The 72,089-nt window shown below is 37.3% G+C and overlaps 3 protein-coding genes and 3 long non-coding RNA genes across 9 annotated transcripts; 4 read left to right on the top strand and 2 right to left on the bottom strand.

Annotated features, from left to right (window-relative positions):
- Nucleotides 1–2,200: 2,200 nt before the first annotated feature.
- LOC127123229 (probable dolichyl pyrophosphate Man9GlcNAc2 alpha-1,3-glucosyltransferase) lies at nt 2,201–5,659 on the bottom strand. The gene is made up of 6 exons (XM_051053470.1): nt 5,128–5,659; nt 3,962–4,145; nt 3,750–3,857; nt 3,365–3,526; nt 2,811–3,063; nt 2,201–2,694 (listed from the first exon to the last, which is right to left on the bottom strand). Exons 1-6 carry the CDS (start codon nt 5,544–5,546, stop codon nt 2,246–2,248), a joined length of 1,575 nt encoding a protein of 524 aa, XP_050909427.1. The 5' UTR covers nt 5,547–5,659; the 3' UTR covers nt 2,201–2,245.
- A 12,007-nt stretch (nt 5,660–17,666) lies between these two features.
- LOC127123218 (uncharacterized) lies at nt 17,667–20,649 on the top strand. Of its 4 annotated transcripts, XR_007803580.1 has the most exons (10): nt 17,667–18,150; nt 18,251–18,562; nt 18,663–18,729; nt 18,810–18,903; nt 19,000–19,188; nt 19,287–19,354; nt 19,517–19,607; nt 19,691–19,758; nt 19,838–20,161; nt 20,264–20,648. It is a non-coding gene; the product is annotated as an uncharacterized LOC127123218 (long non-coding RNA). The 4 variants fall into 4 exon arrangements; XR_007803579.1 differs by having other exon boundaries at nt 17,674–18,145; nt 19,838–20,649; XR_007803578.1 differs by having other exon boundaries at nt 17,674–18,150; nt 19,843–20,649.
- A 16,627-nt stretch (nt 20,650–37,276) lies between these two features.
- LOC127123215 (uncharacterized) lies at nt 37,277–39,278 on the top strand. Its single transcript, XR_007803576.1, has 4 exons — nt 37,277–37,531; nt 37,707–37,807; nt 37,917–38,551; nt 38,636–39,278. It is a non-coding gene; the product is annotated as an uncharacterized LOC127123215 (long non-coding RNA).
- A 1,655-nt stretch (nt 39,279–40,933) lies between these two features.
- On the top strand, nt 40,934–44,641 carry LOC127123208 (uncharacterized). Its single transcript, XM_051053453.1, has 4 exons — nt 40,934–41,147; nt 43,375–43,650; nt 43,880–44,080; nt 44,193–44,641. Exons 2-4 carry the CDS (start codon nt 43,411–43,413, stop codon nt 44,439–44,441), a joined length of 690 nt encoding a protein of 229 aa, XP_050909410.1. The 5' UTR covers nt 40,934–41,147; nt 43,375–43,410; the 3' UTR covers nt 44,442–44,641.
- A 10,207-nt stretch (nt 44,642–54,848) lies between these two features.
- On the top strand, nt 54,849–55,903 carry LOC127123201 (uncharacterized). Its single transcript, XR_007803575.1, has 3 exons — nt 54,849–55,088; nt 55,272–55,432; nt 55,561–55,903. It is a non-coding gene; the product is annotated as an uncharacterized LOC127123201 (long non-coding RNA).
- Nucleotides 55,904–59,115: 3,212 nt separating this feature from the next.
- LOC127123194 (uncharacterized) lies at nt 59,116–62,100 on the bottom strand. The gene is made up of 3 exons (XM_051053441.1): nt 61,923–62,100; nt 61,615–61,762; nt 59,116–59,390 (listed from the first exon to the last, which is right to left on the bottom strand). Exons 1-3 carry the CDS (start codon nt 61,975–61,977, stop codon nt 59,312–59,314), a joined length of 282 nt encoding a protein of 93 aa, XP_050909398.1. The 5' UTR covers nt 61,978–62,100; the 3' UTR covers nt 59,116–59,311.
- Nucleotides 62,101–72,089: the final 9,989 nt, after the last annotated feature.

The raw sequence follows: 72,089 nt of genomic DNA, 5'->3' as shown, positions 1-72,089 counted from the left end.
CCACCGCCTTCACATGATGCAGATAATGCTCAGTGTATGCAGATGATAACAATCATTATGGATAACCTCATGGGTTTGGTGAACCCGTATGGTGAGGTTTATGGTTTGGCAGCGCATGCAGCACACATAGCTCGTGTGGGGGGGGGCTATTTAGACATTATTATTATTTTATGTCCTATTTGTATATATATTATGTGTAGTATTACTCATACATTTACACAACTGTTTATTATATAAAATTTTGGCACTTCCATTAATGCATGATGAACATAACTTAACATTTGATAAACGATTACATAACTTAAGAAAACCTAAACATTACCAGATGATTTTGGATGTTTCAACATCTTGATTATTTTGTCGATGGATCTAAAAATTGTCGCATCAAACTCGATCAGTCCCTTAGTTAGCCTACGGTGATATGCTTTCCACATGGCTTTCATATCTTCATTGATCTGCAACTCAATAAGGTTGTGTTTCACCCTGCCATCGGCATCAACCCAATCTTCATGAAACTCAATGTTACTCACCTTTATGTTATCAGTGTTCGACAACAATTCATTCAGCTTGGATGTGAAGGAGGCGAGACATATGACATCCTCTGAAAGGCGAAACTCTACGGAAGTTTTCATCCCGTTGAAATACATTTCTTCCTTTAACAGAAACTAAGGAAGAGGCATTGTATAATGGTATGCGAGTTAACAACACATGACCCCTATTTATACAACTTTGAAGTCATTTGGACCACACAATACGGTTGATGCAATTACAGTTGTTTAAAAGTGTCAACAAAGTCATAGTCGTTTAAATGTGCACACTTTCTTATAACTATCAAAATTTTCAATAATTGATTAAACATCCTATAGTTTTCGGGTTTTATAAAAAGACCAATGCTACGCAAATATTCCATATATATATATATATATATATATATATATATATATATATATATATATATATATATATATGACAATTCGTATACATTACCAAATATTGATCAATACCGAATATTTTGTTTCAACTATCCATACCAAATGGCCATCTACAAATTGAATGTATTTTTGTGTTTGTCTTTTTTTGGAAAGAACTTCTTATTCTTATTTACATTACTATTTTCTTTTCTAATAAAAAATATAAAAATATTACTCCCTCCAATTTTTATTATAAGACAATTTTAAAAAAAAAGTGAAAAATTATATTGCATTTTATCATATCAATAAATTATTAATATTTTTTATATTATATGCACAAATATTTATTACATTTTTCTTTCAATTCTCTTTTTTAAAAATTTAATACCATTAATAAAAACAACAATTTTGTAAAATAATTTCTAATTTCTAATTTTTAATACAACAATCACTATTTCTTAATACATATAAAAATATAACAATCTTAAATAATCTTTTATTCCTGTAATTTGACGTGTTTTTCATTTTTGTCTCTATATCTTCTTCTTTTTTTGGAAATATTCTCTGAATATTAAACAAAAATACTTTTGATCTTTAAGATTATGATCCGTAAAAAAAATCTGTAAAAAAATATTTATAGATACGGATTTTAACTTTAAAAATTAAAACTAAATAAAATTCAATATTTAAGAATTTTAACTAGAACAAAACTATAAAGAGACAAAAATATACACACGTTAACTTACCTTAAACAAAAGACTATTTAATTAAATCATAAATAAAATAAATAAAAAACAGAGGGAGTACCGAAGTTACAAAGTATTTTTTTTAGTTTGTTGTGGCAAATAAAAAATTAGGGGGATAAGTACTTTTTTAATTTGTTGTGGCAAATAAAAAATTTGGGGAATAATTTCAAGTAAATTAATATTTTTTTCCATGCCTGCTCTGAAGGATACATGAGAGCTAATAACCTAACCAACATGCTTAATATATTAAAATTCGAATTTAAAGGTAATACATTACCTTTGTAAAGAAATATTACGCCGAGAATCAATTAGAATATTTTACACGGTTAAATCATAATAGTATTTTAAAAATAAACGTATAATGTGATAGAATATACGTCTCTTATTGGTTGACCGTGTAAAAATATTTTACGATTACTTTTTTTTCATAAAATTTGTTGCACAATTAAAATCTAAATAATAATGATATAGATGTGATAAGAACAACAAAAACACAAGACTAAAAATAAAAAATAAATAAATAAATAACTATTACAATATATGTTATGCCAATCTCTTAATTCAATTTATATAATTTATAAACCAATATCAAATGTGCTTCTTTTCTATTTCATCTAATTTTACATTTTTGTTTAACATCCATTGCTTCATATTGCAACCAATAGTTACAATCACAAACTGAGAGAAACACAGATTCATAATCATTGCTTCAAAAATAAAAGGATACTTCTTAGGAGCTTGCATTGTCAAGTAAACTATGTGAAGAATTAAAGAACAAAATAAAATAAGGCGAATCGTCGTTGCGCCTAAATAGTTGTAAAAGTAGTTGTTTTCTCTAACTCTGCGTCGACCAGGTGTATTGAGTACGAGGATGAAGAGGGCGAGTAGAGCGAAATATGGAACAATCAAGCCGTCGCGACAGATTAGAGGGAACATAGAGAGCATGGCGAATTTCATGAACCACTTGAAAATAAAGGGCTCTTCCATGGCCAGCATGGTTGCAGGAAGAAGTGGCAGCAAAATGGACTTTTCATGCACTGTAAGTATATGACAGGAGCAAAGATAATTAGTAATAAGATTTTTCGGTCCTACGAATTGGAAGCGTCGAGCACAATTTCAGGGATTAAAATGCCGGTAAGAAAAAAGTACCAACCTTGAAAAGAAAATAGGTAAAATGACAGAGAACAGTTGAGCAGCGCATAAAGGAATCCTTTATTACTTGGAGACTTTATTTGTTGAACCATTGAAGGAAAACATGATATGATAGTTGCGGAGAAGCTGATAAGTTTGAGTGGCCCTGTTGTGAACAATCTCTTCCATTTTATGAGAATTGAAGTGGCACACCAAAAATTGGCGACATAGTCCTCAAATATTCCTCTTTCGAAGGGAGCGAGACGAGAGAGGACCTGTTACAAGTTTCACATGTAAATAACAAGTGTAAAAACCAACCCCTTTTTGAATGGATTGAAACTTAAAGATTAGGGAACACAGAAACGCCGTGTAGGTTTTAACATGAAAAACTCCAGTATTCATTTTTAGGAGATCAAACGAAGATTATGTTTTTCAAAAAACAAAAAGAGCAAAACCGCCAAAATCTCTGTTAAACGGAAGCATGATGGCAAAAGTAATATTTGCGACTCCTATGCAAGTATACCATAAGTAAACCATATAAATGCACTTTCAAATGGCCAATTACGACACTGTTACCTCCAAAAAGGAATTTGTTGAATAAAGATAAGGCCACCACACCGCAGCAAAGGTTCCTAAGACGACAAATCCTAGTTTTGACACCTCAAGGACTGGATGTTCACGTCTCAGGCATTTGCCAAGTAGATGGCTGAAAAAAGCAGGCGCAAAATATGCACTCATCTGTAAAAGAACACGTAAAACAGATATCATATCTTGAAGGAAAGTAAAGGGGAGAAAATGATAAGGGTTTGTCGTTTTAATTTTAGATATAGTTCGTGATGTTCTTAGCTTATCAACCAACACGGGCTACCAAATACTTCTTTTTTCTGGCAACTAAATGGCTCGGTCAGCTAAAGACCATATAAATGAACAATAGACGAAAACTATGATGGAGGAGACTAACCTGTTTATGATTTAGGGCTAAACAATAAAGAACAGAGCCAAAAAGATCTTTCCCAGAAAGGATAGCAGCAACAGCTGCAATAGTAAAGCCCAAGCTGATACAGTTGTACTGAAATATAACAAAATGCAACGTTGAAAAATCAAGGTGCTTCCATACGTATGACCGATAAAGAAGCAAAGAGCCAAGGGAATGAACTTCTGTTACGAAGAAACCTGAAAATGGCCGTGATCAATTAAGATCAAACATGGGTTTAGCAAAAGCATGGTAATGTGCCATGCGATATCAGTTTTACGACTCCGTGAAGGTTGATTATAACGAGCAATTATAAAGTACAAAACTGCTGGAAAGAATATCAGAGCGTCGGAAGATATCACTGTCCACCTCATCAGTTGTTTTCTGCAAAAGTAGGTCACAATTTTTAAAGAAAAAATGAAAAATAGCAGTGAAGTCACTACTTACAAGTTACAAACAATTCAATCATAACTGAAGCAGATTAACCTCTTACTTCTAACCAATTGATTAAATTATAGTTCTCACTAAGAATTGTTGTCGCCGCATAGCAAACCCAGGTACTATTTGAATGATTTGATCTTGACTAAAATTATAAACCGCTTACTTCTAAAAACTTGATTAAATTCTAATTCTCATTAGCAGCATTTTACCCCCACAAATATCAAACTTAGGTACTATCAAAGTGACTTGATTTTAACCAAAGCGGATTAACCACTTAAGCAGTGAAACCAATTGAGTAAACTCTAATCATCACTAGGCCTATTTAACTTTATGTAGTTTATCTACTAGCATAACAAGTTGCAAGACTGTAACCATTTGCAAGACTATTTGAGATGACTTATGAAAACCTCTTATGACATGTCTATAAGTTAATTTCAGCTTATTTCCATAAGCTCTCCAGGTTAGCTTATGCAAACCATGGTTTTAAATTACAGTCTGCAATATTGTTGATGCAGTCTCTACAACCGCATCAAACCGCAACTGTGGTACGATTTGGAATCACGTGTCCTTCTACATTAGGAACCGTATCAGACAACTTCGCCCAGGTTTCTTAAGTATTTTCGTCAAAACCCCAAAACTTAATTTACTTTTAAAAAATCTCAACATTAAGTGTTTTTTTACAGTGTATTTCACATTCTTCTCAATCAAAATTCATGCCGCAACGCCGCAATCGCAATGACCGCAATTGCAACAGCCACAACCGCAATTTAAAACCATGATACAAACAATTCATAGCTTATATAATAAAACAATTAAATTTATTATATCTTAGAATCACTTATACAATAAGCACTTAAGCTAGAATCACTTAATTAACTGTTAACCAATGAATCAAACACATAAAAGGGGTTAAAACGACACTTACCCAAGATAAGATTCATGACCTCTTGAACTGAAAAGCGAAACAGAAATGGGATGAAAACGGCGAAGCAAAACTCCATGAATCCAGCTCTGGTAAGCAGTGAGAGGAGGATAATCAAGACCCCAATAACCCAAATCATTATTGGTTCCATTTCTATACCATTCACGAATCGGTAAATTGATTGTTATCTCCATCCAATGTCTCTGTGCTTCAAAATCTCCGAATTTCGGTGGGTTTCCGAAACCTGAATAAGGGTACAACGACACTAAGAAACGGATCAGTAATGCGAATAAAGCAATTGTTGTGAATGTTGTTGGTGTTCCTTTGTGGATTAAGGAACACCAAATGTTGTCGTTGTCGACATCGTCGTAGGTTGTTGTTGCTGCTGTTGTTGTGTGCTTCTTCTTTGATTTGTTTGCCATTTTTGTGATGAGATCGTGACAGTAATGAGAGTGTAGAAGAAAGAACACTATCTCGATACTCCAAAACGACGTCGCATACCTCCTTTCAGTCCCTTTTCTTTCTAGTCGAAGTAACTTTCTAATAATTTAAAATCTCAAATTTACCATGTAAATAAAGTTGTTTTCTCAAATAGTTTAACAAGGTTGAATAAATTTTGACTTTAATGATCTTTTGTTTCGAAAATGATTTTTAAAAGATAAAAAAAATTGATTTCAATTTTTAAAATTAAAATCCGCATAAAAATTTGAAAGAAAATTTGTAGGAAATCTTTAGATTTTTCTGTCGATTTTAACTTTAAAACTAAAAACAAATGAAATATAATATTTAAAGATTTTATCCAAACAAATATTCGACGAAAAATAAAAATACGCCAACTTGCAGAGATCAAAATATTATTTAAACCATAAATTTTTGTTCTTATAAATATTTTATTTTGATTTTTAATTTGATAAATTTTTGTTTTATAATGCATTCTCACTTAGGAGCGGATATTAGTTTCGTGGCAATGGGTAGGATTTAAGCAGGGTATGATAGTATTTATTCTCATACCTGCGGTTTGAAAATACTCGTGTATGGCTGCTTATTAGAAATAGGATAATTGTTCAGTTCTCTAACTAAGCATGAATAATCTAATTAAGAATTATGACTTAGGGATTAACACAGTCTAGTGTCTAGTTTGACGTTTCAATTGGGCTGAGCCATCGGGGAATTATACTATAAGAAATTGCTTGATTAGTTAGGGGCGTTTGCGAGGTGAAAAACTCCTCACTAAATTTTTACATTGCTCGGGGTTTATCCCCTCACAATAGAATTCTTTTTAGAATAACCAACTATTTCAAATTAAATACAAAAGTAACCATTATTTTAAAACATTTATCAAAGTAACCATGTTTCAGTGGAACGACGAGAGGAGTAGTGACCTAGGATGGTGCATGCACTACATCTTTGAACAAAGGCGTTAATCCTACTGTCGCATGCTTGCATGTGATGCCATTGTAAGTGGCGCGTGCATTCATCTAATAGGAGCATGCGCCACAGGCAGTGGCTACTTCTTTGTTTATGCATTCTATAAATATTACATCCCCTCCCCATCATTGTCACACATCTTCTAACTATCTCCTCCCATTTTTCTTCAAAATATCTTCATATATGTATTCTTATATTCACAAGAGAAATGTCGATTTAATTTATTCGGCAATAAAGTCTCCAATAAAGATTTGACTATAGAGTACAAAGACGTTTGAGCGTCTTAATAGGAGTTTGATTTGTTGGTTAGATGGAGACATTGCAGAGGGTGAAAAATCAAAACAATTTAAAGGTTTGTTACCTTGTTCAGCGACAATGGAGAAAGTCGTTTTGGGGACAATGTTAAAACTGACAGAGATGTTCGCATGATGATGCACAGTTCTGGGAGATATCACCAAGCACTTTGTGATTGTATCATACTTGTATTTTATCATTTCACTAACCAAAATATCAAAAATATGTCTTTGCATTTGCCTAACTCTTTTGTAGGAAGGGCATGATCTCCATCGATCTATCAAGTTCACATCTAGGGTTTGAGACCCACATGAACAAAGAGCACAACCAAGAATTGATCCAAGAATGGTTATGAGCATCATATATGAGTCCCATTATTCTTTACATGTTATATTGATCAAGTTTTCTTCAAGAGTTTGAGCGTGATTTGCCTTGGAAACCCTAGTTTGACTAGGTATCTTGAGTAACTTCTCCAACAAGCTATCTCACCAATCGATCAAATTTCTCAAGGGAAACTTAAAAATTAATCATATTATATATATATATATATATATATATATATATATATATATATATATATATATATATATATATATATATATATATATATATATATATATGATCTACCATGAGTCAAGAAAGTCAAGAGAATTGTAAGTTAGCAAGTTGGTTGATGGTGGTTGGCCAGATGAATTCATCTGATCAAAACTGGGTCTCCCTAGATCCTATCTCCTACAATTTTCACTATATGAAAATGATTCCAAGAGAAAAATTACTCTAAATGACATTACAAACAACTTTCATGTTGAGATCTAGATCTAGTTTTGCTTGGACAATCATTTTCTATGTTGAAACATTATAGGTCATTTTGTCTAAACCCTAATTTGAAAGTCAACTTCCCAAGGACATAACTTGCTCAATTTTCATGAGATGAAAGATTTCCAATTTTATGGCTCAAATGAGCAAAGGGAAAAATGGCATAAACATAAACAAACACAATATATGGCTCAAATGAGCAAAGGAAAAAATGGCATAAACATAAACAAGTTAAATGATATGTAAATGGCAAATGGTAAATGACTTGAATTTAAATGACATAAAGTAAATGACTTGAAATTAAAAGCAATAAGAAAAAAAGTTAGTCAAATGTTAGTTGATTAGATGTTAGTGAAGTTTTGCTTTTCAATTGATTAAGTCATTCTTTGGAGAACACTCAACCCTCTATTCACAAGCATGAATCCTTGAACCAAGACATCTTCCAAAGGAAGAAAAAAAGGTCAAGTTTCCACACAATACCATGAAATGGGGGAGACTTACAATCCCACTTACAAGAATGCTATGCCTTTTAGGTCAAAATTTAGCGTTATGTTAAGCAATCATAATTGGACTTATGTAGAAGTCTCAACTATCTGAGGCTGGGCAATAGAAATTTAGGTGCTAATGCATGTTAGAGATATGGTATAATGAACCACACTCCTAAAACATACCACACTCAAAAATAAAATGATCAAAGGATGGATCTAATCTCATTCATACTTGTATTGGTTCATCTAACATAAGTTATTGATGAACCAATTAGCCTTCGGATATTGAGATGTCATTGGTCAATGGAAGGGATGTGATAGAATGAGATTGAAGATGAAGAGGAAGGGGAGATGAGACAAACACAAATTGGTCATGGGAGGAATTTTATCAAATTAAAATCATTCATTCATTTTGGGAGATGAAAGGTACATTTCATCAATCCCCTAAATCCAATGATTTTAATCCAACAAAAGTCAAATCAATCTTGACTAAGGCCCAAACACATAGTCAAACTTTACAAGTCAATAAAAATGGCTCAACAAAATTTATACACAATTAATCAATTAAAAATCAAATTAAAATGCATTTAAATTAAATTATGTTTGATCAAAAACCTAAAACCTCTTCAAAACACCAAATAAATGGCCAATAGATTTATCCTAGGCCAATGAAGGTCAAAGGACCTTAGACAAAAAATTTCATAATTTTTTAAAAGACAAAAGTATTTTTAAACAGTTAAAATTATGCACAAAAATAATTAAATCATGAAAAATATAAATATTGATCCAAAAAATAATTTTAATTCAGAAAATGAAAGAGAAAAATATTTGTTTTTTTTGGGTGAAAGTCCCATATTTTTTGGATCAATAATGAAGTTAGTATGAATGAATAAAAATAATGTATTAAATGAAATATTCAAAAATTCAAAAAAAAAAGAGCCATCTGATCTCCCTCATTAATTGAGGTGGCAGATCAGATGGTGATAAGTGTGCGTTCCATGATGTACTGCAGTCAACGCAGCATAGGCTTGGTAATTAAAAGCAACACATGAGATTAGAAGATGGAGACAAGATCTGATGGATAGGAGCATGCCACCACACCACCGGAGCTAGGGCTCCGGTTGTCTTCTCCAGTGGACCTCACTGGACTAGTCCACCACCAACCTCCATAAAAATGAAAAAGGAAGACATAGATTTAAAGAAAAAATGCTCATGAGCTTGAATCTGGCCTCAATTTTGTCATATTCCAAGTATATAAAAAGATATAGAGATTTGAATTTTGAGGATCATGAACTGAGTGGCTTCGATTTGACCTCAAAGCAACTCAATCTTGTTGCCTACATTGGTAGGACTTCAGCAAACCAACAATTAATCAAAATGGATGAGAAATGAGAGAGAATTAAAGAAGAAAAGTTTCTGAAATCTCACCTTCGAGGAGCTTCAAATTATCTTGATCTTGCTTCCAATTTGGCTTGGCTTGACTCTAGAAACTTGCAGGAGATGATTTGGATGGTTAAAAAGCTTGGACTCTTGAAGTTTCAATTCTAAAACAGAATGAGAATTGAAACTCGGTTTCTCAAGAAATCTTCAAGACTATCCTTTCAATGGTGTTTGGGGAAGAAGGGGGTCGAAGCTTGGGCAAGAGGATCTCATTTCTGATCACCAGGGTCATGAATTTATAGGCTACAAAGTGCTTTTCACACACTTCCAATTTTGGCAAGAATTTGAAATTCTCTCTTGCATGGATGCATGAGCGTGCATTAGGCTCATGAAATGATGTAATATGATTCATAGTTCAATGTTCATCATGTTGAAATCATGTTAGAAGCTCATGCAAATGTGTGTGAAAATTGGAACTTGAAGTTATCCAAATGGTGCTTTAACTTACACCCATGCGCAAGTCCCTCAATTTTGATCTAAATGATATGCTCTTGAACTCTATGGAAAGGTGAGATCAAGGGGGACAACTTTAATATTGAACACTTTTTCATTTGAAACTTAGATCATGATGAATTTTGAGGTGGAAGTTTGGGAAATCAAACATATTTGAAAAATTTCTAAGTCCCAAGTCAAATGTTCACTTATTCCAACTTGAATAACTTTTTCTATGGACTTCAAATGAGAAAAGTCCCTTCATAAACATTGTATCACTCTCAAACCTATTCAATTTGGTCACAAATTTGACCTTATTTTGATTTGGCATGAATGAGTTATGCATTTTAGAAGTTGAGGAAAATCACTTGTTCAATGGTAATGGCCCAAAATGGCCTATAATGTTTCCTCTTGGCACATGCATTTTCAAGTTGAATTTTCACTTCCTCCAAACATAAAAGTTGAATTAGACATCTTGAATTTGATCATACAATTTGAATGACTTTCATCTCATAAAAATTGAGCAAGTTATGGTCTTGGTAAGTTGACCTCCAAACTAGGGTTCAGACAAAATGACCTATAATCTTTCATCATAAAAAATGACTTTCCAAGAAAAAATAGATCTTGACCTCAATGTGAAAGTTATTTGGAATGTAAATTAGAGTAAATTTTATCTTGGAATCATTTTCATATGACAAAAATTGTAGGAGATAGGGTCTAGGGAACCCCAGTTTTGACCAGTTGACTTTCTCTGGTCAACCACCATGAACCAACTTGCTAGCTTGATATTCTCTTGACTCTTGGGACTCATGGAGGATCATATATGCATAATATGATATAATGTGAAGTATCCCTTGAAATATTTGATCAATTGTTGAAGAAACTTGTTGAAGAAGTCACACAAGATACTCAGATGAATTGGGGTTTCCAAGACAAACAAACTTCAAACTCTTGATGATTTCTTGATCAAAATAACATGTGAAGATCATGGGGATCCATATATGATACTTAGAGCAAATGTGAACCATTTCTTGATTGAGTTCCTTGCATTGAGGGTCTTAAACCCTAGATATGAGCTTGATAGAGCATATGTGAGCATACACACTCGGGGTCCTCGGATTGATCAGCGAGAATGCGCCCACCAGAGCTAACATAAACGCGTCTCGGAGGAGAGGCCTCGACTGAGTCTCGGGAAATGGTCACCAGAGTCGACGATTTCTAAAGGAATATCTGTCGTTATGGAACACCCATAGGACAAAATATATCCAACAGAAACCTCGTCTGGAATGTGGGTCTCATGAACAACTTAACATAGCAACATGCCACGCAAGCCTCATGACTATCCACTCTAACACCTATGTGTACACTCAAGCCTGGGTAGTGGGCTTATCTCTCATAGAACAGTCCCAACCCAACAAACAAACAACCCACAAAACCCACAGATACAACAAACATATGTACATGAATGCAATAAGGTAAAGCAGGTAAATGCTGAAAATAAATAACTGTACAAAAGAATAAACACCCAACAAACAAGAAACCTACAAAAGCTAGGAGGGACTCGCTTAGGGAAACCGGGTCCCCAGCAGAGTCGCCAGCTGTCGCAACCTGAAAAACACAGTGTGCGAAAAAACAACCGGCGAAAGAAAAAGATGACAGAAGAGTCGCCACCGTGCGTTATTTATCCCAAAGGAGGGAAAGGAAACGCTCAAAGTAAACCTGAAGAGAGGAAAGGAAAAGACAAGGTCTCGCAACCAAATCTTGGGTTCGGGAGTCGATTATGCGAAGGGAAGGTATTAGCACCCCTACGCATCCGTAGTACTCTACGGGATCCACTCTTGTTGTTCTTGTCTAAAGGGTGTGTGTCTATCTAATGTACTATTTACTAAAAGGGTCAAGAGAAAAATGACTCGCACAGATATCACATCCATTGCATACGTATCTCATATGAATATGAGAATCAGAGTCTTCGTAGCTCGGCTACCTATGGGTGAAAGAGATGTGTGCTCGCCAAGACATCGCGTCTTATGCCTACATATCTCATCTGGAATGAGAATCAGAGTATAATGTAGTTCGGCTAACTAACGGGAACAAAAGTCTCGATTGCAACTAGGGCAAGAGAAAGGGAAGGTCTCGATCGCAACGAGGGCGAGAGAAAAGAATCGCAATGAGGGCGAAAACAAACAAGGATTAGTTGTTAGTTGTCAGTTAAACTCGGCAAGACATCGCATCTTGTGCCTACGTATCTCATCTGAACATGAGAATCAGAGTTGCCGTAGTTCGGCTAACTAACGGGAACAAAAGTCTCGATTGCAACTAGGGCAAGAGAAAGGGAAGGTCTCGATCGCAACGAGGGCGAGAGAAAAGAATCGCAATGAGGGCGAAAACAAACAAGGATTAGTTGTTAGTTGTCAGTTAAACTCGGCAAGACATCGCATCTTGTGCCTACGTATCTCATCTGAACATGAGAATCAGAGTTGCCGTAGTTCGGCTACATAGGGATTGCCATCTGAATATGGACTTACAAAAGGAGGACACCAGTTGTGTCAAAGGAGAGTGGGCGATGTGTTCACGTCCTAGCAGTAGGTGTCGCAGCTCGCTGAATCGAGTCTTAGGCAGTTACCTCTTTGCAATAGGACGGACTACATGCCACAAGATCGGAGACGCTCGGAAAGGTCTAGAAGTGGGGGAAGCTCTGCCCTAGAGTTGTCATGCAATATGTATTTAAGTGTTAGGATTTACAAATGGGAATATCTACCTAATGTTAGCATGCAAAAGAATAAGGGAATCCTACCTATGTTATCATACAAAAGGATATGGGAATCCTACCTATGTTATCATACAAAGGGTTCTATCTAATGGGTGCTACCTAATCGGAACAAGAGTTGACGAGTGGAGCAAGGAGAAGTGTTAGGGATAAGGGTAGATGGCGATGCATGAAGCAATCGACTTACAAGGTTGATGGCGATGCATAAAGCAATCGACTTACAAAAGGGTGGATGAATACGTGCTGGTTTTGTTAGGTTTTGAAAAATGATTACTCGACGTTGGATCGAGGTTTTGATCTTGCTTTGAAATGGTTATCGAATGTTCATTTTAATTCTTGTATTAACAGATGAATAAAGAATGAAAGAATAAATATTATACATTTCATGGGAGAGGGATACATTTGTTATGAATGGGGGTTGTCAAAAATCATGAAATAATTAAATCGGGCCCAAACAACAAAATGATGTGAAATATGAGTGTAAGTGCAAGAGAACCGGCTCATTGTAAGAAAGCCCAAGAGTAAGCTATGTGAGGTTGATGGCGACGCTTAAAAAGCAATCGACTTACAAGGGTGTGGAAAATGGGCTCGATATTAAATCGAGAAAAATATGATTTTTATAGTTTAAAAATGGCTTTGAATGAATGATGAAATTAAAAGAAAGCAGATCAACCATGAGTATAATAAAAACATAAACATAAAATAAAATGCTAAAAGAAAATAAAATGCAAATGCTGAAAGAAATAAAAAGCTCAATACGGGTATTGAACCCACTACACTAAAGACCTTAGAAACCACCCCTCTCCACCAGACCACTCATGACTAGTTGTTATCTACAATGCTAATTTAGATATATAAACTAAGATAGAATAAAAATTAGAATTAAAATAAATAAAAACTAATAAAAAAGGAAAACTGTTGGACTACCACATTCAAACCCAGCCGCTTGGCTGTTGGGTTTTTCAATGAGGAATAAGTTGAAAACATAAAACAATTATTAACTGATATCTTAGGAATTTTAAACAAAATCTTTAATATTTTCAAAAACCTATCCTATTTAAAATGAATTAAAGAAAAGAAAAAAAAATTGGAAAAGATGCAGATTGCCCTCAACCTCACTCTCTCCCCAATCTCACAGACTCACTCTCTCCACCCCACATCTTCAACCTCTCGTCTCTCTCACACTCTCACGAGCTCCTCTCACAAACTCGTCTCTTACAAACTCACGAATCCCTTTCAAACTCTCAGCAAAGCTCGCTCAATCGCTCTCAACCTCACTCATTCAAACTCAGATGCTCAAACGTTAACCAAAGAGCGTAAATCCACGTTTTCAAAAAAACCTCAAGCGGAAATCTCACCCTCGATGACGACGACGAATCAGGTGCTTAAATCTTCCGCCTCCTCTCTTCCAATACTGGCTTTTTTTGATTTGGGATTTAGGGTTTTTGTCTTTGAAACCTTTTCGCCATTTTTTTGTTTATGGTCGCCTCCAATTTTTCGTTGTTCCTCCTTTTTCGTTCACTGATTCGCCTCTCTATTTATCCTCTGTAAATTAGGGTTTGGGATTTGGTCTATGGAGTCCAAAAGAGCATCCTGCGAAATCTCTTTTGGGTTGTCAGGCTTTGGTCGCCCTGCTTGATGGTTAAATTCGGAAGAGGTAACACAAAGCCACACTTTCTTCTTCGTTTTTGTCTTGATGCCAATTTGGGAATTCTTGGATTTTTACAGCTTTGGCTAGTTAACTTGTGTTTTTTATTTTACCGCAGTGAAGATTGGAGCATTGGTTTGATTTTCTCATTCCCGCTGAGTCCGCGATAGCAGCAGCAACATAAAGTTGGTTGGTGGGAATTTCACGAACGTAGTCGTTTGCGACATTCAACAGGTGAGAAATCTGTTCCTTCCATTGATATAACTCTTGCGTTGTGAACTTTAATTTTCTGCTACTGTTGGTTCTGGTTTGGGTTTTCACAGGGAAACAGGACCAGGAGTGCAACTGTTACAAGTATTGGTGGTCACAACCGCTTCTGATATTGATCCAGGGATGTTTCGATTTGGAGGTCTGATGTAGTTTTAGGAAAAGCTGAGACGAGATTAAGATAGAAGATGTTAAGAGGTTTATTTTGATGGAATTATGGTTCGTTTTAGCTCAGCTCTATTGCCTTCGGTTCCGGCGCGACAAAGCAAGGTTCTGGCGAGTGGACTGCTTGTGGATGTGTGTTTCTTGCTGTCGCATCTCGAAAAATACGATTCCTCGCGATGGTCGCGGAAAAATTTATGTTCGAACAGAGTCGCCACCGAACTTTATTTATTCCAATGAAGGAATAGGAAAATATCGATAAAACCTTTTAGAAAATAGAATAATGGTCGTCGCAACCATATTCGGGTTCGGGAGTCGATTACGCAAGGGGAAGGTATTAGCACCCCTCACGTCCGTTGTACTCAACGGGAACCTTTTAGTCCAATTTGCTATTTGAATGTTAGTTAAATGTTATTTGCTTTCTTCGAGTAATTAGAGTTGATAATAGAGATGGATGAAGACCTCATGAGGGGGAAATGAGAGGTTTTTTATTAGTGTGCTCGCGAAGATACAGCAATCTCCTGCCTACGTATCCTTATGGTGCAATAAGGAAATCAGAGCATTCGTAGTTCAGGCTACTACGAATATTTGGTGGGTTTTGTTTTGATGAACGACTGTGTAGGTCGGCGTTCTAACGGCTAAACGCTGGCATGTCTACTCTCGGGGGAGGCTCTAGCACTGGTTTGTTATGCGCATTAGAAAGGATTGACAGTGTTCTTTTTGAAAGGGTTTTGGTCACGCGGGGGTGACAGGTTGAATTGATGTGTTTGATGTTTGATTGGTTTCGATTGCACGGGGGCGAGAAGCTAGGTTTGATGTGTTTGAGTGCTTTGAAGAACGACGAAAGATTGAGCAATGTGGCGTACACCAATCGTCCAATTCTTTCGAGGAGTAATAAGGCGAACGCCTTTTATTCCCTTTTCGTTTGAATTATTTTGAAAGTTTGTTTGTGGATGTTGAATACGCACGGTAGTGAGGCGTACGCCTCCTACTTGCTTATTCAAAGAATAACGAGGCGTACGCCACCTATTCCTTTATCCAAGTTTATTTAGCGTATTTTAATCGGAAGTCGATAATTTGTGCAATATGGCGTACGCCAATTATCCAAATAATCGAGAGACTGTGAGGCGTACGCCTCCCATCTTTTATCATCCGAGGTTTAAATTGTAAAAGATATGTTTAGATGTTGTATGTGATTTACGAAAATAGTTTGAATTTTGGATTGGTAGGTTTGGATTTGTCGATGATTTGAGCTTATTTGATCGTGGTTTTGAATTGATGACGAGGATTCGAGCAATGTGGCGTACGCCAATTATTCGAATAATCGAGAGATAATGAAGCGGATGCTCACTATTCTCCTTTGCATCTGAGATGGTTTATTATTAAGATAGGGCTTTTAGAATTTATAAATAATTTGGAGGAGTGCTCTTAATCTTATAGAATTTTTTAAGGTTTAAAATGAATGACGAAGATCCGAGCAATATGGCGTACGCCAATTATTCGAATATTCGAGAGATAATGAAGCGGATGCTCACTAATCTCCTCTTCATTCAAAATTTAATTAGAATAAGGTTTTTTAGAATTTATAAATAATTTGGAGAGTGATTTTGATTTTATAGGGTTTTTTAGGGTTTTAATTAAATGACGACAATTCGAGTAATATGGCGTACGCCAATTATTCGAATAATCGAGAGATAGTAAAGCGGAAGCTTATTAATCTCCTTTTCATTTAAGGATTAATTATTAAAATAGAGCCTTTTGGAATTTGTAATTAATTTGAGGGAGATGATTTTGATTTTATAGAATTTTTAGGGTTTAAATTAAATGACGACAATTCGAGTAATATGGCGTACGCCAATTATTCGAATAATCGAGAGATAGTAAAGCGGAAGCTTACTATTCTCCTTTTCATTTAAAATTAATTTAAATAATATTTTTAGGATTTGTAATTAATTTGAGAAAATAATTTTAATTTTATAGAGTTTTTTAAGGTTTTAATTAAATGACGACAATTCGAGCAATATGGCGTACGCCAATTATTCGAATAGTCGAGAGGTAGTAAAGCGGAAGCTTACTATTCTCCTTTTCATTCAAAATTAATTTAAATAAGTTTTGAAGAGTATATTAATTAAATATGTTGAGTTTGATTTTTTTTTAAAAGAGATCGGACTCGAGAATAACTAATCCTACGCTTAATTATACTCTAATAATACGACAAACTTAAAATCAAAAAAACAATGATCAAATTAAAACAATGATTTATCTTTACTACTAGTGTTATTATAATTTATTACCTAAACACCAAAATAAAATGTGAAGTTAATAATAAGATCAAAATTTAGAACATGTTAGGGTGTGTATGGAGACTAAGGGGGGTATACTAAAATTTTGGCTCAGGAAATCGATGAGAAAAACAAATAAATAGGATGATCCAAAAAAAAAGCTAAATAAAAATCCATTACCGAGACCCTAAGGGAAGGATGAGGCCACCGCCTCTGTCCTATCTCATAGTGAACCAAACTACCAAATCTACACTTAAAGTAGAGCAGAGAGAAAGAAAAAGAAATTTAAATGAATTCAAAACGCCAGCTTTAATCATTTGGAAAATGGGATCTCATTTGGTCTGCCCAAAACACACGTGTCGCCCATGCAGCATGAAACATTCTATATATTGCTTCGGGTAATCCAATGGTCACTGCCAGCTCAAATACCAATCCAATTCCTACTTTGGTTTTTATGGTTTTTATGCATAATTAATTCTTTCAATTAATAAAAAAATAATGGCTTCTTGAAAACCATCCGTGTTAAACAAATATTAAACCTCTACACATATAAATTTATACCCTTAAAAATAAATGAAACATGTTTTTACTATAGAGCCAAAGATTAAAAATTGTTTTGTTTCTCTCTTCTGTTCAGCCTCAACCTTGAAGCAAACATGGTAGTAGTGACATAAATCCACGACGGCACCTCTACACAACCAGAGCGGCGCCGTCGCGAGTACTTAAAACCAACATCAAAACTCCTAACCAAATAATCGTTCCTGAACCCAAATCTAAACAAACAGCAAAATCCAAAGAGCCAGATTCGGAAAACAAACACAATCAGAAACCTGAGTTTTCAGCTCAAAATCAAAACCATGGCAACAACAATTTTATGCAATAATCATGGGGTTTGCATTCAATGAGGCGATACAAACAAAATGGCAATATCAAATCATGCAAAGGAGAAATGTTAAATACCAAATCGGAGCTAGTCCGACGTTTCAGCCCCGGCAAGGTGAGGTAAATGATCCTTAGGTCTTTCAAGGTTCTTTCTTCCTCTCGAACTTTCCGTCTTCTTCGCTTCCTCTTTGACGATTCGGGTTCGTTTCGGTTTTGACAGGGGGCTTAGCTCGAGCTTGTTGAGCTTCGGTGTGAAAATCTCAACAAGTTCAAAACAGAGCTTTTTTAACTAGGGCTTTGGAATGATTTCTCCAGAGTAACGGCGCAGAAATTCGGATCCCTACTTCATCCCTGGAGGTCCTTATTTATAGCATTTTTGATGTACGAGGTTTTGAATTCCTCTCTCATGAGCTTGGCAAGTTAGTGGGAGAATCATTCCGTTAGGTAGCAGAATTTCTCAGAGTTAGTGGTGCTTCAAATCGGTGTGGTCCCTCAAATGGCAGGATGAGGTTTTGTCTGTAGTGAATCCGTGGTAACCACCTATTTTTTACTTTTCACTGCAGTAATTGTCTATTTTACTTAGCATTTGCCATTTGTTTTTTTTTTAAGCTCGTGTTCTGATTTTGCAATAGGTTTATGTTGTGATAGATGCATGTTTACAAGGTTTGGAAGATTGACGAGTATGTTTCATCGTGACAGGTATTTTCTTGTATTGATTTTTATGAATCCTTAAACTTTGCCAATTCTATGCCTGACTTCAATGTGCCATGGCTTTGCAGGTTTTGTCATGCTATCATGCTATCTTGAATGCTGACTGCTGGATTGGTTTCTCTCACATATCTTAGGACATGTTTGGTTTTGGTTGAAGGATGGGTAGGCCATTAGAATTTATGCGTTTGGTGTTGGTCTGAGCATGGTATTAGTTAGGTTAAATGTTGGTTTGATGCAGGTTTTTTTGAATGATGACAGGTAGGTAGATGGCATAGTTATGTGATGGATAGACTTGCATCATGAGTTTGGCATGTGGTTGTGCATTATTGGCTGTTGTAAAGATTGAAGTCATGGTGATGGTGAATTCATGATGCTTGGTATCACTTTGTTGTTGTAGTGATTCCGGGCTGGTGTATAACGGCAGCATTTTGTCCTGTTCGGCCTTAGGTACGTTATGCGTCGTGCATCTTGGTATCATGGTGTAGTTATGCTAAATCTGCTTTACGTCACCGCGTGGCTCTTATGGTATTAAAAATGTATTGCAGGTTGCTTCTTTACAGGTCATGTACCAGTCAATTTCATGAAGTGGCTCGTGCATAATTAACAAGTTAAGGTATCAAAGTCCATTCTTAGGATGCTTTTTATGTACAAACTTGAAAATAACTTGTTCTTCATTTGTTTATTGTTCTACTCCTGGTATGGCTGTTATGAAATTATTCGAGCGTTGTAAGATGTATGGTTGGTGATCTTATAAGGGTGCATTTGTGATATGCAGGTTTCTGATGTTAACCAAATGGCCCTGCAGTGGATTTCTATCCTGCAATATGGTCGGTTATTTGTGGCTCACAGTTTTGCTAAACTCCACGGTATCTTGCGGCGTCTTACTGTTTCGACAATTCTTGGACATCCGAAACTCTTGGGAATTTTGAATGGATTTGTTATATTGCAGGGTGCTGTTATGCCGACATAAGTTGGCGAGTAACTTCAAGTTCCATGATTTCACTTCTGTTTTGAAAGGTAATGACCATAGCCTTCAGCTCATGCGCCATAAGCCTTTCACTGCCATTTTCCTGATGCTGGTGTAAATTGACTGTAGTGTAGGTGCCTGTTTGCTGAAGATCCTGACAGTCTATATTTGGGATAACATCCTCTTCGTGGTTCTTCAACGTAGCATCCAACCTTACATTTTTCTGGATAAAATCTTTGTTGAATGATGACCTACCATAATCAAACAAATTGTTGTAAATAATAGCACTCCGGTCCGGTGCAAACGCAGCCGTTTTGGACATCCTTAGTTCGAAAGACTTGGAGTCCCAGTTTTTGAAGACTCTGATGTAATTTCATGCATCAAGCGGACTTTTTTTTTTCATGTAGAAGACTGAGTTTAAACATGCCGTAAACTCTATCGGCAACACTCTCGGTGGAATTCCCATATTTCTCCTTGGCTTAGTGATGAACATTGATTATAAAACATAGGCCATAATAAGTGTACTGAAACCTTGGTTAAATTTGTGTGATACAGGTGATGCAGGCTGGACTGCGCTTATCCGGACACGGCATGTTGCTTGTTAAATCTTTTGGAAATCTGTTTCTTCTTGTAATGTCATTGATTCTCTTGGCTGCTTTGAATTTCAGCTCGGTATTTTTTCGCAGGGCCTAATTCCTCAACACAAAACTGTTAAGGCATGTTGCTTGGTTTGTGGACTTTGTAGGCTGTGGAGCGAGATTGTAATGGGCTGCAGGGAAAATCTAGGAAAGCATCATGGCAAAGGGATGTTTAATTTCCAGTTTGAAGCTTATTCCTTTCGTTTGACTTGATTGTAACGTAACTTAGATCATTGGACTGTTTGTAACCAACAGCGTGACTTCTCATGGTTATACTTGAAACAATTGTGTTTGTAAAAAAAATCCAAAATTTATTCAGCCAATGTATTTCTTTATTGACATTTTTAAACCGTGCCATATTGTATTTTGGGATCATTGGCCATTTGATACACGTTTGAGCAAAAGATCTCTTAATCCTTGGCCTAAGGCCATGATGGTTATAAATGAAGAACAAAAAATGTGAATTTGCGAATTTAAGTCATTCATTTAATATCTCTTCAACTCTTGCCAACTTGGTAACTTGGTTCAGTAAGGTGCAAGAAGTAAAATAAACTAGTCCATGGCGTGTCAACGATTACTGTCTGTAATAAACCATGTTCATGACTTTGCTTATGGATTCAGTATTATGGTGTTGTCAAGATGAAACTCAAACGTGTCCTTGATCCATATTGGTATCCCACCTTAAGAAATATCCTTTCACTATATCCCTTTTCTTACATTCATATAATAAATCATACTCTTTAATGAAATGGATTTTATGAAATGCACGTTTCTAGGTAGTATGAAAATGGCATAATAATGATAGGAAACTAAAGTGAAGTATTCTCGTGATGAAAGGTATGCCATGATGTGCATATGATGTTAAATTTAAAAAAATGAAATTAATTTTATGAAAATTTTAAATATGACCGGACAAAATTGGGGTATGACACTTGCAAGTCACAGGTTCCTTTACTTGGTTACCAAACTGGAATCCATTGTTGCTTGCAAGTTGTTTAATCCCTGCCTTGTATCACCATCAGTTAGTGGATACAAGTACGTAGTACTAGAAGCATAATGACCATCATTGTCGGTAACAATACGACTCCTTTGCAAAATCAAACCAACAATAGGTGCACTTAAACTCTTTAGCTTCTCATTAACCTCCTTTCTAGTTCAAATACTCTTTCACATAATCATATTATGGACTTCCGCAGGAACAGAAGCAGACATGTAGAGGTTCCATTTTGAGCACATTTCACGAGTTTTCATAGGCATAATCCAAGGCAAAACCAATACAACTGTAATAGTAGTAAATGTCAGAGTGGCATAAAAAACTTGAACTGAAAAGGTGGCATCCTGAAATCTCCAGATGAAAGCATCTTGAAGTCTCCAATCACAATTTTGTAATCCGTTAATCTGTCAAAGAACAAGTCCCTGGGCAAAACTGTAGTACTCGGGATGCTCAAGTCTACAACTCTCAATTGGTGCAAATGTTTTAACTGAGAAAGAAATGAAATTTGACTTTGGTTTGGTGCAGATTTGGCTTTGCAACAAGTTGGTGCAGCAGGGTAAATGCAGTAGGATGGTTAATTGGAAAAGCAAGATTCCAAAAGTTCAAGGCATAACCAAGCATGAAGAAACAAGTCCACATGGTTAAATCAAAGAGCATGTGGAAATGGATAATGGAATGAGAGTTATGGCCAGCCATTTAGTGATTAGGGATGACCAATGGCATAGGGTTGACTTTGGTCAAAGTTGACCAAAAAGTCAAATGTTGACCAAAGTCAACAATTGGTTAAAATTCAATTTTATTTGCATTTTTCTTGTAAATGGGCAAATGATTGATGATTGTGGTGAAAATTAGGGCTTTTGGATTTTGGATTGACTTTGGTCAAAGTTGACCGAAAAGTCAACTATTGACCAAAATCAACATTTGCTCAAAAATGTCAAGACTTGTATTTTCTTGTGTAGAATCAAATGTAATGGTTTAAAATGACATGAAATGGATTGAAATGGTTTGAAAAATGATTTGAAATTTGGTTTTACCATTGGTTTATTTATGACTTGGATGCCTGACTTTGAAAAAGAAAATAACTTGACTGACAATATAGGTTAACAAGGCCATGAAATGAGGGCACAAGATTAGGGTTTGAAAGGGATATTCATGAATCAAGTGGCATGATTGGCAATTGGCTTGTGACACAAGAAGGTTGGTTGTTTGGATGACCAAGACCATATGAGTATTAACAATCACATGAACAACACCATGACTTTGGACCAAGACCAATCCTCATATAAGACCAAAGTAAGGTTAGGCCAAACATGCTAAACAAAAATAAAAACATAAAAAATTCAGGACCAAAATCGGGGTATGACAGTTGCCCCTATTTAAGCGTCTTCAACTAGAGAATATGAAGCAGGACGTTCTTCATATGATCATAGTGGGAGATGGTTAAATACTAAGAAGACCCGGATTTTGATCCTGAATCCCTATGAAATAAATAACAATGCCTGTCAGAATCGGGAAAGAAGCAATCTCAAAAGAAGAATCCGTCTGGTACGGTGAAAATCAGCCTGAGTACCGAAACAAAAAGTTGACCTGGATACCAAAATAAATGGTAACACAGGAATACCCATGGCCTGAACGCCGCACATTAGTCTGAACACTAAGCATCGGAATATGAGAGTATCAATGTTGGTCTGATCACCGGAAATCTGGTCTGAACACCACTTCGATCTGGAAATCGGAAAACTGGCCTGAATGCCACAAGTACTTCGACTTGATCGTCGGAAACTTCTTCGATCTGAAAATCGGAAAACTGGCCTGAATGCCACAAGTACTTCGACCTGATTGTCGGAAACTTCTTCGATCTGAACATCGGAAACTGGCCTGAATGCCACTTCGGTCTGGATACCGGGAACTGGCCTGAATGCCACAAGTTGCATCGACCTGAATGTCGGAAACTTCTTCGATTTGAATATCGGAAAAACTGGCCTGAATGCCACTTCGGTCTGGATACCGGAAACTGGCCTGAATGCCACAAGTACTTCGACCTGAATGTCGGAAACTTCTTCGATCTGAAAATCGGAAAAAACTGGCATGAATGCCACTTCGGTCTGGATACCGGAAACTGGCCTGAATGCCACAAGTTGCATCGACCTGAATGTCGGAAACTTCTTCGATTTGAAAATCGGAAACTGGCCTGAATGCCACTCCGGTCTGGATACCGGAAACTTCATGCCTATGAGCCTCGGCAGAAATAGGGAAAATGATAATTGAGGCGGCACGTGGGCCAACGACCCATGTTGGGGATAATAAGTCATGAACAAACTTTCAGTCTGAGCACCGGAAACAAACTTCTGGCTTATCACTTGGGATACCGAGAATGTTTTATGCTTACATGCGTATGTTTGAATTTTGCGATGGCGTAATGCTCCATGAAAATGGAAATGCTACGCGATTTGGGAGGATGCAATGCAATATGATTCTACATGCAGGGATGCGAAATGCTGGGGAAAATGCCAAGCTGAAGCAAGGAATCCTGTTGGGGAAATGATCACAATCTTCTGGACCCTGGCACTACTGTTGGAGATGCACATCATAATGAACTATGTGGGGAAATGACCGGCCACGCGGTGTTCTGGCAATGACGAGATACCGAGACTCTAACTGGGGAGAGAACGGCGCTGCAAACCTGTTGTTGGGGGAAGCGATAGTGGTTCTGGCAACCATAATCTACGAGAGATGACTCAGCAGGGGGGAGCAAACACCGATACGGTACCGAGGTTATGCTTCCAGGAAAGAGATCATCGATCTGGGATTGAAATCCTCGATCTGACATCGAACTCTGAGGAGCAGCTGCTTCTGCTGGGAAGATACAGTCTGGTACTGTCAACTCCGCTGGGGAGTGTATAGTCTGACACACATACTTAGGAAATGCCCCGAGGGTATCTGTTCTGAATAGATGATCCAAAGCACTTAAAATTCACATCAACTTTAAATGTTTATTAAGCATATACCTGTAAAGCCCTTATGTGTCATGATGCAATATTTATCAAAAATTCGGACGTCATTTTTGCAAACAAAACAGTAAAATGAAAATGAAAACGGAGATATACTGAGTAACATGATTTTATTGATTGAATGGCCTCTGAATAGGCATTTACATCAGGAAGCAATCCCTAGAAAGAGGTAATCGCAAAACAAGAATTAATCTAATGGCAATGTGAAATGGATTTCTATTGGGTTCCAATTCTGCTATGACTTGCCCGTCTTCAAGATCCTCCAGATGATCAGCCTTCTGAAAAGGTGATTGGACTGTTTCCTACCCTTTTGAAAGTTTCCAGTCACCGACATGAGATGAGATTCAGAACTAACTCAGAACGCAGTCATTCGCTAAATCCCTAACTTTTGCCTGGATTTCCCTTTTCGGGTTTTCAATCCACCGGGATACCCATTTTTGCCTAAGTTGCCTTTTCAGGTTTTCAACTTACCGGGTATACGATCTTTTCATTTTTAAATCCCTAATTTTTGCCCGAACCTTTTCATCTTCTTGGTTCGTCGGGATGCCCATTTTTGCCTGGACTGTTCTTTTTACCGTCCAGCGGGTCTATTTTATGCGAAGTATTTTTTAACTGCGTCTGAGTTTACCGGGGAAGTGAAGTCTTCACCATCCATCGTTGCAAGCATTAAGGCCCCACCATCGAAAACCTTGGTGACGATATACGGTCCCTCATAGTTAGGAGTCCACTTGCCCCTGTGATCCGTCTGAGGAGGAAGGATCCTTTTCAACACCAAATCTCCGACTTGGAAACATCGAGGGCGCACTTTCTGGTCAAAGGCTCTCTTCATCCGACTCTGATACAACTGCCCATGACAAATGGCTGCCATTCGCTTCTCTTCGATAAGACTCAACTCATTGAACCTTGTCCGAATCCATTCAGCTTCATCTAGCTTGACATCCAACAGGACTCTTAGAGAAGGAATCTCCACTTCAACAGGTAGGACTGCTTCCATACCATACACCAGGGAGTAAGGGGTCGCCCCGGTCGACGTACGTACTAAAGTGCGGTACCCATGCAAGGCGAGGGGTAGCATCTCGTGCCAATCTCTGTACGTAACGACCATCTTCTGCACAATCTTCTTTATGTTCTTATTTGCTGCCTCAACAGCACCGTTCATCTTAGGACGATAGGGGGAAGAATTGTGATGCTGAATGTTGAAGTTCTGGCACAACTCCCTCATCATTTTGTTATTGAGATTGGAACCATTATCAGTAATGATTCTTTCGGGAATCCCATAGTGACAAATGATTTCTTTCTTGATGAAACGGGCAACCACATGTCTGGTGACATTCGCGAACGATGCTGCTTCGACCCACTTGGTGAAATAGTCAATGGCAACAAGGATGAAGCGATGCCCATTGGAAGCAGTCGGCTCAATCTTTCCAATCATGTTAATGCCCCACATTGCAAACGGCCATGGCGAAGACATCACATTCAGAGGATTCGGCGGTACATGCACCTTATCAACATAAATCTGGCATTTATGGCACTTCCGAGCATACTTGAAACAATCTGATTCCATGGTCATCCAGTAATAACCCGCTCTCAGCAATTTCTTAGTCATTGCATGTCCGCCGGCGTGAGTACCGAAGGAGCCTTCATGAACTTCCTGCATTAACATGTCCGCTTCGTGTCTGTCCACGCATCTGAGCAAAACCATGTCGAAGTTCCTCTTATACATCACATCGTCCTTGTTCAAGAAGAAACTGCCTGCCAATCTTCTCAAAGTCTTTCTGTCATTGTTGGATGCCCCTGCAGGGTACTCTTGATTCTTCAGAAAGCATTTGATGTCGTGATACCAGGGCTTGTCATCAGCTACCAGTTCAGCAGCAAACACATACGCGGCCCTGTCGAGGCGCATCACATCGATCCTGGGAGCATGGTTCCAACGAATTACCTTGATCATGGAGGATAGAGTAGCAAGTGCGTCCGCCATCTGGTTCTCATCACGAGGTATATGATACAATTTTACTGTTGTGAAGAAAGTCAACAGTCTTCTCGTGTAATCTCTGTAGGGGACCAAAGTAGGCTGAAGAGTGTTCCAATCACCATTCACTTGATTGATCATTAGAGCTGAATCTCCGAAGATGTCCAGAGTCTTGATTCTCAAATCAATGGCTTGCTCGATACCCAAGATACAGGCCTCGTACTCAGCTTCATTATTTGTGCACTCAAAAGTCAGACGAGCGGTGAAAGGCATGTGGGCACCTCTCGGAGTAGTAATGACAGCGCCAATTCCACTTCCTCTGGCATTGACGGCCCCATCAAACAACAAAATCCACTTTTCGTCTAGATCAGGTCCCTCCTCAACAACTGGCTCTTCGCAGTCTTTCATCTTGAGGAACATGATGTCTTCATCTGGAAAATCAAACTTCATTGGCTCATAATCATCAATCGGTTGCTGAGCAAGATAGTCTGACAGAATACTCCCTTTGATGGCTTTTTGGGATGTATACTGGATGTCGTACTCTGTCAGTACCATTTGCCAACGAGCCACCCTTCCGGTGAGAGTTGGCTTCTCAAATATGTACTTGACTGGATCCATTTTGGCGATCAGTAAAGTTGTGTGAGTCAGCATATATTGTCTCAATCGCTTAGGAGCCCATGCAAGTGCACAACATGTCTTCTCAAGCATTGAGTATCTCGACTCGTAATCTGTGAACTTCTTACTCAAGTAGTAGATGGCATGCTCTTTCTTACCTGTCTCGTCGTGTTGACCGAGAACACAACCCATGGAATTGTCTAGTACTGTCAAGTACATAATCAGCGGTCTCCCTGGGACTGGAGGCATGAGGATAGGGGGATTCTGCAAATACTCTTTTATCTTTTCAAAAGCCCTTTGACAATCGTCATTCCACCTGATAGCCTGATCTTTCCTCAGCAATTTGAAAATTGGCTCACACGTGGTTGTTAGGTGAGAGATGAACCTTGCAATGTAGTTCAACCTCCCTAAGAAACCACGGACTTGCTTCTCTGTTCTTGGCTCAGGCATTTCCTGTATTGCTTTCACTTTGTCAGGATCCACCTCAATCCCTTTTCCGCTAACAATAAAACCCAGCAATTTTCCAGATCTCACCCCGAAAGTGCACTTGTTCGAATTAAGCCTCAGCTTGAATTTCCTTAAACGCTCAAACAATTTCTGCAGATTCACCAGATGTTCTTCTTCTGTTTGAGATTTGGAAATCATATCGTCCACATAAACCTCGATTTCATGATGAATCATGTCATGGAACAGAGTCATCATAGCTCGTTGATATGTTGCCCCAGCGTTTTTCAGACCAAACGGCATCACCTTGTAGCAGAAGGTGCCTCATGGGGTTATGAAAGTTGTCTTCTCCATGTCTTCTGGTGCCATCTTGGTTTGGTTATAGCCAGAAAAGCCATCCATGAAGGAGAATACCGAGAACTGAGCTGTGTTATCCACCAAAACATCGATGTGAGGTAATGGGAAATCATCTTTAGGGCTAGCTCTGTTCAGATCCCGGTAGTCGACACACATCCGTACCTTTCCATCTTTCTTAGGTACTGTAACGATGTTTGCGACCCATGGCGGATAATTGGTAACCGCTAGGAACCCTGCATCCAACTGTTTCTGCACTTCTTCCTTTATCTTTACAGCCATCTCTGGTCTTGTTCTTCTGAGCTTCTGCTTGACCGGAGGACAACCTTCTTTGAGAGGCAAACGGTGTACCACAATATCTGTGTCAAGCCCTGGCATGTCCTGATAAGACCAGGCGAAGATGTCAACATATTCTTGCAACAGTTCAATCAACCCCTTCTTTACATCGTCTTCCAAAGCAGCCCCTATCTTGATTTCTCTCTTGGCGTCCTCGGCGCCGAGATTAATCACTTCAGTAGCCTCTTGATGTGGTTGAATGACCCTTTCCTCTTGCTTTAACAGCCTGGCAAGTTCTTCAGGGAGTTCACAGTCTTCATCACCCTCTTCTTCAACTTAGAAGATTGGGTTTTCGAAGTCGAAGCGAGCCATAGCAGAATCGTTATCAATAGGATCCGGTGATGTGCATTCCTCTAGAAGAGTGACTTGGACAAATTCCTCGAAAGACCAATTGTTGATGACTTCACCCGGGATCCTCGGACGCACCCAGTTGTCGATGTCGCAATCATTATCCCCATCTTCATCGCTGATCGCCGAGATCTGGCCATATTGGATGACGCCAGCACTGGAGAAAGTAATCGGCCCCTGACGAGTCTGAAGTGCTGAAGTTGTAGAAGTCAGCGCTGGTTGATACCCAATCCCGAACTTGTCGTCTTTCATTGGTAACTCCAACAGACGTCCCCAACTGGGAGCAACACCTGAATCCACCAAGGCCTGTGCCTGCTTGAAGGATGAGATAGAGGCACCTGGTTTAACCTCTTCCACCGGAGCTGCATCCTTGATCTGAACTGACTCAAAGGCCTGACAGAGAGTCTCATGAATTTCACCTTCTACCTCTACGTACTTGAAGGTAGACAGGTTACTTACCAGTATGTCCTCCTCACCACAGACGGTGACAATTCTTCCATTGACTGGGAACTTGATCTTCTGATGCAGTGTTGAGGAGACTGCCCCAGCATTGGGGATCCAAGGACGACCCAGAAGGCAACTGTACGAGGGACTGATATCCATCACATAGAATACGGTGCTGAAGGTTTGTGATCCAATCTGAATTGGCAATTCTACCTCTCCAAACACCGACCTCTTAGAACCATCGAAGGCTCTCACCATGAGATCGGAAGGTTTCAAGATCAAACCTTCTACTTCTAACCTTGACAGGGCTCTCTTGGGTAGCACATTGAGAGAGGAACCTGTATCCACCAGAACATGAGATAACACGGTGTCTTTGCATTCCATTGAGATATGCAAAGCTTTGTTATGGTTGCGTCCAGCTGGTGTTAAGTCAGAATCAGTAAAACCAAACCCGTTGCTTGCATGAACATTTGCAATGATCCCTTCTAGTTGGTTTACTGAGATCTCCTGAGGCACATATGCAGCATTAAGGACCTTCAGAAGTGCCTCCCTGTGTGCCTCTGAACACAACAGGAGTGAGAGAATGGATATCTTAGACGGCGTCTGAATCAACTGATCGACTACTTTGTAGTCGCTTTTCTTTATAATTCTTAAGAGCTCGTCCACATCATTCGAGAAAGTAGGCTCTGAGACAGTCTGGGGTGCAGAAGTGCCCTCATTTACAACTTGTTTGCCTTTGGCCTTAACCGCGGCATCAGTGCTCTCAGTTTGGGTAACGGGTGGCGAGAATAGTCTGCCACTCCTGGTGAATCGCCCGATTCCACCAACATTGTCCACTGCGGGACCTTCAACTTCGAGTTCAGACTTTTGACCCTCTTCTACCTTCAAAGGTCGTTCCACCCCATGATCGTGTGTGTATACACTCCCCCCATAATGCCAAGGAATGGCCCTATCGCTTGTGAAAGGTAAAGGACCAGGGGTTGTGATTGTCATAGCGGCCGGTCGCACTGGTGGCACTGGTTGCGCTTCTGGCACACTGATCTGATTAGTCGGGTAAAAGATGGTGATAGTAGCGACATCATAGTCATACTCAGGAATCTCATTCATTGAAACAAAAACATCCGGAACATCGGAATCAAGTTCAGTTACATCAAAATCAGACACATTGTTTGGTATATCAGCAACAACATTTGAAAAATTAAATACATCAATGGGAAATACACAGTCAGCAGGAACAACATCTGTGAATTCTTCAACAGCATCTTCAAACACCTCTTCAACTACCCCTTCAGCAAACTCTTTGACAGACAAGTCTTCAACTTGGAGGGTACCATTGTCAAGCAAGACCTGGATACCCTGCTGCAGCTTCAAGCAATCCTTACCCTGTGTAGCGCAATCCAAACAACCTTTCCCACAACCGGGGAAAACGTCGGCCTTCAGCAAGCATTTCTTAATTTCCAACAACGGAGTCTTCAACTTCAACACATCCTTAACGGACTTGGCTTCTTCTTCCAGCATATTCACGTTTGCACCACCATGCTGTGGCATGGGATTGTTGACGACATTAGGAGCCGGTGCAAGGTTGATAGCCTTTGAATCTATGAGGTCCTGAACTACGTGCTTAAAAGCTTTGCAGTTCTCAATATTGTGGCCAGGTGCCCCAGAGTGGAAACTACACGTAGCATTGGCATCGTAACCCACCGGAAGTCTACCAACAGGAGGAGCCAGAGTGCGTAACTGCACAAGTTGTAGTTGTTGAAGACTAGAAAGCAGCTGAGCGCACGACATTGGAAGAGTGTCGAAACGCCGGTCCATCATCCTCTGCCTCTGTTGATAGGCGGGTCTGTTACCTGGCTGTTGTTGTTGTTGATACTGAGTTTGCTGACGTTGTGGTTGTTGTTGTTGTAGTGGTGCTGCAGCCGGGATAGTCACAGCTGCAACATATGGTCGCTGATGATAGTTTTGAAAATTATTCCTCCTGTTTTGATATGAAGACACAAAATTCACACCCCCCTCCCTCTGCTTCTGTCCTCCCATAAATGGCTTCTTTACTCCTGATGAAGATCCACCTCCATTGTGGCTCTTGTAGGTCTTCAGGTAATTCTCTACCCTCTCTCCGGTAGAGACCACATCAGCAAAGTTGGAGGCATTGCACCCCACCAGACGCTCCAGGTAAGGTCCAGGCAACGTATTCATGAACATGTTAGCCATTTCCTTTTCCAACATGGGAGGTTGAACATGGGAAGCTGTCTCCCTCCAGCGTTGAGCGTATTCCCTGAAGCACTCATTGCTTTTAAGAGACAGGTTCTGGAGTTGAGTTCTGTCCGGGGCCATGTCTGCATTATACTGGTATTGCTTCACGAAAGCTTCCGCCAAATCCCTCCAGCAACGGATATGGGCGCTATCCAACCTCATGTACCATTCCAGGGATGCCCCAGCTAGGCTGTCCTGGAAGAAGTACATAAGTAGCTTCTCGTCATCAGAGTATGCAACCATCTTTCGGAAGTAGGCTTGCACATGGGTCTTCGGGCAAGAGCTACCATTGTACTTGTCAAAGATTGGGACTTTGAACTTTGGTGGGACCCTCACGCCTGGGACCAATCCCAAGTCAGAAACATCTACCCCCAGGGGGTTTTGTCCTTCTACCGCCTTCAGCCTCTCCTCTAATCTCCTGAACATGGGATCCATGCCATGGCCCATGCCAAAGTCTTCTGGCAGTAAGAACGGATCATCTTGATCATCGTGAATGGGTTGTTGATCGTGGTTGTTATGTGGGATCGGGACAGGCCCCGGTCCATTAACCTCTGCAATTGGAGGATCAGTCACGACCTCTGGTTGAGTAGTTGCGGGATTCCTTTGTATCATTTGTCTAATCTCTTGCTGTCCTTGCGCTACTCCCTGAACCACATCCATGAATTGGTTCATGCGGACCCTCATCTCAGCAAGTTCTGCTTGTAGACTTTCCATTGCTTTCTGCTGGTTTCTGCGGGTTCCGTATCGGTGAATTCCTGAATCAGCTATCCTGCTAGTGGAACACCAAATAATATGAGAACACCGCAGCGGTACCTGTTATGCAAGATATGAAAATGAATATGTAAATGCAATGACATGTTTATCAAATCCAAAAGGTATTCTACCCCCTTGATTCCAGTCTCACATCAGGTGAATAGTGCAAGAAGACCGAGTCATGGATAAACCTCTGAGATCAATATGCAATAAAGGGAAACCATCAAACAAGTTCAAGGAAAGGGGCCTTAGCCGAAAGTACATCAAAAGAGGATCTCCACAACAAGCCTGTGGATCATCACTACACAACAACAAAGCAATAAGTAAAGGGAGGAGCAATAATCAGGACTCAGCCTCCTGTGTACAAACCATGAGGACTGCTCCTCACTTCAGCCAGCAATGCTATCGTGTCAGGATGATCTGGGAATTCTATCAAACGCCGGATAAGCAGATTCCTCTGGTGAATAACTCCATCCAACTCGTTGATGTGCTCTCTGTAGTAATTCCCGTCATCTTCTCCGAATACCTCTTCAAGTCTGGATTTCTTCAAACCTGCCAACACCTTAAGTTCTTCAATCTGTCCTCGAGCCTCATTGAGTTGATCGGTGATGTAACCATTAGTAGAACGGGCGCACAGAAGCTCATTGTTCTTCTCCTTTAGCGAAGTCTTCAATTTCTCCATCTGACCAGCCAGTTCGGCCACCATCTCCTCCTCCCTTGCCTTCCGAGAAGTTGAAAATGCATCCCATTGCTCTTGCCACCCAGCTAATTTACCATGAGCATCCATTAACTGTTGCTTGACTCGCCTCAACTCAGACCTGGATGATCCCAAGGCCTTGTCTGTCTTCCTGAAGAAGTCCACCTCCACAGCTAATTTCCTTTCTGCTTCCCCTTGCAATCTGACGGCTTCCCCCTTCTGATATTCTGCCTCATGGAATTGATGCATATAGTCTTGCAACTTTACACTTAACTCCGAGTTTTCAATTTGAAGCTCCTCCATGGCTTTCTTCAATTTTTCATACTCCTCTCGGCTCACCATTGTTGACTGCGCAGGAGTAGGTGGATACAAAGGTTCTTCTATAGGAAACGGCAGACCCAACTCTTCGACTCTTCCTTGAAGCCACTCTCCATACTGAGGGTAAGTTCTACAATCTCCTTTTCCAAGCACAGTTCTTCCTCTCTTGATCACCTTGAGCCAGGCCTCAGCTGCCTTACGGGATACAGTCAAATCAAGCGAAGAATGGAAAAACAGAGATTCTTCCATATCCTTTTCCAAAGGCGGAGTTCTTAAAGCATATCCAAACTGTCTGACTGCTAGAGAAGGATTATAGTTGATTCCTCCTCTTCTTCCTACCAACGGTACATTTGGGAAGTTCCCACAACTGTGAATAATATCCGCCCGAAGCAAGCTCCGGTCAGACCACCAAGAAATATCTTCAGCTCTCAACCCCATCAATCTCTTCGACCAACTCAACGAGTCCTCGACATCAACGAACGCTCCTGATTTGGGTAGGTGAGAACTGAACCACTTATAAAACAAAGGCGCACAACAATTCAATAATCCTCCTTTTCTATTCTCATTCCTGTGGTGCACCGAATGAAAGAAATCTCCTAGCAAGGTCGGCACTGGATTTCCCAACACGAAGAGGCGTATTGCGTCCATGTCCACAAATTTGGCAACATTAGGGAACAGGACAATCCCATACACACAAAGAGCCAACACAGCATTGAAACCCCTCTGGTCACCATCTTCAAGTTTCTTCTTTGCTTCTCCCAGCAAGAAACTCAAATGAAAACCACTGACTCCTCCCTTCTGACACATATTAGCCTTCAAGACTGATTTCCCCAAATATGTGGCCGAAGCAACCATGCTGAGATCGGGCAGAAACTCAGAACTGTAGAACAACAACTGTGACTTGATAGGAACTCTGAGAAAACTGGCAATCTCCTCCAAAGTAGGGACCAAAATATAATCCGGGAATGTGAAACACCTCAATGGAGGGTCATAGAACTGCAGCAGTGTGAATAGAGCATCATGTTGATCTTTGGAGAGAACCGTGACGAAGCTTAGAATCAAACCGTAATCCTTCCGGAATCCTTCTAGAGAATCGTGATCCATTAACTTCATCAGTTGTTGAATAGGCTCCAAACAAACCACTGGAAACTTGTAGGCGACGTGTCTCTTTCTGCCAATGTCCATCGTAGAAAAACAAGAGAACCCCGACCGGAATCAAGAAGAAGATATAAACCCCTGGGAATAGATAAACATGTATTAAGTGATATGAATGCAAAATGATGTGATGCAATACGGTGACATGGAAATCAGGACTGCTGTATCTGCCTGAACATCTGTCGGGTTGCACTGTCTGAAGAGAAAACCCACTGAAGAATATAATATAAGATCAGATCTCTGCTCCAGAAAACCGGGTTGGTTGGAGGTTAAGGTTTCCTGAATTTAACCCGCCCCTCACTGGTAGGTTCTAAGAACAGAAGTTCGTCAACTTCAGCCCTTCAGTCGCGAATAATACGTTTACCACTGAAGGTTTGGCATTATTACGGGATAAAAGACCTCCACTGACTCCCCTCAACAGGACATCCTAAAGCATGTTCCCAGTCTCGGGGTCCTCGGATTGATCAGCGAGAATGCGCCCACCAGAGCTAACATAAACGCGTCTCAGAGGAGAGGCCTCGACTGAGTTCTCGGGAAATGGTCACCAGAGTCGACGATTTCTAAAGGAATATCTGTCGTTATGGAACACCCATAGGACAAAATATATCCAACAGAAACCTCGTCTGGAATGTGGGTCTCATGAACAACTTAACATAGCAACATGCCACGCAAGCCTCATGACTATCCACTCTAACACCTATGTGTACACTCAAGCCTGGGTAGTGGGCTTATCTCTCATAGAACAGTCCCAACCCAACAAACAAACAACCCATAAAACCCACAGATACAGCAAACATATGTACATGAATGCAATAAGGTAAAGCAGGTAAATGCTGAAAATAAATAACTGTACAAAAGAATAAACACCCAACAAACAAGAAACCTACAAAAGCTAGGAGGGACTCGCTTAGGGAAACCGGGTCCCCAGCAGAGTCGCCAGCTGTCGCAACCTGAAAAACACAGTGTGCGAAAAAACAACCGGCGAAAGAAAAAGATGACAGAAGAGTCGCCACCGTGCGTTATTTATCCCAAAGGAGGGAAAGGAAACGCTCGAAGTAAACCTGAAGAGAGGAAAGGAAAAGACAAGGTCTCGCAACCAAATCTTGGGTTCGGGAGTCGATTATGCGAAGGGAAGGTATTAGCACCCCTACGCATCCGTAGTACTCTACGGGATCCACTCTTGTTGTTCTTGTCTAAAGGGTGTGTGTCTATCTAATGTACTATTTACTAAAAGGGTCAAGAGAAAAATGACTCGCACAGATATCGCATCCATTGCATACGTATCTCATATGAATATGAGAATCAGAGTCTTCGTAGCTCGGCTACCTATGGGTGAAAGAGATGTGTGCTCGCCAAGACATCGCACCTTATGCCTACATATCTCATCTGGAATGAGAATCAGAGCATAATGTAGTTCGGCTAACTAACGGGAACAAAAGTCTCGATTGCAACTAGGGCAAGAGAAAGGGAAGGTCTCGATCGCAACGAGGGCGAGAGAAAAGAATCGCAATGAGGGCGAAAACAAACAAGGATTAGTTGTTAGTTGTCAGTTAAACTCGGCAAGACATCGCATCTTGTGCCTACGTATCTCATCTGAACATGAGAATCAGAGTTGCCGTAGTTCGGCTAACTAACGGGAACAAAAGTCTCGATTGCAACTAGGGCAAGAGAAATGGAAGGTCTCGATCGCAACGAGGGCGAGAGAAAAGAATCGCAATGAGGGCGAAAACAAACAAGGATTAGTTGTTAGTTGTCAGTTAAACTCGGCAAGACATCGCATCTTGTGCCTACGTATCTCATCTGAACATGAGAATCAGAGTTGCCGTAGTTCGGCTACATAGGGATTGCCATCTGAATATGGACTTACAAAAGGAGGACACCAGTTGTGTCAAAGGAGAGTGGGCGATGTGTTCACGTCCTAGCAGTAGGTGTCGCAGCTCGCTGAATCGAGTCTTAGGCAGTTACCTCTTTGCAATAGGACGGACTACATGCCACAAGATCGGAGACGCTCGGAAAGGTCTAGAAGTGGGGGAAGCTCTGCCCTAGAGTTGTCATGCAATATGTATTTAAGTGTTAGGATTTACAAATGGGAATATCTACCTAATGTTAGCATGCAAAAGAATAAGGGAATCCTACCTATGTTATCATACAAAAGGATATGAGAATCCTACCTATGTTATCATACAAAGGGTTCTATCTAATGGGTGCTACCTAATCGGAACAAGAGTTGACGAGTGGAGCAAGGAGAAGTGTTAGGGATAAGGGTAGATGGCGATGCATGAAGCAATCGACTTACAAGGTTGATGGCGATGCATAAAGCAATCGACTTACAAAAGGGTGGATGAATACGTGCTGGTTTTGTTAGGTTTTGAAAAATGATTACTCGACGTTGGATCGAGGTTTTGATCTTGCTTTGAAATGGTTATCGAATGTTCATTTTAATTCTTGTATTAACAGATGAATAAAGAATGAAAGAATAAATATTATACATTTCATGGGAGATGGATACATTTGTTATGAATGGGGGTTGTCAAAAATCATGAAATAATTAAATCGGGCCCAAACAACAAAATGATGTGAAATATGAGTGTAAGTGCAAGAGAACCGGCTCATTGTAAGAAAGCCCAAGAGTAAGCTATGTGAGGTTGATGGCGACGCTTAAAAAGCAATCGACTTACAAGGGTGTGGAAAATGGGCTCGATATTAAATCGAGAAAAATATGATTTTTATAGTTTAAAAATGGCTTTGAATGAATGATGAAATTAAAAGAAAGCAGATCAACCATGAGTATAATAAAAACATAAACATAAAATAAAATGCTAAAAGAAAATAAAATGCAAATGCTGAAAGAAATAAAAAGCTCAATACGGGTATTGAACCCACTACACTAAAGACCTTAGAAACCACCCCTCTCCACCAGACCACTCATGACTAGTTGTTATCTACAATGCTAATTTAGATATATAAACTAAGATAGAATTAAAATTAGAATTAAAATAAATAAAAACTAATAAAAAAGGAAAACTGTTGGACTACCACATTCAAACTCAGCCGCTTGGCTGTTGGGTTTTTCAATGAGGGATAAGTTGAAAACATAAAACAATTATTAACTGATATCTTAGGAATTTTAAACAAAATCTTTAATATTTTCAAAAACCTATCCTATTTAAAATGAATTAAAGAAAAGAAAAATAAATAAATTGGAAAAGATGCAGATTGCCCTCAACCTCACTCTCTCCCCAATCTCACAGACTCGCTCTCTCCACCCCACGTCTTCAACCTCTCGTCTCTCTCACACTCTCACGAGCTCCTCTCACAAACTCGTCTCTTACAAACTCACGAATCCCTTTCAAACTCTCAGCAAAGCTCGCTCAATCGCTCTCAACCTCACTCATTCAAACTCAGATGCTCAAACGTTAACCAAAGAGCGTAAATCCACGGTTTCAAAAAAACCTCAAGCGGAAATCTCACCTTCGATGACGACGACGAATCAGGTGCTTAAATCTTCCGCCTCCTCTCTTCCAATACTGGCTTTTTTTGATTTGGGATTTAGGGTTTTTGTCTTTGAAACCTTTTCGCCGTTTTTTTGTTTATGGTCGCCTCCAATTTTTCGTTGTTCCTCCTTTTTCGTTCACTGATTCGCCTCTCTATTTATCCTCTGTAAATTAGGGTTTGGGATTTGGTTTATGGAGTCCAAAAGAGCATCCTGCGAAATCTCTTTTGGGTTGTCAGGCTTTGGTCGCCCTGCTTGATGGTTAAATTCGGAAGAGGTAACACAAAGCCACACTTTCTTCTTCGTTTTTGTCCTGATGCCAATTTGGGAATTCTTGGATTTTTACAGCTTTGGCTAATTAACTTGTGTTTTTTATTTTACCGCAGTGAAGATTGGAGCATTGGTTTGATTTTCTCATTCCCGCTGAGTCCGCGATAGCAGCAGCAACATAAAGTTGGTTGGTGGGAATTTCACGAATGTAGTCGTTTGCGACATTCAACAGGTGAGAAATCTTTTCCTTCCATTGATATAACTCTTGCATTGTGAACTTTGATTTTCTGCTACTGTTGGTTCTGGTTTGGGTTTTCACAGGGAAACAGGACCAGGAGTGCAACTGTTACAAGTATTGGTGGTCACAACCGCTTCTGATATTGATCCAGGGATGTTTCGATTTGGAGGTCTGATGTAGTTTTAGGAAAAGCTGAGACGAGATTAAGATAGAAGATGTTAAGAGGTTTATTTTGATGGAATTATGGTTCGTTTTAGCTCAGCTCTATTGCCTTCGGTTCCGGCGCGACAAAGCAAGGTTCTGGCGAGTGGACTGCTTGTGGATGTGTGTTTCTTGCAGGTCACAGGTTCCTTTACTTGGTTACCAAACTGGAATCCATTGTTGCTTGCAAGTTGTTCAATCCCTGCCTTGTATCACCATCAGTTAGTGGATACAAGTACGTAGTACTAGAAGCATAATGACCATCATTGTCGATAACAATACGACTCCTTTGCAAAATCAAACCAACAATAGGTGCACTTAAACTCTTTAGCTTCTCATTAACCTCCTTTCTAGTTCAAATACTCTTTCACATAATCATATTATGGACTTCCGCAGGAACAGAAGCAGACATGTAGAGGTTCCATTTTGAGCACATTTCACGAGTTTTCATAGGCATAATCCAAGGCAAAACCAATACAACTGTAACAGTAGTAAATGTCAGAGTGGCATAAAAAACTTGAACTGAAAAGGTGGCATCCTGAAATCTCCAGATGAAAGCATCTTGAAGTCTCCAATCACAATTTTGTAATCCGTTAATCTGTCAAAGAACAAGTCCCTGGGCAAAACTGTAGTACTCGGGATGCTCAAGTCTACAACTCTCAATTGGTGCAAATGTTTTAACTGAGAAAGAAATGAAATTTGACTTTGGTTTGGTGCAGATTTGGCTTTGCAACAAGTTGGTGCAGCAGGATAAATGCAGTAGGATGGTTAATTGGAAAAGCAAGATTCCAAAGGTTCAAGGCATAACCAAGCATGAAGAAACAAGTCCACATGGTTAAATCAAAGAGCATATGGAAATGGATAATGGAATGAGAGTTATGGCCAGCCATTTAGTGATTAGGGATGACCAATGGCATAGGGTTGACTTTGGTCAAAGTTGACCAAAAAGTCAACTGTTGACCAAAGTCAACAATTGGTTAAAATTCAATTTTATTTGCATTTTTCTTGTAAATGGGCAAATGATTGATGATTGTGGTGAAAATTAGGGCTTTTGGATTTTGGATTGACTTTGGTCAAAGTTGACCGAAAAGTCAACTATTGACCAAAATCAACATTTGCTCAAAAATGTCAAGACTTGTATTTTCTTGTGTAGAATCAAATGTAATGGTTTAAAATGACATGAAATGATTTGAAATGGTTTGAAAAATGATTTGAAATTTGGTTTTACCATTGGTTTATTTATGACTTGGATGCCTGACTTTGAAAAAGAAAATAACTTGACTGACAATATAGGTTTACAAGGCCATGAAATGAGGGCACAAGATTAGGGTTTGAAAGGGATATTCATGAATCAAGTGGCATGATTGGCAATTGGCTTGTGACACAAGAAGGTTGGTTGTTTGGATGACCAAGACCATATGAGTATTAACAATCACATGAACAACACCATGACTTTGGACCAAGACCAATCCTCATATAAGACCAAAGTAAGGTTAGGCCAAACATGCTAAACAAAAATAAAAACATAAAAAATTCAGGACCAAAATCGGGGTATGACAATACAATCAAAAGTGCTTGATGATCTCTCTCAATGCAAACCCAATGAATGAAGGGTAAGGAGGATGCCAAGGTGTAATCCCAATGCTAATGCATATGATGAGATGACATGGGGGATCTTAGGGTCAAAATTGGGGTCTTACACTAGATACCAACTATTGGTGCATAAGAGGAAGAAGATGGAGATGGAGAGAAGAGAGAGAAATTGAACATGTAACTAACATTTTCTCTAACCGAATTTGAAATTGATTACAGAAAACCGTTTCACACTCACTTAAAACTAACTCTTAGTATTTATACGATCAGAGTCTAAATGCAAATTCAAATGCAAGTTAAATTAAACTTAAATGCAATTGAAATGAATTACAATCTAACATAAAACATTATATTATTCTACCTCTTTGATACGTTCTTTCGAAAGAATGATTTTCACTTATGTTTTGATAACGATCATAAACTTCACACTTTGTAACACTCAATGTCTATTGAACTAAACTAACATTCAAGTGAGACGACTTTTGTGTCTCCGATCACTTATATTTTGTGGACAAAATACACTTTAAATCTAACTTTAATGTTAATTACAACAAATATCGTGACTATCAATATTATCCATTTTCCATCGTCATGTTAATCATATTATGATCAATATGTACATAATTATCACATATGAATGATTATGATATGTCAATTTTGTAAAATATTTTATTCTTAGAGTGTATAATCGTTAATCTCTTCATTATTATTTTTTAAAATATAATTAGTTAAAGGTAAATTTTTAGGTGTGTGAGTTTCAACTGAGTATCATCTAAATTGGTTTAAAATTTTAAATTTTTAAAAAATAAAAGAAAAGAAAAAGGTGATGTGGTAATGAATATCATTATTTGATCGAATAAGGGTATCAATATTTAACTAACAAAGATTTTACACCGTCAATTAATAATAAATATTAAATATTAAAATAAATTTAATTTTTATTTTAAAAATTTGTAAAATAATACAAACGAATGGTTATGAATCGAATTTATAATTTTTTTTTTATCATTACATAGTGATTAATTTTATTTTTAATTAAAACTAGGTTGAAAATTAAAGGATAACAAAGATTATTTAAAAAAAATAAAAAAAAATTGTGACAAATAATTAACACGTTAAAAACAATGTGACATATACCATTTGGAAATCATCTTATCGGTTACGATTCTTCGCCGCCTCTTACCGGACCGGCGTAGTCTCACCGTTGATTCCTTCTCTCTTCTCTCTTTTCACCTCCCAATCGCGATTCCATTTCGCAACTCCCTTCTTCCAAATCTCTCTCTACCCTCTTCTCACTATCCAAATCAATTTCACGGTAAATTTCAACCAACACTCTTCTCTCCTGTACTTCTTGATTCCATAGAATTTTCTTTTACTGATTATGAATTCTCAATGTTATGAACAAATTTCAATTCAAAATACGTTCTTTCTAAATAAACTGAATCAATTGATTTTGTAATATGCTTTTTACTATTTAATTTTCTCTGTTTTTGTTGCGGTTAGGGTTTGATCATGCAATATGCTTCCTTGATTTCAATTCAAAATTTGTTCTTTCCAAATTAACTGAATCGATTGATTTTGTAATATGAGGTTTAGTGATTTTACTCAATTGTATCTATATGCTAAAAATTTCTAGTTATTGATATATTAGGTTAGGGTTTATTTTATTTTTTGGGATTCTTTTGGTTATGTTGGATGGTAAATTCATGAACTTTCCGACTTTAGTCAACTTTTGCTTGGGGGTAAATTTGATCTTGTTTTGCTTGAACTTGTTGTATTTTCAACCTGTAATTCATCTGGTTTTATCCGAATACGGAATAGGTCTGGGTTTAAAAAATTGGCTTTGTTGAAATTTAGGACAGGGTGAGTGATAGGTATATCGTTTCCCCGAACAACAGATTCTGTTGAGTTTTTTTGGGTGTTGATATCTTTGTAGTACTGACACCTCTGAAAAAAGTGTGTTGGTGTTGGTTGTGATTACGTTTAAGTTATTTATTTTTTAAAATTGTTATCGGTGTTGACGTGTCGATGTCGTGTTTCCGGGTCTGTGCTTCATAGATTGGTACTGCCTCTTAGTATATTGTTTTTGTGGGTTTTTTACATGCCTAGAATTTGGGTTTGCAACTCATGCTCATATTAAAGTAAATGTTATTTAAATAGTTATAGGTGCTTTGAATTTAATCTTAATTATGTCTCTACAAAAGGTTTTGCTGTTACAAGTGGTGTTGCTTTTAACTAAGCAAGATATGAAGCTATAAATCGTTCCCAAAAATTAATGTGTGATTGAATTTTTATATGATAATATATCATGGTATTCTTTCAATTTGTCTCAAATCTTATTTATATATTAAAATATAGGCCTAAATGACCCTCTAAGTTCCCCTCACAAACAGACTCTTAGGTTGATTATTGTAAAGTTATTGATTGGAATACGGACATTACACATTTTGTAGGAAGGTATATGGAGGAAATGATAATGTTTAATTGTTTTGTGGGTATTACTTGTTAATGACACGATTCTGCTTGTAAAGGCTACTGCCATATACCTGATGCAAAAGATTGTAGTCAAATGTTAAATTAGCTATAAGGAATAAGTGTGCATCAACTCTTTTAAGCTTATGGTCTTGTTTCTGCTGAATTGCTGATGGTTTTACTGGGTGACCATTTTATCTTAATTCTCTGTTTGCCACTTCAACTGTAACCCCACTTCGCTCAACTAAATTTTAACACTTTCACTCAGATATATTTATTTGTATGTAGTTTCAAGTGTTTCCCTGTGGAGCGTAGAAGAATAAAGTTGGGGCTGAACAATTACTTTTAGGCAATTGTAAGAATTTGGGAATCTACCGGTCTTTGGGCATTAAAAAAATTCTTATGTTATTGTTTATCCGTAGAAACTTCTTATAAGTTGACGTCATTGTTAGCTCTTATAATCAACGTAATCAAAACAAAGTAATTATCTTGGCAAATCCTGTTACTTTTCAAGGCAGTGCTTTCAGTTTATGACTGAAACTGAGATGTAAACTTCAGAGACTGAAACTATTTTCCAGTCTCGCACATTACTCGTGGGTTCCTCCACTCTCAAAACAAGAAAGGGTTTGCTTGTTTGCTTGAATGTTGGCAACATGTGTCTTTGTAGAATAGTGCAGGATAATCCTCATGAAATGAAGAATCGGGCAATGAGAGGAAACCAGGACCAGTTTTGAAATCCTGTCCATAGAATATGTTTAAGTATGGACATTGTTTGGATTTTCATTAAAACCAAACCATGCACACTCCTACATTTTTTGTTTGGAAGTTCTTAGAGAGAATAATGACCTATGCTGGTTTAGTGGATGTTGTGATTGGAATTTCATAGTTTGATGATGGAATAACTTGTCTTTTGTGGTTAATGTTGTGATACATATTATCAGTTTAATTGAGCGGCTCAGTTGCTTTGGTTGATGTGTGAAATCTCAAATCTATTTTACAACGTTCCTATCACTTTCAATTTATATTTCTGCTGAAATTATGTGACTTAATCATGCTTTGATGATGTGCAGGAGTGAAGTTTGTGGCGCCCACTTTATTCAATAAAGATGAACACCATCCAAGTTGCCGCAAGCCATCCTGGGATTTGTGTCAGAAAAAAGTATCAGCCACACCATTTTCTTTCTACACCACATGGATTGTCAATGAATGCCAACCCTCTCTCTAAGACCTTCCTGATCCCAAGAGCAAAATCTTCATCTGGCTTACAATGTGTGCCTGTTTTAAAATCTCGGAAACCCCTCCATGTTTGTTTAGCTGGTGGGAAAGGGATGATGGATAATAGTGAGGTATGATGCACTCTCATTTGAGTTATACTATGCGTTTTGCCTGCATCATTTGCTATATTACATATGCTAAATTTTCCTTTAGATTCCCTTTGAGAAAACATGTTAAAATTTATTCCTAGCCGAATTTGCGCTGGCTCATGTAGGAATAACTTAGATGCTACTAAACTGTATTTATAGTTCCATAATTTTGGTTTTGATTTTTCTTCATTTATCGAACATTGATAATTAGGATTCCCAACGGAAATCTCTTGAGGAAGCTATGAAAAATTTACAAGAGAAAATCCAAAAGGGAGAATACAGTGGGGGAAGTGGGTCCAAGCCACCTGGGGGACGAAGTGGTGGCGGCGGTGGCGGCTCTGGTGAACCAGATGATGGAATGTCGGACGAGGCCCTTCAAATTGTTTTTGCAACAATTGGCTTTGTATTTGTGGTACACTCTTACTCTCTCCCTTGACTGCAAATATAAATTGCATTACAACAAGGTTGATAATGATGTATGTACGGCCATGTCTGATATGATACCATCTTACATCTTTTTTCAGTATATCTATGTCATCAACGGCGTGGAACTTACAAAGCTAGCTAGAGACTTCATCAAGTATCTGCTTGGGGGAACTCAGAGTGTTCGATTAAAGCGAGCATCATACAAATGGGTACGACTTTATAAGAAGATTACCTGGCAAAAGGAAGTTGATGAGAATGGGTTGGAAAATGCTCCAACTCGATGGAACATCACCGATTTCTACCGAGATGTCGTTAGGAATTACATGAAACCAAATTCAAATGAGTAGAGATTAGGAGCAGCTCTAGATCCCCACATTGCTGAACCTGATGAATAGGTGCATTTGTGGTTTTGCTTAATTTTGGGGAAAATTACTTTAGTTTAATCAAATTTCAAATTTTCTTGGAAGGTTACGAAAATTTCTTTTAATTACAATTTTTAATACAAATTTTCTATTAATATGGTTATGAGAATTTCTTTTAATGTGTCTGTAACTTGAATTTGAGGATCCTACCATGGTTATCCTCTTATACTTGTGTTGATTGCATCCCAAATGACTGCTATTTTTCACTAAAAAGAAATCTTTAATACAATCAAACAACCTATCATTACTAGTTTTTCATGTTGATTGGAAATTTATCTCATCTCCTTGCTGTCTTTGCACGAATTGCTTCATCAACCAGTAGCAATTGTGATGCTATTACAGGCATTACAAAACTAAGACAAGTATTTCTTTGTATAATTTATAATAATTGGGATACACTTTATAAATTTGCAACACAACATTCATTAAAGTTGAACACATTCATATTGCTAAGTGCAATAGATCAAACACCATTTAATATTTAATTGAGTACTTATAATTTGGAAAGTGCCATACTGTCTTAAAGTTTGATTGAGTGCTTATACATCATTTAATATTTAATATTTTTTATATTTATCTATAAATTGTTTGTTTGGTGTAGTCTTTTTTCTACGATTTTTTTACTTATTTTATTGTGTAATTTATTTAATAACTTTCATTAAAACTATTATTATTAATTACTTATTTTATTTTTATGCATATTTGCATTAACTATTTTTCTCTTTATTAGAACTTTTTTTACCATCTATGGGAATAGTGTGCAAAAATTATGACAAATTCATTTTTATTGATGTTGGTGGATGGTTTTGATGAACTTACAAGTCATTTGAATTCATCTTTCACTCTCAAATGAGAACTTTTCATATTCGTCTTGGTAATAAATATCATATGCAGTCGAGATGATGTAAGTCTCGAAGCTTTCAATTTTTTTTATAGTCACAACTTGTTTTTAATACCCAACAAACTTATTAACAAGAGGGTTTGATTTTTTTGTGTCATCTACCTTTTACAACTGTCTACTTTTTGTCTTTAAATGTTTTTCTCGTGATCCTCTTTAAAAACCTATCTCCTTTTTTATCAACCTTGGCAATTGAATTTTACTTTTTGTCTTTAAATGTTTTTCTCGCGATCCTCTTTAAAAACCTATCTCCTTTTTTATCAACCTTGCCAATTGAATTTTTTAAGATGTTGGGTCATGATTGAATGAGAAATTTGTCCTTCTTTAGTTAAAATCTTATTTTTGATATTTTCGCAATCGATGTAGTTCTCCCTACTTCTCCAATGTTATTGTATTTTAGACTCATGATCATTTAAATGCAAAAACCATTATTGCTCATTTGAATCTCATGATACATAATGAGACTAGTTGATTGAGATGAAAATGGTTGATATTGATATGGTTAAGTTTTTTTTAATAAGCAAAATGAAATTAATAAAGGGAGCACAAGGGTTTCTCAACCCTTATAAAATCAACAACTAACCAAAAGAGAAACACAAACAAAATAACAACATCACAAGAAAAATAAATTACAAGAAAAAAGAAGTCGGGTTGACACGCCAAACATCCCACAAGCAGGAAATCCCGCAACGATTAGAGGCTAAGAACCACTCTTACGAGATAAAATTGATCATACCCAACACATCGATCTTGATTAACAAACCTCCCTTGAAAATAATGACAATTCTGCAAGACCAAATAACCCAACAAATAACCAAGCCTAAAAACCAAAACATCCTTCTTTTGACAGCATACTTTACAACTTCAATAAAGACTAGAATACAGTCTGCTAAAGAGCCAAACCACGATGACACCACCGCACCAAATCAACCACACGCTTCAACCCAAATACGATTCAATACATGGCAAAGCAAGAAAATATGATCCAAACTTTCATCATCCAAAAAACAAAGAGAACATACCGTAATGTGAGTTCCAACAATAATGAGGCATTTTGATAATTCCACCCTCAACAGAAGCCTGCTCAAAATCATCTGCCAATCAAAAATGAGCGCCTTACTAGGAGCCTTGGTCTTCCATAAATACTTCAAAAGCCTCAACTTCTCCGCCTCCAAAACAGACTCATCTGACTCTACAGCTAGCAACCTGCAATAGCTGGATCTAACCGAGAACCCACCAATATTTCTCCACTAAAAAAAACGAGCATCTCACAACGGAGCAATCTGAACATCTTGCAGAACCAAGTAAAGTCGAGATAGCAAAACACGATCCTCCTCCGAAAGCAAAGTTGACCTAATGCCCACATCCCAAACCCACCTACCGAACAACCAAAAACCAGAGTCATCCACCTTGATTATGTTATACTTAGAAACCAAGAATAAGTAATGAAACAACTTGGTAAACGGATATGAACCCAATCATTGAGGCGACCAAAAATCTATTAAGTTTCCTTTTCCAAGTCTGCAAGAAACTGATGAAGCAAACCAATTATCCCGATTCTCCTCCTCTGCCTTACTAACCAAACATAAATCATTCCACCAAAGTGACACTTTGGAACGGAAATTAAAAATACGTTCCTCTAACATCATAGTCGTTATATCTCCGTACCTGAAACAAAGAAACTCATACCAAACAGAATTACTCTCGTTCAGAATACGCCACTTCCACTTACTCAACAAATCTAAATTGAATCTACCATAATGCATAACCCTAAGACCCTCATCCTTCTTTGGCCGACAAATGTTGTCCCAAGTAAACAAATTAATTTTCCTTTTATCTTTTGTTCCTCCCCATAAGAAAACTCTTTGCATCATGATAATTTCATTAATAATAACTTTAGGAGTTTTAAAAAAATAATAGAAGAAGATCGGGATATCGGCTAACACCGAATTCAACAACACCACTCTACCGCCAATTGAGAAGAATCTATTGTGCCAAACGGATAACCCTCTTCTAATTTTATCCATGATCGGCTTCCACACCTCCCGATGTCTTGGGTTAATTCCGATAGGAATACCAATAAAAGAGAAAGACGGAGACCCGATACTACACGATAAGAAACCAACAGTCGCCTGAACAAATTCACACTCCAAATTATAGGCAATGAATGTACTCTTGCTTAAACTAACCTGCAGCCCCGAAGAATAACGTTAAAGCTCCACAGATTATGCACGAACCATCCTCCACTAGGACGGTATCATCGGCGAATTGCAGCAGCCCCAAAACTGAGATTGTCATTACAATGGAACCCTTTAAAGTCCCCTAATAAGACCGCATTATAACCAAACCAGAGAGCCCCTCGGCTACCATAAGAAAAAGAAACTGAGATAGTGGATCTCCTTGGTGTAACCCTCTTGAAATCGAGAAGTCCTTAGTTAGACTACAATTAACGATAATAGACAAAAATAATTGTTGAATACCAATCCTTCCATCCATCCCATCCATTTCCCCCCAAAGCTCATTCTATCTATCACATATCTCAAGTAGTTTCACGAAATATAATCATAGGTCATTTCGAAGTCCACTTTCACTACCATGCACATCCGCTTGAATCTCTTGATGTAATCCACCTATTCGTTCAACACTAACACACCATTCGTCAATTGTCTACCAAGAAAAAAAGTAGTTTGAAACTTGGAAATAAACTTCCACATAACCTTCCCAATATCTCTATAAGAAGCTTAGATAGAATACAATGCAAACGTCCAATCAAGCAGATGGTCCTGAAATCCTCGATGAAAAAAGGATTTTCAACATAGGAATCGAGGCTAAAAACGAAGCGATCGCTGCCTTAGGAAGGACAAGATTATCATAGAATTCCGTCTCCACTTTAAACATATCAAACTTCACTATCTCCCAACAAACTTTAAAGAAACCAAAGTTAAAACCCGTCTGAATCAGGACTTTTCTCCCCGTCAGCACCCTAAATCACCAATTTAATTTCATCCAAAAAAAAAACGCACTTCAAAAGCTTCCCTCTCCTTAAGAGTTAAATGGTTAAAAGTCACACCATCCATAAGAGGCCTATAGTAACAAACCTCTTGGAATCTGTAAGCAAAATGCATTCTGAACTCTTCTTTGACTTCATCAAAATATCTACCCGACCTTAACTATGATCCCCAAAATATTGTTTCTTTTATTCCTATGCTTCATAACCTTATGGAAATACATGCTATTTGAGTCCCGTTCTGAAATCCACTTGTGCCTAGCCTTCTGACGTAACACACTATCATTTTCATGTAAAGACTGCCACACCCTACTAGAAGCAACCGATCTTTTACGAGTAAGATCCTCAATATCAAAAGACAAAAGCCTCAAAATTCAGATAATTAAAATCCTTCAGTGCTAGATCAATATTTAAGTCCAGAATCCCGAAGACCTCGTTATTCCAACATCTCAAACTACCCCTCACCACTTTAAGCTTCTCTTTCAAAACAAAAGCAGCTTGCCATGCACCATAGCAGTGGAATTAATTTATTTAATAAAAACATTTATTCTTTCTAACATAAGATTAGATTACAAATAATAAAATAAAACAATCTCAACAAATTCCAAATATATTTAATATTCTAAATTATTAAAACTAATAAAATATATAATAAAATTAATAAGACAAATTCGAAATAGAATTTAAAATATATACTAGTATTTGTTGGTGCAAAGGTAGAATAAATGATGAATGGAAATATTCTATTCAGAGAATGACGGCTACAAAACATGATAAAAGTTACAATGATTGTCACCCTATTTATAAGCTAAAATTAGGGTTACTAGAATAGGATAAAATACTAAAATACCCTCTAACAAACTTAGGGGCTAAGAAAATAGTACAACTAATAAATATGAATTACTTCTAATACCATCCCTTAATTCATATTCCATCAAAACTTGTAACACCAATTCCATCCCTTAATCTGAGAAATTGATCAGTCTTGATAGCTTTCGTCAGAGCATCTGCCAACTGTTTCTGAGTGCTGCAGTGTACAACTTCTAACACTCCCCTCTGAACTTGATGTCTCAGAAAATGATACTTGGTCTCAATGTGCTTGCTTCTCCCATGCAACACTGGGTTTCTGGCAAGATTGATTGCAGACTTGTTGTTAATCATCAGCTTCAGAGGCTTGTTTACTTTAATCTTCAGATCCTGTAATAGATTCAGAATCCACACAGCTTGGCATGCAGTAACAGCACCTGCAATGTATTCAGCTTCACAAGTTGACAACGCCACAACAGGTTGCTTCTTGGAACACCAAGAAATAGGACCTCCCAGAAATTTGAATAAGTACCCAGACGTACTTCTTCTGTCAACTCTGTCTCCACACCAATCAGAATCTGAATAACTCAGAAGTTCTGACTCATCCTTTCTTCCAGAAGGAAATAATACTCCATACTTCAGAGTTCCCTTGATATACCTCAGAATCCTGACAGCAGCTTGGTAATGGGACCACTTAGGTTTACTCATGAACCTACTAATCATTCCAACTGAATAGCAAATATCAGGTCTGGTATTGCACAAATACCTTAGAGAACCAACCAACTGTTTGAAGGTTGTAGCGTCCACATCCTTTCCATCAGAGTCAGAATCCAGTTTCTGATTTGTATCAGAAGGTGTGACAGCAATCTTACAATTCTTCGGTTCAAATCTCTTCAGAAGTTCTAATTCATACTTGAGCTGATGCAAAATAATACCTTTCTCAAAGTATCTGAACTCCATCCCTAAAAAGTATGTCATTTTGCCTAGATCAGTCATTTCGAATTCATTCATCAGAACTTTCTTGAACTTGGCTATCTCCTGTTCAGAACTTCCAGTTAGCAGTATATCATCAACATATAAACATACCAGAGTCATATTTCCTTCAGAAATATGCTGAACATAGACATCGTACTCCATCTCACATTTCTGAAAGTCTTGCTTCTTGAAAAATGAATCAATCTTCTGATTCCAAGCTCTGGGCGCTTGTTTCAATCCATATAGAGCTTTGTATAATCTGTACACCATCCCTTCCTGATTCTTTTTCACAAATCCAGGAGGTTGTGACACGTAAACATCTTCTTCTAATGGACCGTTCAGAAATGCAGATTTTACATCTAAATGCATCAGAGGCCAATTCCTGTTAGCAGCTATTGCAATCACCATTCTGATTGTTTCATGTCTTGCTACAGGTGCAAACACTTCAGAGTAATCCAGCCCAGGTTTCTGTAGAAATCCTCTGGCTACCAACCTTGCTTTATGTTTGCCAATTGAACCATCTGGCTTTAACTTCTGCTTGAAAACCCATCTGACGTTGATGGCTTTCTTGTCTTTTGGAAGTTCTGTCAGCTTCCAAGTCTTGTTTCTCTCTATAGCATCAAGTTCTTCTTTCATGGCCTTCAGCCAGAGCTTCTGCTTAAGAGCCTCTTCTGTACTTATGGGTTCAGAGTCTACTAACATGGCACACTGAATAACTTCTCCTTCAGAGTCTACTTCAGTGTCTTGCAGCATGTCAAATTTTGCATATCTTCTGGGGATGTTTCTGATTCTTTGTGGTCTCTGAACTTGTTCAGAGTTTTGAGCTTCAGAGTTTCTAGCTTCAGATGGTTGACTTCCTCCAGAGCTTTGATCATCTTCAGGGTCTGGCATATTTCCAGAGTCTGAATTGCCACCAGAATCTGGATTACCATCAGAGTCTGGGTCATCAGAGTCACCTTCATCTTCTGAGTCTTCTTCAGAGTTAGAATCACTATCAGAATCAGAACAGAGTTTACTCCAACTTCAGAAATTCTTAACTCTGGCCTCTCTTCAGAAGTTCTAACATCAAAATCAGATTGCGACTTATCCCAATTCCAAACTTCTGATTCCTTCACAATCACATCTCTGCTGAATTCAATTTTATTGGTTTCTGGACAATAGAGCTTGTATGCACCTGTACTGTGGTACCCTATCAGAATCATCACTTTGCTTCTATCATCCAGCTTCTGTCTTCTGGCTTCTGGAACATGTTTATAGCAAACAGAACCAAACACCTTCAGATGACTAACACTTTGCTTATCTCCAGCCCACTTCTGTATTGGAACTATTTCCTTCAACTTCTTCGTAGGACATCGGTTGAGTACATACGTTGCAGTGGCAACAGCTTCTCCCCAGAGCTTCTGAGGAAGCTTCTTCTCCTTTAGCATGCTTCTCACCATATCAAGCAAAGTGCGGTTTCTTATTTCAGCAAGACCATTGTGTTGAGGGGTATAAGGAGCAGTAACCTCATGTTCAATTCCATTCTCCTCACAGAACTTCTGGAACTCTTTGGAGTTATACTCACCTCCACCGTCAGTTCTAAGAATCTTCAACTTCTGACCACTCTGATTCTCAGTCTTCATTCTGAACTTCTTGAATTCATCAAACATCTCGTGTTTAAACTTAATAAGGGATACCCATGTCATTCTTGTGAATTCATCAACAAATAACACAAAGTATTTATTCCCTCCAATCGATGCTACTGGAAATGGACCACACACATCAGAATGTACAACTCCCAAGGCATGTTTTGCTCTTGGAGCAGTTTCTGACGCAAATGGCAATCGTGGTTGTTTTCCTTCCATGCAAACTTTGCATGACTTTTCAGGCTTCTTAATTGCAGGAATTCCATGTACCAACTTCTTTGAATTCAGATGTTTTAAGCTTCTGAAATTCAAATGACCAAATCTTCTGTGCCACAACTCACTCTCCTTCTCAGCACTTGTTGCACTAAGACATTCTGAGTCTGCAGTTCTGACATTCACCTTGAATGTTCTATTCCTTCCCTGTTCTGACTCCATAATCAACTTCTGATTGCAGTCATATAGCTTCAGAAGATTGTCCTTCATGGTAACTGAAAAACCTTTCTCAATTAATTGTCCCACACTCATCAGATTGCTTCTGATGCCAGGTACATACCACACGTTCTGAATCAATGCTGTTTTCCCATTGTTCAGAATCACTCTGACATTTCCCATACCTTCTGCATTAAGATATTTGTCATCAACACATCTGATCTTTGTCCTCTTTTTAGAGTCAAAGTCAACCAGCCATTTCTTGTTTCCAGTAAGATGATTTGAACAGCCAGTGTCCATATACCACTAGTCTATCAGATCCATATTATCAGATTCAGAGGCCATCAATAACACAGATTCGTCATCAGAACTTCTGGCTATATTTGCTTCTTCTGATTTTCTCTCCTTGTTTGACCAACAGTCTCTAGCAAAGTGACCAAACTTCTTACAACAGTAACATTGGATTTTCTTCTTGTCATACTTCTCTTTTCCCTTCTGAGCATTCTTTTGTCTATCAGAGGTTGAGCTTTCTGACTTCTGACCACCATCAGATCTTCTCCTGGCTTCTGACTGCTTCTGATACCTCCTATCAGAAGTTGCTTTCAGAGCCTGCTGCTCTACTTCCCTTTCAGAAGTTCTCTCAGTCAAACGCAACTCTTGCGCTTCTAGACTGCTTTGCAGCTCTTCAATTCTCATGGTGCTCAGATCTTTGGAATGTTCTATTGCTACCACAATGTAATCAAATTGAGAGGTAAGGGATCTCAATACCTTCTCCATGATTGTTTCTTCAGAAAGAGTTTCTCCACACGCTTTCATCTCATTAGTGATCAGAATCACTCTGGAGATGTATTCAGAAACTTTCTCATTATTCTTCATGTTGAGATTCTCATATTGCTTTCTCAAGGACTGAAGCTTCACCTTCTTCACTGATGCGTCACCACCATAACATCTAAGTAGTGTGTCCCACGCAGCCTTTGATGTCGTTGAATCTGCAATCCTCTCAAACACATTTACATCAACACATTGATGAATGAAGAACAATGCTTTCTGATCCTTCTTCCTTACTTCCTTCTGTGTGTTTTTCTGTTCATCCGTCGCATCTGCTGCTACCGGAACATAACCATCAGTGACAAGATCTAGAACATCTTGAGCACCGAACAGTACACGCATTTGGATCATCCAACGATTCCAGTTTTTACCGTCAAATACTGGAAGTTTGGTGTTCATGTTGCCGTTTCCGTTCATCTTTCTACCTTGCGCAGTACACTCAGATTTCTCACAGTGTTTCCCAACCCACAGAATTAAAATTCTGATCAGATTTTGTTCAAGATTCAACACGAATCTAAGAATCAAAATCAAACACACAATACCTCACGTTCACTCGTGTTTCCCGTGTTTCCCAATGAATCCGAACCGGAGCTCTAGATACCAATTGTTGGTGCAAAGGTAGAATAAATGATGAATGGAAATATTCTATTCAGAGAATGACGGCTACAAAACATGATAAAAGTTACAATGATTGTCACCCTATTTATAAGCTAAAATTAGGGTTACTAGAATATGATAAAATACTAAAATACCCTCTAACAAACTTAGGGGCTAAGAAAATAGTACAACTAATAAATATGAATTACTTCTAATAGTATTCTCGTTATCCCATTTGTCTTCATATTTTATAATAAAACCTACATACAATCAAATCAGTTTTTCTCTATTAAATTCTGAGGGAGTTTGGGTAGGTCTTCACACATACAAATTATATTATCCTCATTAAATATAAACATGTAATATTATAACACTAAGGAACGGGTAATACGACGTTTAAAAAGAAATTAAGATATGGATACGTTACTGTATTTTTTAAATATAATTATAAAAATAATATAAAATAATTATATTATTTCAAAAAATAATATGAAAGAATTGTATGGTTCAAATGATAATAAAACATCAAAATTAAAAAGTAATTTGTTCAAAAAGAGTCAAGATCAATAATATAACAAATTCATATTTAAAACGTGTCAATAATTCATGAAATTAAAAGTTAAAATGTAAAAATTGCCTAGCAGCAATATACAAAAGTGTAAAATTATATATAGAATTGATTTTTTACTTCTCCTTTTATAAGTAAATTAAACTCCTCCTTTTATGATTAAATTAAAAAGTTAAGTTTGACTCACTAAAATAGTTTCAAACTGTATTGACCGAAGAAAAAAACTACATTTTTTAATGGACTGTATCAACCGTGTACAAATGCACATACTAAACATGAAGAAAAAAAATACATATTTGATACGTAACATATGCATATCGTACGCGCATTGGTATTTGATATTGATACTTTGTCTAAAACGATGTATCTGTGTTTTACACCAATATAAACCTGTAAAATTATTGTAATTTATTTTTTAATTAAATTTTTAAAAAATAATATAGGTTAAAGAAACAAAGATTTGTTTTTTTTTTTAAAATAAGAAAAATCTGTAATTCTCTCAAGTACAAAAGACATGTTTGATCACGTTGTACTTCTCACAAAAGACATAATATTTATGTTCAAACCAGAGACAGCGGGGTGTGGGTTGTTACTTTTCCAATTGTTAGAAAGCATGGTGGGGAAAACTTTACCCCATACCTTCTCTTTATCCCTCTACTCCTATAAATTAATAAGTTGGATCAAAATATTCCTGTATAAATACCTATATTTTAAAAATTTTCACTTTTCCCCTCATTTCAGAGAGTGCGAGAAAAAATTGTCGTTTCCATTTCTACACCAGAGAACCCCGCGTGAAGACATTCAGTTCATCAGTTTTTCATCACCGGATAACTTAAGAGTAAGTTTTCCAGTTTGTTTTTTGAGAAAAATACACGCCGGATAACTTCAGCGCAAGTATTCTGGTTCATAAATTTTTAATACCGGATAACTAGCCATGAAGTTATCTGGTTTGAAAAGTATTCTGAAGAACTTGGTTCTTAGTTTTCCGGTTCGTAATTTTGGTTTTTAATTGTTTTTCCAGTGGCTCGCATTAGAGCCTGAGAGGGGAGCATTTATCGACGATATGGTGATGGACGACAATCTCAACAGTTGACGGATCGAGAGGAAGATCAGGTAGGTGCACCTGAGTCTCGTCCACTATATCCAGCGTTCCCCTGAGGACCGTCTGATACGTCTTTTCTGGTGAGGTATCAGGACCACGTTGCTCGTCATTTGTGGTTCGGAGAAGTAAATTAATCTCTGTCATTTTATGTTGAGTCAAATATAATGTTAATTACTTATATTTTATAACATATATTATGATTTTTTAGGAGAGAGTTCCGAAGAAAGAATTGAAGATTGTTGCACATGGTAGAAAATTGATCATATGGGTTTCGCACAGCCTCCCACCGATGATAGAGAGACGGTTATCTGATTTTGATTTATCCTCTCTACAAAGAACTAGTTTATCGAGGATAGATCATAATTTAGTATCAGCTTTTGTGGAGAGATGGCATCCAGAAACATCGTCCTTTCATATGTCGTTAGGCGAGATGACCATTACATTGGATGATGTTTCTTGTCTTCTTCATATATCGTGTAAGGGAGATTTTTGTAATGGACAGTCATATTTTTTTATAGCACTTTGTGTTTCACTATCTCCTTCTTTGTATTTTCCGCATTTATCACAACCAAATATAACTTTGTCACTTCTTCCTCTCTTGCTAGTTTTGATGTCCGAACGAGTTATTATAACAGTCACTCTATTCCTAATTCCAACCTCCCTAATCCATCTAGTCGTCTCTTCTCGTGTATCAAATTTATCTGCAGTTAAGAATATCTCAATGATATCTACACATGTCTGGTTTTTATCATCAAATGCATATTCACACATGATAAATATAAATGTAACAAAAATTAATAAAATAAAATAAAATGACTTTCGAAACACTTACAGAGAAGTTATCCGATTAGTGAAAAAAACGAACTGGAAAACCCTTGTTAAAGTTATCCGGTTGAATATTACGAATCAGATAACTATTAAACAAGTCGTACGATTTTGTGAATATAAAAAACGAAAAATTTTGCTTCAAGTTTTCTGGTTTAATAAAAATACATATTGGATTTCGTCACTCAATGTTATCCGGTTCCCATGGTAGGGATTCTCAACTGTTGTTTTTCACTGACTTGAATGAATAGTAAAAGTAAAAAAAAACATTAAAATTAACAAGGGTAAATTTGGAATATTTCAAAAATGGTTGGGGTAGAGGGGATAAGTGTGAGAGTATAGGATAAAATTTTCTATGGTGGGTTGCCTTTGTGATGAAGTGAGACTTATGTCGGTAATTGCTTACTTGGGACACATTCACACATATGGAAAATGAGGTTTTAATTTGCCACTCTCATACTTATATTTGACACCCTCCATTTATATCACTTTTACCATTATACCATTTTATAAATATCGGATTTTTTTTTTAAATTTACATGTTTTTATCGGAAATTTGTATTATGTACCGAAAATTTTGAAATTTTCCATTTTTTTACCGCAACAAAGATACGTGTACCGCAAATTTAGAATTTCCGGTAAAAATATATCGGAAATTATGAAAATTTTGGTAGAGATCTGAAGTGTTTTATCGAAAATTATGAAATTTCTAAAAAATACCACAAATTTTCGAAAGTTTTAAAATTTCCGGTATTCCGGAAATTTTAAAAATTTTGTATGTCCCAGAATTTTTAAAAATGCTTAAATCTTCGGTAGTTTCCACAGAAATCTGTTCAATTTTTTTCTACATAAATGATTTGATAAGAAAAACACCTGATATAATATATACATATAATAAAAACCGTGTTACATACAAGATTACAAAACAAATTAGGATGACTTCCTAACTTCATCTTCCAGTGCCTAACTCGTCATGCATATGCTGATTCTCATACTTTTGCATCTTCAGTACAATTTTGCCTCTAACGGTAAGTGATGCGAGGCAATAGACTATTAAGTTTCAACTTTACATGAATTCAATGATTGTTGTTGACAAAACCAACATCAATGATTTTATGCATATTCGTGTACATATGTGGAGTTAAGGTAAGAGGGAAAATGTAATGTTAAGTCTCATTGATAGGGAGACAAATACGACACTGTATCTACAAGCAATAAGATAACTCATATCAGGAATCGTCATCCATTTATCAGTATCCTGCACACCCAATTGTTCTACTCGTAAGGCATTCCTAACTTCAGAGACCATGTCATATAACAAATTGAAAAACAATTTAGATTGTTGATGAACTTGAGTATATACTTGCGTCTGAACCAACAATCGTGACTATTCGCCCCATCCAAGTAGAGCTGCGGTAGTCCGAAAACCATAATTTCGACATCACTGAATCATGATGTGTCCAAAAGATATCAACAACAACATTTGAGTATTCTCTATTTCTAGTCTAGCACGTGTATTTTTCTCTATGAATAAGACTCAACAACATTTGTATTTCTGTCAATGGACCTCTCTTACTCGCATTATATGTAGCTCTAACTTTATACATTTGGGTAACACTGATGAGGTTTTCTGGATCTTTGTCTTTCAAAGCAACAATTATGTACAGTGGAGTCATGTTGTACTTCCTCGTGTCATTCACAAATGATCTTTCATGAACTTTTAGACAATCAAATACGACATGACCTTCTAAATCTTTAGATAGTTTATGATTGTGCAATCCACACCTAACTATCACATTTCAACCACTACCTCTCAACGCAGATCTCGCTAAAAAGACTTTTTACTTTCATACCATAAATGCCCTTTGAGAATTTAGTGTTTTTAGGTGCATTCTTTATTTTATAATTTCCTCCTCTCTCTCACAATCCATAATCAATTTATCTTTCATACCTCGCTTCTCATTTGCAGTATCAGAACGAACAGTCACAACAAAAATATCATGTTATTTGCCAATATTTTGTACTCATGCTAATACTTCAATTGGGACTCAAATATCAGTTATTTACATCATATAAAAAGTATATTATCAATATGATATAGATGCGGTAAAATATTTAAATTAAACTTGTTACATAAAAAACATACTGCATCATGCATCACGTAAAATCTATACACTAATCTATGAAAGACCATGTCGACTCTGAGCCACACAAATAAACTATTTTTTTACTGTAATGTTGCCGAAAATTTGGAGGACATGCAAAATTTCGGTATATCGAAAACTTTAAAAAATTTGACATTCCTAAAAATGTTAAATTTGCATTAAGTTATTTTTTCTTCGAAAATTTTAACAATTTCCGATATGAGTTTAAGATTTTTCAGGAACATACCAAAATTTTTGAAATTTTCGATATTTCTTCACTATAAATTTTTAAAAGTCTGGTAAAAATGTGAGATTTTCCCAAAATTAAAAAAAATACATATCGAAAGTTTCGTTTGTACTATCAGAAATTTCGTTTTTGAAATGTTATTAAGAGTAAAAAAAAAAATTAAAAATTGATTGGTAAATAATAATAAGATCATTTTCAGAATTTTAAAAATATTGAAGATACCAATTATAATTATAAGGGTGGGGTGGCGGTTAAAATCTCGTAGAAAGGGTGAAGTAAAATTGTAGAGCGACACTTCCTTTTAGACACAAAGTTTAGAGAAACACACATGCAAGAAAACAAAAAGAATAGATAAATTAAATAATGTACATTTTCATATTAGCTAAATGATATTTGATATTTAATTTATGTGCGTATCTAAATAATTACTATTTAATATTGTAGTGACCAGGCAAGTATTTCTCAATATTACAAGTGTTAGTGTGTAGATATTCTTATTTTTTTATTTTTGAAATCTTAGAACAAGGTGAATCTAATGGACAAATACAATAAGCATAAATATTTCATTAAATCAAATCGAATTAAATTAACAAGTAATACATCCACAATACTAATTATAAATCAAGTAACAATCATCATACAAATTATTTTTCCTTTTCAAACATCTAAATTTGAATGCCAGGTGCATCAATGTATAACTGTTTCTGTTTCTGGCATACAACGTTTCGTTGAAATCGAATAGTCTAGATTCTAACACCGCTCTCTCCACTTTCTTTTAGATTGTACTCTTTCTTCATTTCCTCCAAGACTGAATCGTTGGTGCTGTAAATAAAAGAATACAAACAAAAATGAAGATATCAATTCCACATTCATAGCCATGCAGGTACAGAAATCTAAATTAAGAACGCCGTCATGAATCAAACAACATCATCATGCTTTATCATAAACCACACATATCTATTCAAAATTGATCTCTAAGTTGTTCTTTATAATTTCTCATATAGTTTTTCTCGGCCATCCTCTGCCTCTAGCAAATCTATTCTCCATCTGATCTAACTCTTGTTACTACATAGTTTACAAGTCTTCTTCCACACATGCTCAAATCACCTAAGTCGAGATTCAACCATCATTTCTACAATAGGTGTGACCACTATGCTCCTTAATGTTATTATTCATAATCCTATCTCATCAAGTATTTCCACACACCCACTACAACACTCTCAGTGTGGTAAGTTTGATAATACGAATAACTCGTAATTATTAATATCATTATTTTGAAATTTACGTGTACCACAATGAAATGGTCCAAAATGCAGAAGACTGAGAAAGGATATATCTTACTAAGTTTTCAGCATTAATGTAAGTATCATTGAAGTTGATGAGAAAGCATATCAATACAGACGGTAACGCGTGTCATTGAGCATAAACTAATACTAATAACCAACCCTGCTAAAATGATTTAAGAATTCAAATGTTCAACTACTATATTAGAATTTCATAGCAACACTTAGAGATGCACTTCACAGGCATAAAGGGGTGATGATATCCATACAACACAGTGATAGAAAATGATTACATTCATTAGGATCAACAGATGCTTTTGACAACAATAACTGTAATAGAAGTCTTATTCTCATTAGACAAGATCACCTACTACATTGATCACACAATGTTATGATAACCTATCCTAAATCAAATACTATGATAGATCATTTTAATCTACATATCTCTTAATAGTTTGAGCAACAATCTTCCTTGATCATCTTTTACTTCTAGCTACTTGCCTACAATCTCGGGACCGGTCAAGGGTTTGCTTTAGGCCCCAAACCTAACCCACTCAACCCCCTACACAACCTAATATTTTCATGATTGCACCTCCATGTTGATACCTAGCCAATGTAGTCAAGCACAAGATCTTGAGTAGGATTGGTCAGCTTGTGAAAGATCGTAAAATTCGGATCGTTAACACGGCACACAAGATCCTACCGAAGGGGGAAATGGTAATTTCATATATATTTATACACACACATACACAAAAACATGAAAATTATAATTCAGACCCAAAAAAAAGGCCCAACACGTTTTTTATGATCTTTTTTCAAAAAGCTCGATCTTGACCACACCGGCGACGAAAACAATCTTTCTTTGATCGTAGCACTCTCAAGCATCTTTGGCACAAGAGATCAGCACTCGATCTTGACTTAAGGGGGGATACTTTTGAGCCCACAATTCTAAAACAAACATCTTATTAGAAGTGTACTTCTGAATGACAAAATTTGTGTTTTTTCCTACTGTGTACATCTGAAGTCATGGTGAGAGTAAAGAAAGTTTCTCCATTTAACTTGTCTAGGGACCAAACCCCAATTTTCTTATTTTCTATAAAACAAAAACCAATAATTAATTACATAAAATGAGTAAGCACGCATTTAGGTCCGTAAACATATGAGGCGTGTCAATATAGTCCCTAAATGTATCGAAATTACACAAACATCCCCAAATGTGTCTTTTTGTTAAATTGATTATGTTTGGATTGATGGACTAGAATGGAGTGGAGCGGAATGGAACCTAATGGAATGGAATAGAACGGAGCGGATTGAATCAAATATTTCATTCCATTGTTTGGGTATTTTTGTTAATATGACGGAATGGAATGTAACTAACTAGTTCATTTCTTTGCATACTCCCCAAATTGGGCTGAATGAAAATTGAAGGATTGGATGGAACGGAAAGGAATGGATTACATCATGTTCCATTCTGCTCCATCCATTATTTGCAAATCCAAACAATGGAATCTGATTACTTACCACTCTACTCCAATCCATTCCATTCCATCACATACCACCAATCCAGACATACCTAATAGAAGACACACTTGAGGACCTCAAAACCTAACATAAGACATAATCGATGACCAAACTATTGAATAATGAAAGATGTATTTAGGTATGTCTTTTCTAATTATACATCAAAGGACTATTTAGACAGCTCCATAGAGATAAAATGAAGGAAACTATGAATAATTATAGTATTTCAAAACACAACTTACAATTGATGAAGACAATTATTCAACTCTTTAGCTTGTTGACGACATTGCCAAACAACTGAAAGCGTTCTCCCCAAAGCACATTCAGCATATTTCTTTGTATACTCACCACACTCCTTAAGTGCCTTATTCTTCATTTTGCTGCGTAAAGCTACAAAATTTACGATAACCCACTAAATCAATTTCACTATAACATCATTCAATCATGAAATTGAAAGGCATTTGAATAAAACCCAATTCTTAATCCAAAAAAAAAATGAAAACTTTTGAACGAAGAAAACGAGGGTTTAGGTTAGGGTTTAGTATGGTACCTTCTTCAACTTTCTTCTTGACGTGATTTTGGTGTGCCTCTTGAAGATAACCCATTATTCAGCTTTTCAGATTGAGAAGAACGAAATAACTCAGTCGCAGTAGCTGCAAGACGGTGGATGTGTTCAACTGAAAGAAAAAAAAAACAAAGAATGAAAAGATTCCATATTTTTCATTTTATATATTTCTACTATAAATTAGTTTTTCACATATCAAAACTAGATTAATTTTTTTGATAAAAAAAATAGATTAATTTATATAGAGTGAAATACTTTTTCTTAAATAATCAAACATTTTCAAATAAAAAAGCAAAATAATCAAAATTTAAAAAAATATATCAAAATAACCATATTTTTTAACCGATACGTCAGTTGAACTGGCACATCCAATTAATCTAGAGAGAAGGTGCCATTGGAGCTAGCGCATGCTCCCAATGGCTTTGCACCTAGGCGTCATGTCTTTTGGCGCATGCATGTGTAGTGCCATATGCATTGGCGCATGCATACACTATATAGTGTATGCGTCAATGCATGTGGCTCATGCATCTTCAATTTTTTTTTAATTTTAAATGTTAAATTTACAATTAATTAAAAAAAGTACTGAAAAAAAATTATATTTATATTATAATGAAGAATTGCATGGAATTGACAAGATATTCAATGATCCGCCCGATTGAAATCCCCATGTTCCACATGCATGTGCATTAGTCTGTGTTCGAGGTCTCCCACGATTTTCCTGAGGTGTTTAGGGTCTTTGAGTGTTGAAGTGCTGACATGATCCAATGGTGGTTGGTGTGAAGGTTCGGTGGAAGGTCCAACGATATTTGATAGATGTGTCATCATTTGTTCCCAATAGCTTGGGGGTTCTCATCAACGGCGCTTTCGTAATTGAGTTTGGTGCCCATGTTGTCGTAGTTGGGTCGTTGTGGTTGGGTGATTTGTGGACGGTATGGTTGCCTGAATTGGGACATTGAATCGGTTTGAAAATGAATCAATGGTTCCTGGGGTGTACTATAGTCAAACAATGGTTGAGTGTTGTGGCGATGAGATGTTTTGGTGGTCATTGGTGGGGGGCTTCGATGACATGAATTGTATGAATCATTTGGGCTATAGACTGTTGTGGTGGTTGCGTATGGTTGTTGATGGGTAGGGTTTGATTCTTGGTTTTGAGGTTGGGTGTGTGGCATGAATGGGTTGCGAGGTTGGGTGTTTGGTTGTTGGATGTATATGGTATGGTGATGGTGTGAGGTTGGTCATTGGGTTTGGATGGGTTGACATTGTTCTTGGACGGAGATTTGTTGTTGGGTGTATGATGACGAAGCTAGTTGGCGTGGATCAATCAAATACCTTGGCTCAGACACAAATTGTGGCGTTGTAACCGACCTAAACCATGCCATATACTGTTGAGTTGGTCTAACACCCTGTATGACTGGTTCATTTAAGATATGTTATCGTCGATTCCTCCAATGACGACACATCTCTTTTGCAAAGTCTTTCTAGTCGGAATAATCTCATTGGGCATCGACTCTTTGTTGATGTCAATCTCCCAAACACATCGGAGGTTCTGGAATTTGTTGTTGCATGTCAAATTGCAGTTTTACCCGGTCACTCTGGTGCATCTCCACATAAGTGAACCGGATAATTGGTGTTTTTGTTGTCCAAACTGCATCATCATCATGGTTAACCTGATGATCAAGACCCAAATATGGCTTCCAGATAAACTGTACAAGAATATGACATGATTAGATGATATGTAATTTGATAATTATTCTTAAATCAAAAGTAGAGTTGTGTAGGAGTATTACATCGCCTGGTCCAATGTGGTCCGATAGATTGCGATAGACTACTACAACGTGTTTCATACACCTGTTGTAATTCATCCTTCTAACTGACCACCTAGATCAAAAATATTTGAAAAATATTATTTACAGTAAGTTGTAATATAAAGTCTAATAAATTAGATGGTAAAGTTTTAAACTTACTTAGATGCAAATAAGAATATGAATGACTTCTCGTTTACTAGGGCGAGTGACGACATTCTTAACCAACCTCATGCTTGTAGCAAACATGCGCCTGAATAAAATGTACAAATACTTTTTTTGGCATTTTTACACAACGCATTATATAGATGGGCCAAAACAGTTGAACCCCAACTATATGTGTTTACCTTATTTATGTTTCGTAACAACGGTAAATACGTAATATTTACCATATTACCAGTACTTTCGGGAAATAAAAAAGTACCGAATAGAATCATAATATAACACCGAGCTTTAATTATTTTTTCATACTCGGTAGATTCTTCAGTCAATGTTATACTCGCATAATATTGTTTGAGATATTTTAAGTTAATACCTTGACCCCCGGCTTGACCAGAAGTCTCTCTCGTAGCTTGGTCGTCACACAAAGGGACACCCAACAATTCATTGTAAATAGAGTTATCCTGGTTAAATCTATCATTTACGGTCTTACCATCGATACGTAGATCCAACAAGATGTAGACTTCCTCAAGTGTGTCGGTACATTCACTGAAAGGAAGGTGAAATATGTGGGTCTCGGGTCTCCATCTTTCCAACAAAGCAAGAATAAATTTGTAGTCAACTGAGTATGAGACTATGTTAAGGAGATTACCAAAACCGCATCCTCGAACAAGTTGAAGTCAATATTATTGATGAGGAAGAAGAAATGGCTGAGTTATTGGTTGATTCAATGGTGAACGATGAAGAAGAAGAGGAGTCATTACCATCTAGTCATGTATATTATCCACCTCAACACATGACAAGCTTGAATTTGGGTTCCGATGAACCTTCATCAGATATATTTTACAATCCTTATGTGCAAATTCAAGGATCATTGAAAGAAAGAGACACATTTTGCACAAAAGAAGATGGTGTAAAAGCTATTAAAAAGTATCACATGGAACTATTATCTGATTACATAGTTGATCAAACTAATGCAATGAGGTACAAGGTTTATTGTCGAAATGAGCGCTGCCTTTTTCGGTTGTCAGCTTTTTACCTGAAGATAGGTGATTCTTATGAGATTGGATTCATGGGTCCAGTTCACACATGCATGCTCACGAACCCAATGCAAGACCATCGTAAACTTAGCTCTTAGTTAATATGCGATGAAATTTTGTCTGTCATTAGCGACAACTCGTCGTTAAAGGTGAGTACAATAATATCACATATTGTAACACAATACAACTATACTTCATCATACATGAAGGCTTGGATAGCTAGGACAAAGGCGGTTGAAAAAATGTATGGCAATTGGGAGGATTTTTACAAACAACTTCCAGAATACTTGATGGCTCTTAAACAATATGCTTCAGGGACTATTGTCAAGTTGGAAACGTTGTCGACGTATACCCCATACGGGACTTGTGCTATTGGAAATGGAATATTTCACCGTCTCTTCTGGGCGTATACAAATTGATGGTACATGGTGTAAGACCCCAATTTTGACCCTAAGATCCCTCATGTTATCTCATCATTTGCATTGGCTTTGGGATCACACCTTGGTATCCTACTTACCCCTCATTCATTGGGTTTGCATTGGGAGAGATCACCAAGCACATTTTGATTGTATCATACTTTTATTTTCTTTGTTTACTAACCAAAATAACAAAAATATGTCTATGTATAGCTTTGTTTCTTTTGTAGGTAGTGTGTGCATCCACATATGCCTCACCAAGCTCATATCTAGAGTTTGAGACCCTCAATACAAAGAGATCAATCAATAAATGGTTCACATTGGTTCTAAAGATAGTATATGGATCCCCATGATCTTCATCAAGAGTTTGAAGCTAGGTTGCCTTGGAAACCCTAATTCATCTATGTATCTTGTGTGACTTTCTCAGCAAGTTTCTTCAACATTTGATCAAATATTTCAAGGTATGCTTCATATTACATCATATTATACATATATGATCCTCCATGAGTCCCAAAGATCAAGAAAACTTCAAGTTTGCAAGTTGGTTCAAGGTGGTTGACCAGAGAAAGTCAACTGGTCAAAACTGGGGTTTCCTAGACCCTATATCCTACAATTTTTGTCATATGAAAATGATTTCAAGATCAAAGTTACTCCTTATGACATTACAAACAACTTTAATGTTGACACAAGAGCTAGTTTTTCTTGGAAAGTCATTTTTTATGCTGAAAGATTATAGGTCATTTTGTATGTGCCCTAGTTAGAATGAACTTCCAAGGACCATAACTTGCTCAAATTTTATTAGATGAAGTACATCCAAGTTCTATGATAAATTTCAATATGTATTATCCAACTTTGATTCTTTGATATATGTCAAATTCAACTTTAAAGGGCATGTACCAAGAGGAAACATTATAGTTCATTTTGGGTCATCATCATTGAATAAGCAATTTTCCTCAACTTCTAAAATGCATAACCCCCTGCATGCCAAATCCAAATGATGTCAAATTTATGACCAAATTTAATAGGGATGAAAGAGCTACAACTTTTATGAATGAACTTTTTCCATTTAAATATCATAGCAAAAGTTATTCAAGGTGGAAGAAGTGGTCATTTGACTTGGTACTTAGAAAATTTTCAATTATGTTTGATTTCTCAAACTTCCACCTCAAAATTCATCATTATCCAAGCTTCAAATGGAAAAGTATTCAACATAAAAGTTGTTTCCCATGATGTTGATGACACTGAAATTCACCATATTTTCGACTCCGATTTCGCATGCATTTTAGTTGTTTTACTGTTATTTTGTTATGTTATTACTATGTTTTTCTTTGTTTTCAGGTTTTCAGTCTAATCGGAGCCCCGATCGAGAAAAGGAGCAGAAATGAGCTAAAAAGCCTTAAAATCAACACTTTACACTTGTGGCTCCCACTGTGGTGGGCGCCATGGGTCCAGCCATGACGTGTCCCAATTTCAACTTCTCCTCAACTGCCACGTCCCCCACGATCTCCACATGGGCGCTGCAATTTCCTCCTGTGGCGGGCGCCATGATGTTTTGGCGGGCGCCACAAGAACAAAATGGTTCCCGCCCATTTTCAAACTTAGGGGCATCCTTGTAATTTCCATGTTTTCTTCTTGCCCATAAATAGAGGCTTGATTTCATTTGTTTCATCATCCGAACTTAGTTACAACTAGGCATATATCAGTATTGTGTAAAAGTGGTAATCGCTTCACATCAGAGTGTTGCCACACTGTGTAATCGAGTCTGTAATCGAGTTTGGAGCACTTTGGAAGGAAGTTTAATCCTGCCGCCATTTTCATTTCTGTTACGCACTTTATTTTACCCTCCGATTGGAGCAGGTTTTATTGCTTTACCTTTATCTACTTTATTTTCCCGCACTGCCTTTATTTTGTTTACTTTCCCGCACTGCCTTTATTTCGTTTACTTTCCCGCACTCCTTTTTTTAAGTCTTTTATTTATCCGTTTTTATGATAAAAATTAAAATGCACTTTTACTTTACCATGTCTGGCTAAACCTATAAAGGTTATAATGTAAGGATCGTAATTGAACCGATAATCCGTACAATTGTTCGTAGAAACACTTAAGGGTTATTTTGACTTTCAACTTAAATTTTCCCGCACTTAATTTCCGTTGGGTAAGATCGAAAGTAGTCCGACGTCTGTTTAAACTTAGTTGTTTTTAACTATTTCAAATACAGCGAAAGCGCTTTGTTTAGTTCATTAGGAGTTTTTAACTTAAAAAGAAAAGTGATTTTAAAACTATTTTCGGACGCGTTTATAAGTTTAGAGTCTGGTTCGTGAGAACCTCTTTTGGTTAAGAAATCCAGGTCAAAATACTTTTCAACTTAGTCAAGACACTATATCTTTGAAATCTTTAGGCATACTCGGCACTGTGGGGATTTAATTACTCTAGTCGGACGTGCAAAGCGTCTCCGACAACACCCCTAAAGTCTTTAGGCGCGCTAGACGTTGTGGGTTTTTGATTGCTTTAGTCGGACATGCAGAGCGTCTATGACAACACCCCTAAAATATTTAGCTCATGCGTCAACTCTGCTGGTTGTATCCCAGTTTTCTATCACGTGCATTAACATTACGGTGCCCTAAAGAAGAGACAAGATAAAAAGGAGAACAACAAGAATATAACTGTAATACATATATGTACATTGTTTGCATTTTACAATTCTATCAGTAATTGCAGCTAGGTAATATATTTACAAATACATGAATTGAATCTCGCAGTCTACCACAAGTGTGTACCAATCGCTCGTCCTCGAATTTGTTGTTTGGGCGGTGTGATCTTTGATTGATCTGGAGGACTAAATCTTCAGCTTGGGAGATGGTCGGGCTCTGATGGATGTATGTGGTTTTGCTTCCCAAGGTTGAAGGAGGATCAATATTCTTGGTCAGCTTAAACTCGAAATGTGCCTGACTGGTCGAAACTTTGTAGTTATGGGTTCAAGTCTGATGATATTCATTGACGTCATCCCGCAGTTACGTGAGACCGATATAAGTGGACCATCGAAGTTGAACAAACCCAAACATTGTAGGTCTGAAATATTGATTTTGCACAACCTCGATTTCTTCATCTGAGACACTTTTGGATTTCAAATCTGTGAAACGAACTTGGCCTCGTTGAAATCGCCAAAATCGAAAGTTGTTATCTATGTTGAATTTGATTTGATCATACACAATTGAACTTTGAACTCAATTTAGTGTATCTCCATTCGGACGTTGATGAGAACTTCTCACCAGAAAATTGAATGTAGGGACAAAAAGTCGTGGAAGATGCAGGGATCAGAAGTTGTTCCCATAGACGACGTCACTGTTCCATTGCGGAACGAGGTTTGGAAGAGATTTTAGAAACTGCGGCGGAGTGAAACTTCCTATGAGACTCTGTGATATGGAAACTTGGATCGGAGGTTGCAATCTCGATGCCTCTGGAGACGGTGAGGTTAATCTTAAACAATTGTTGCTTATCTCCGATACGGCAGACCTAGGGGTTACTTGCATGGTTAGCGCTCCAATGCCCAAGTCAGTTTAGGTTCAAGATAATTGTACTGAAAGTGGAGATTAGAGATTGTGTACCTGAAAACCCTTTGTTAAGGCATTTATACTTTAGGCTCAATGGAGCGAGAAAAGTAAGTGAGCCTTATCTTATTGGGACTTTAGCCGATACAGAACACTAGATATAAAATATTTGCAAGTGTCATGTAATGTCTACATACCAAAAAATTTGAATTGGGAAATGATTCTATGTTGAATGAAAGAAGAGTCCACCAAGATAGGATGATGATCAAACCTAAGTCTAGGCGGGAATATAGATGCCATGGAGTAACAAGTTGAGAAACACTCTTTGTTGCATAAGTTCCTATCCAACTTACTTTCTATTTAGGCTCTCCTATATCTCCCATTATAACAAGTGAGATTGGTAACTTCGTAGGGATTTCAACCAGATTGTTTAGGTCTAACCAAGCTTAGAGTTCCTTCATTGGGATCCTATTAGGGCTATTGAAAGGCTTGTGTTAATGAGTCCCAAGGTTTGAATTTTAGTCCCCAACAAAACACCACAAGATTTCCTATAGGCATGACAGGAATAGAGGTTAAACTAGAGTCTTCTTATAGTTACATGACTAGTTAATGAATATTTCCAAAGGTATCCATATTCCACTTCTTGAAATGGTATTTTAGAATAGAAAACTTCCTATTTAGGATATACATATGGCATATAATCACCATAGTGGACCATATTCTAGATATAAAATCTTTGCAAGTTTCATCTAATGTTCACATACAAAAAAATTGATTTGGGAAATGATCGTATGTTAGATGAAAGAAGAGTCCACCAAGATAGGATGATGATTAGACCTAACCCTAGGTATGGATATAAATTTCATGGAGTAACAAGTCTAGAACCATTATTGGTTGCATAAGGCCCTATCCAACTTCCTTTCTATTAAGGTCCTCCCATATTTGCGATTGTACCAAGTGAGATTGGTAGCTTTTGTAGGGATTTCAATCAGATTGTTTAGGTCTGGACAAGCTTTGAATTCCTCCCTTTTGATCCTATTAAGGCTATTGGAATCCTTGTGTTCATGATCCCTAAGTATTAAATTGTAGTCCCTCAACAAAACACTGTGGCATGTTCCTAGAAGCATGGCAATAAGAGAGGTTAAATCAGGGTCTTGTTCTAGTTACAAAACAAGTGGATACATAAATTACAACCTAAACCAAAGTTTTATTTTAAATTTGCACAATGAATGAGACATATTAATATGATATATTTCAAATTTGAGAGTCTAAGGGTTTCTTGCAAATGCACCAGAGGTTTGGTGCATGAAGATTCTTGTTGTTTATTGCAAAAAGCTTTAAGTCTACTATATTCCGTAATGAATGGAGAAAGGTTAAATGGTTTATCAAGGGTTCTACAATTAGGAAGACATTAGGTTTATAGGTTTTGAGAATGTTTTGATGGGGAATTGGCAATTCTCTAATGTTCCAAAATGAACACTTCATTGGGAAGGCTTATTTAAACCATATTTTGATATGGTACCGTAAGCTTCTCTAGCTTTCAATTTTTTTCTTCTTTTCTTCTTTTCAGATTTTGAAATAACAAGTTGAAAATTAGCCAAAGAAAATTGAGAGTAACCTTCATTAGAATCCATGTGATCAACCATGTTTGCACATGATTCTTTTAGAAAAGCTTCATTTCTATGATGATCTTCAGCTGTATCATCAGTTACATTTGGTTGTGTAGCATCCATAAATTGTAAGTAATCATAGCTTATATTTTTAAAATGAACCAGTTCCTTTATAACTTATTTATTTACGTTATTTTTGCCTTCATCAACCTTGTATGTGTCCACATTATCTTTGTCCTCTAAAGCATTTAAAGCTTCTGGAAAAACAACAATTATTGCATATGAGTTTTCTTGCCCTACATCCATATTTCCCTTGATCACTCCACTTGTCTATCCCCTGGTGAAAGGATATTTGTCACTAACATTCATATCAATCCCCTTTGCTTCATTTATTTTTGCTTGTTTGCTTGTATATTTAGAATCACATTTGTTTTGTTGTGTTATGTGTGTCTGATGCTATCTTTTTCTTCTTTATCGTTCATTCTTCTAGTGTTGAGATTCGATTTCCCTAAAGCTTTGCAAATGTGACAAAGGTCTGTATTTTTTCTTCATATTCTATGTCCACAAAAAATGCATATCCAACCCGTCGCATCTCGAAAAATACGATTCCTCGCGATGGTCGCGGAAAAAATTAGTGTTCGAACAGAGTCGCCACCGAACTTTATTTATCCCAATGAAGGGATAGGAAAATATCGATAAAACCTTTAGGAAATGGAATAATGGTCGTCGCAACCATATTCGGGTTCGGGAGTGGATTACGTAAGGGGAAGGTATTAGCACCCCTTACGTCCGTTGTACTCAACGGGAACCTTTTTGTTCTAATGTGTGTTTCGTGTGTTAATTTATGTTTGTTTGTTATCTTTGGGTTATAAAATTATTAAAAATAGAAATAGATGAGAACCTCAGAAAAGGAAAGGGGAGGTTTTTTATTAGTGTGCTCGCGAAGATACAGCAATCTCCTGCCTACGTATCCTTATGGTATAATAAGGAAATCAGAGCATTCGTAGTTCGGGGAACTACGGTTGGTTGGTGTATTTTAATGAACGACTGTTTAGATCGCATCCTAAAGGCTAAACGTGGGCTTGTCTACTCTCGGAGGAGGCTTAAGCATTTAGTTTGTTGTGCGTATTAGAAAGGATTAACAGTGTTCTTTCTGAAAAGAGTTTCAGTCACACGGGGGTGACAAGTTGGATTAATATGTCGGATATTTTGATTGGTCGAGACGTTTTTGGTCGGATGACGATTACTCGGATAGTCGAGTAAGACAACTCGTATCCTAACAGTCGGGAAAGGGAATAGAAAACTCTAGACCACTTTCTTTTTCATCTTTAATTATAGAAAGGATTTGATAGTAATTAAGGTGTTTTAAATGGATGACGAATACTCGGATAATCGAGTAAGACAACTCGTATCCTAATAATCGGGAAAAGGAATAGAAAACTCTAGACCACTTTCTCTTTCATCTAAGTGATTATAAAAATAAGTTTATGTATGGTCGATGTATTTTTAGAATGAACGACAAGTGCTTGAATGACTGAGTAAAACAACTCATATCCAAGCATTTGAGAAGAGGAATTGA

This window comes from Lathyrus oleraceus, chromosome 1 (genome assembly GCF_024323335.1).
Source record: "Lathyrus oleraceus cultivar Zhongwan6 chromosome 1, CAAS_Psat_ZW6_1.0, whole genome shotgun sequence".
Lineage (NCBI taxonomy): Eukaryota > Viridiplantae > Streptophyta > Magnoliopsida > Fabales > Fabaceae > Lathyrus > Lathyrus oleraceus.
This window is presented reverse-complemented; position numbering and strand designations above follow the sequence as displayed.

Bases quoted from the DNA above. Each gene is read 5' to 3' on its own strand.
- LOC127123229 (XM_051053470.1), bottom strand. From the start codon at position 5,546: ATGGCAAACAAATCAAAGAAGAAGCACACAACAACAGCAGCAACAACA. The intron at 4,146-5,127 runs GTAAGTGTCGTT...CTACTTTTGCAG, and splicing joins GGTCATGAATCTTATCTTGG to AAAACAACTGATGAGGTGGA. The intron at 3,527-3,749 runs GTTAGTCTCCTC...GTTCTTTTACAG, and splicing joins TAGCCCTAAATCATAAACAG to ATGAGTGCATATTTTGCGCC.
- LOC127123208 (XM_051053453.1), top strand. From the start codon at position 43,411: ATGAACACCATCCAAGTTGCCGCAAGCCATCCTGGGATTTGTGTCAGA. The intron at 43,651-43,879 runs GTATGATGCACT...ATTGATAATTAG, and splicing joins GGATGATGGATAATAGTGAG to GATTCCCAACGGAAATCTCT. The intron at 44,081-44,192 runs GTACACTCTTAC...ATCTTTTTTCAG, and splicing joins CAATTGGCTTTGTATTTGTG to TATATCTATGTCATCAACGG.
- LOC127123194 (XM_051053441.1), bottom strand. From the start codon at position 61,977: ATGGGTTATCTTCAAGAGGCACACCAAAATCACGTCAAGAAGAAAGTT. The intron at 61,763-61,922 runs GTACCATACTAA...TAAATTTTGTAG, and splicing joins CAAGAAGAAAGTTGAAGAAG to CTTTACGCAGCAAAATGAAG. The intron at 59,391-61,614 runs GTAAGTTGTGTT...TTTTATTTACAG, and splicing joins AATAATTGTCTTCATCAATT to CACCAACGATTCAGTCTTGG.